Source organism: Rattus norvegicus, chromosome 5, assembly GCF_036323735.1.
Source record: "Rattus norvegicus strain BN/NHsdMcwi chromosome 5, GRCr8, whole genome shotgun sequence".
NCBI lineage: Eukaryota > Metazoa > Chordata > Mammalia > Rodentia > Muridae > Rattus > Rattus norvegicus.
In genome coordinates, this window is record NC_086023.1 from 10,423,132 (window position 1) to 10,494,352 (window position 71,221).

General features: G+C 45.2%; 1 protein-coding gene, 1 long non-coding RNA gene and 1 other non-coding gene across 4 annotated transcripts; all 3 read left to right on the top strand.

The window, feature by feature from the left end:
- Positions 1-2,578: 2,578 nt before the first annotated feature.
- On the top strand, positions 2,579-27,538 carry Tram1 (translocation associated membrane protein 1). The gene is made up of 11 exons (NM_001007701.1): positions 2,579-2,857; positions 10,934-10,997; positions 12,242-12,363; positions 12,487-12,603; positions 13,663-13,721; positions 15,829-15,913; positions 20,477-20,547; positions 20,644-20,748; positions 22,086-22,229; positions 22,505-22,665; positions 25,991-27,538. Exons 1-11 carry the CDS (start codon positions 2,735-2,737, stop codon positions 26,062-26,064), a joined length of 1,125 nt encoding a protein of 374 aa, NP_001007702.1. The 5' UTR covers positions 2,579-2,734; the 3' UTR covers positions 26,065-27,538.
- A 4,299-nt stretch (positions 27,539-31,837) lies between these two features.
- Positions 31,838-38,159, top strand: LOC102548182 (uncharacterized). Of its 2 annotated transcripts, XR_010066819.1 has the most exons (5): positions 31,838-32,454; positions 32,649-32,674; positions 35,792-35,863; positions 36,205-37,218; positions 38,098-38,159. It is a non-coding gene; the product is annotated as an uncharacterized LOC102548182 (long non-coding RNA). The 2 variants fall into 2 exon arrangements; XR_001837866.3 differs by lacking the exon at positions 36,205-37,218.
- Positions 38,160-49,308: 11,149 nt separating this feature from the next.
- Trnaa-agc87 (transfer RNA alanine (anticodon AGC) 87) lies at positions 49,309-49,389 on the top strand. The gene has a single exon. It is a non-coding gene; the product is annotated as a tRNA-Ala (tRNA).
- Positions 49,390-71,221: the final 21,832 nt, after the last annotated feature.

Consider the following 71,221-nt stretch of genomic DNA (forward strand, 5'->3'; position numbering starts at 1 on the left):
GCCATGAGCCTTTGAAGACCAGGGGAAGCCTGTTGAGTAAAAGTGATGTGTTTGGATAGTAAATTAATGAAGGGTAGATCTAAGATGCTAAGTTCATCTTTATTGTCACCTGGGAGTTTTGTTTTTTGAGAGCGTTTCAGGGCTGGAGAGATGGCTCAGCAGTTAAGAGCACTATCCCTTCTTCCAGAGGTCCTGAGTTCAATTCCCAGCAACCACATGGTGGCTCGCAGCCATCTGTAATGGGATCCGATGCCCTCTTCTGCCCTGTGGATATAAATGCAGTAGAGCACTCATACATTAAATAAATAAAATTTAAAAAAATAGATTCACTTTGAATGTGAATGGAACCACCCTACATGTTAGAATCTCGGAATGGAGGGGGAGGGGGAAGGGGAGGGGAGGGAGGGGGGAGAGAGAGAGAGAGAGAGAGAGAGAGAGAGAGAGAGAGGGGAAGCCAAGGATGTAGGAAAGGCAGCTGCATACTCCCAGCTCAGTCAGGCTTGGTGGTTCACGGCCATCATCTCACACTCAGGAGGCAGACGCAGGAAAACCACAGAGAGTTTGAAGTCACACGAAGAGTGAGACCCAGTCTAAATAAAATACAAAACAAAGGCAACAAAAGCAGGAAGCCCCCAGTGACATACTTCCTGCAACTAGCCTCACCTCTCAGAGTGTCTATTACCTCCCAACGGCCCCGCCAGCCTCGATGAGACGTCTAGTACACAGTTTTGGGGAACATTTAACATCAGAACAGTAACATTGTACAAGTAATCTGTTTCTTTCCGAGATCAAATATATACATACTAAGATTGTAGTGACAATTGTATACAATAGGGATATACACCTTAAATAAGTGAATGCTATATATAATTTCTATATCCAAGCACCTTTAGAATGCAGTGGAATCATAAGATCAGGTTGGTTTGCTCAGCCTGCGTACCTGTGAAGACTTGAAGGAATCACAAACTCCACTAGGTAGAGAAGACAAGCAAAGGTTCCAGACAAAGACAGAAATGACGCAAAGGCAGTAGGGAGCTTGGGAAAGCAAACCATAGAGCTTCTCAGTCCTCGGCAATGCAAATGAGAGTCAGAGGTGGAGGGCACTGAAGGACAGGACCGCGCCTGTTTGAGCAGGAGGACCAAATCATGAGAGGATACTTAGTCAAGCTAGTTTTCCGCGAAGAAAAAGGAAAAACAAAACAAAGGTGCTTTCTCGGAGAACATTCTAGATGGGGCAAAGGGGAACGTGATCTGGAGCCAAGTGAAACACAACTTTAACCAAGAAAGTAAGAATCAAAGCTACGTCTAGTGCCCCTCTGATCGCTTGCCTTGAAGCAGCTCCTTGGACAGCTAAGGTGCACACCATCACCCTCCCAACAGAAGAGACCGCCTGCTAGGGGAACCGTGGCGTCCCGTGGTTCCTCCTCCCAGTTCACTTTCAAAATCTTTAAAAGATTCTCTCCCCTCACGAGATAAGGATTGGTTAACTTGACATGTCCTCTGTGTTCTGAATCCTCAGTTGAGTTCCTGCTACTAGGTCAACTCTCAATCCCTACTTTTTGATACAGAAATAAGAAAACTGAGCCTCATAGAAAGAAGTAAGTTGTCGGGCAATAAATTGAACATAATAAGTTGACTCCATAACCACCTTTTTAAACTACCGTGATTACACCAGAAACGTAATGTTCCAGGCCAGGTCCCCTCCCGGGACTATACTACGGCAGTGGGGACAGGGGAGGAGACTGAATTGTGGGATTTGGCGCTGGATTAGATGTCAAGGGGTAATAAAAACATGCAACCTAGAATAATTTTAGCTTTTAGATTGGGTAAGTAGTGAACTTTTTCAGGAAAAATAAAGACTCTGGGTTACACAGAAATAGGAAAGAGGACCATAGTGTTAATACAAGTAAATTCAGTGGGGACCGGGGAGCTGGACAGAACGACAGAAAAGAGCTTAACTCTGAGGTAAACAAGCGTTTAACACTGCGGGGGGGGGGGGGAGGGGGTTGGTGGTGGCGGTTTGGGTTTCGGTTTTTTACTTCGAAACAAGGTAACCCTGGATGGTATTAAACTCAGAGCACTTCTCCTGCCTCAGCCTCACAAACCATGGGATTACAGGAGTCAACCACTAGTTCATTGGCAGCAACATTGGAAGGCAGACACTCAAACTCGCGAAAACCCTTTGAATAAGCAGGCTACTTCGTTTTTTTCCAAAAATTTCTAGACCGTGACTATCGCTCACACAAGTGGCCAACAGTGTGGAACGTGGTAGCACCAGGGCCGGGCTGGGCAGGAGGGCGCGAAGGCACCCAGCGGCCCGTGCACGCTGCAGCAGCACGCGATGGCAGGGACTATTCCCTGGAAGCTCGCGCCCCAAACGACTCCAACTCCCTAAGCGAAGCCTCCGCGCGCCGCTCGTGTCCCCGCGACCTCCAGCCCAGAGGGGGCGCTGTGGGCCGCCAGGTGGGGCCACGGCGCGAGCGCGCGGTTTCTCCCTGGTGCGCATGCTCGCCACCGCTGCGGGCTGGCCTTTTTTTTTTTTTTTTTTTTTTTTCCGGGCCGCCCCGGCGGCTGCGTACTGGCTGTGGGATGGGAAGTGAAGCCCCAGCGAGCGGCTGTGGTGGGGCTGTGCGGAGCAGCCAGCGGGAGGCGGCGGCGGCAGCGCGGCGGTGAGCAGCCGAGAGCGCGGAGCCGGGCGGAGGAAGCACCTGCAGGCACAGGCGGCGGCTCCACCATGGCGATTCGCAAGAAGAGCAACAAGAACCCGCCGGTGTTGAGCCATGAATTCGTGCTGCAGAATCACGCGGACATCGTCTCCTGTCTGGCGATGCTCTTCCTGCTGGGGCTTATGTTCGAGGTGAGCCCTCCTTCCCGGACCCCGGGACCCCGGACCCGGGACCCTTGGCCGGGTCCGCCGACCCTAGAGTGCCGGGCCGGAGCTGCGCAGCCCCCCGCGGCCCTGCGGCCCTGCGGCCCCGGCCCGGCCCGCCGCCCCCTCCCGCGCCGCGCAGTTCCTGCTTCCCGCGAAGGGTTACGTGGCAGCCGGCGAGGGGCCGGCGGGGGCGGCGGGCGCGGCCGTGCTGGCCCTGCGCGGTGGGCGGACCCGGGGCCGGGACAGCGGGGCTGGATGACTGACAGGGACCCCCCCCCCCCCCCCGCCGCTCGACCCCGACCCACAGCCGCGGCCGCAGCCGCGGCCGCCGCCTGCGCGGAGGGCTTGGACCGGGTGCTCGCACCCGGTGGCCCCTCGCCCGCCGACGGCCGCTTGTCCAACTTTCTGCCTGGGCTCTCTGTTCCCGGAGGATCGGGTCTGATCCCGACGCGAGGCTCGCAACAGCTGTGTTGAGGAGTTGAGAGATTTCATTTCTTGAAGCAGAGGCGACGAGACTGTCAGGAGTGTGTAAATTCTCTTCCCACATATCTGAGTATTTTGATGACTTATTTAACAGCTGTTGAATGTGGGTAATAAAGTTTGCAAGGTGAACCTGTAACATCCTACATCCTACGGGTTTTTTCCACCCTCCTCAGTGCTTCCGCCCACTCTCCCCCTCTTCCATTTTTTTTTTAAATCTGTAAGCCACTGAGTCTCATTAAATATATTGATATATTGATGGTTATCATTTTGTCTCCTCACCCCCTGGCATGTAACCTAGTGAGGATAAATATTTTATCATCCATTTTTACTAGTCTTTTTATGGTGTCGAGAATAGAGCCTTAAAGGTTTGAGTTGAAAGCAAGGAACTACTGGAATGAAACAGTGATGAAAGGTGCTTACGATTTTTTCTTTTCCATAGCGCTAATTTGGTGTCATTAGGTAACTTTCTATGTTATCTTTCTTCTCTTCGAAAAGACTTTTCTAAATCTACATGTAAGTACTTCTTGTCCCTGATAGTGTCACAGATGGTTGTAGCCATGACTAAGGAGGTGGCAGGGTAGAACCAGTCAAAAAGCTTACTAGTTAACCCAAATTTGAGACGCAGTTTGGCCTCCCTTACAAATGAACTATATACATCACTTGTACAGGCCTCATAGCTGCTGTTGAAGAATCGGATAACTTGGCTTGGAGAAGTCTGACAGAATTTATTATATGAGTGGGTGGTATTTGAAATCTAGGGTTTGCTTGTGGCTCTATGGTAAATGCTTGCTTTGATTATTGGTTGTAGAATGAATCCAGGGCTGGTACAAGGCCGGAGCCTTTATGCCTGACCTGTACCCCAAGTCTCTAGTGCAGGCTTGCTTGTCTGCTTGCTTCCTTGCTTGCTCTGTCACTTCTATGTGGGTCAAAAGTATGGCTCTGGGTTCAATTATAAGCAACATACAAAATGCTAAATATCTGTTATCTCTGAATTTATGAAAAATGTTTTCCTGCTCGAGTATCAAAGGCACTAACGACATGGACGTGGTTAGTAGGCACTTGTCACCATATGCAGGAGAGTTGTGAATTCAAATGCAGTGGCAGCTACACAGTGAACGCCACCTCTGATGATGACTGGTCAGCTCCACTTAGGAGAAGGAGCTAACAGCTCCCGACGTGAGCTTGTAATTTAGGGGTGCGGGATCTGCTGAGCTTATTCGAAGTACTGTGAGTGAAGTAAAATAGACAGCAGAAAGCTGGACACTTAGAAATGCCACAGCCTCTGTTTTTATGTAAACTTCTTCCTTATTTTTTAGGATGTTCAGTATTAGATTAATGATTTTTTTTTTCTTTTTGGAGTCTTTCTGGGTTGTCCTGCCTGTCCTGAAATTTGTTAACATAGTCTAGGTTGGCCTCGAACTCCTAAGAACCACCTGCCTCTGCCTCCTGTGTGCTGGATTAAAGGTTTCTAACAGTAAGTGTGCGTTTTAATACTAAATAGAAGCCTTTAAATCACTCCAGAAAGGCCTGAATGTTCAAATGCTGAACAGAGCAGGGCAGCCTGTGCAGGTTAACCATATGGTAAAGACGCAGGTTCTGAAAGCACTTTGTTCGGACACAGAAGACACTGACGGTGTGGGTTTTCACTGTGCGACTTTGGAAATAATTGCTATTTAATCTCAGTCTAATTGTAGAAGTACAGTGTGTGTGCATGCCGAAATAATAGAGAGAGTTTTGCAGAACTATGAAGCCTTTTGTGCAAGAATACTGAAATATTAGGGGACTTGTGGTTAAAATAGAAGAAGAAGAAGAAGAAGAATAACAAGGAATAACAAGGTGTGTTAGCAGCCAAGCAGGCAAGCACTGGGGAGTACTCTACAAGCCTACACTCTGCAGCTGATTCACATTAGAGAATATAGGAACTTGGGTTTCCCTGTCTCTAAATGGGTTCTTCAAAGGCGTAAGCTAACTGATACCCATAGTGCCTCGCTCAGTGTTTGGTTATTCCTTGGCAGTTCATCCAGGTTGGAAAACAGATGACAGAGGTTTTAGACTCTCAGTCAATCAATATCTCTCTCCCTCCCCTTCCCCCTTCCTCCCTCTCTCAAAAGGTTAAAGAAGAAGTAATCTGTTTGAGGGAAATATTTGACTTTAGGAACTTTTTATTATACAAATTTTATAAATTTTTCTAGATTCATGTGTGCATCTGTGCATGCTTGAACACACAAACCTTTAAACCACAGCACACGTGTAGAGATCAGAGGACAACTTAGGGGAGTCAGGTCCCCCTCCCCACCCCACCCCCGTGTGTGTTCTAGGGGTTGAAGCCATCAAGCATGATGGCAGGTCTCTCTGTGCACTCACTCACCCACCCACATGTTTTATTAGCTTGTTTTTAGTTTCAGTTTTAAGTGTTTTACATGAGGAGATGTTTTGCCTGCATACATGTCTGTGCACAACTTGTGCCCTGGAAGGTTAGAAGAGGATGCCAGGGCCCCTGGAGTTGGACTTAGACAGTTGTGAACTGCCATGTGGGTGCTAGGAAGCAAACCTGGAACCTCTGAAAAAAGTAGCAAGTTCTCTTAACCACCGAACCATCTGTTTGACCCCTCGCTTATTAAACATAGATTGACCTAATGTCATTTCTGTCTGTCTTGGGGAAAAAACTTGTATATAAATTGATGAAGGAGAATATGGTAGAAATTCACACACCCTCATGAGTCCAGTGTGTACTTAGCCATGCCCACCTCTAACAGTACACACACCCTCATGAATCCAGTGTGTACAACAACCATGCCCACCTCTAACAGTACACACACCCTCTTGAATCCAGTGTGTACAACAACCATGCCCACCTCTAACAGTACACACACCCTCTTGAATCCAGTGTGTACAACAACCATGCCCACCTCTAACAGTACACACACCCTCTTGAATCCAGTGTGTACAACAACCATGCCCACCTCTAACAGTACAGAATACATCTCATCCTTATAATATTGGACACTAAGTTCTCACTGATGGCCACTCCCAAAAGAACCCTGAAATTTTATGACTTTCCATATGAAAACTTGGATCTCTCCTTAAATGTGGTAACCTATGTAAGATAGAGCGAAATTAATTTCACTTTTTTCCTAGGAGTAGATAGTAGTATAAATGTCCCAGAGGGCCATTTTTGCTATTTAGTACAATGAGCGTGGGGATGGCGTGTTTATAGTGTAAACCAGTGAGCTCACTGCTGACTTGCCAAAGCACTGCTGGATGAAAGGTGAAGCTTGGGAAAGTGGGGGCAGCAACAGTGTTGGTTTCCTCTCTACGTTCTTTGGTGGGTCTCGCTCCTGTTGTTTTTCTCCTGTCTTCCTACCTAATGTCACATGCTAAGCCAGCTGGAAGCCAGATCTTAATTTTATTTAGAAGCCTTGCATAAAAGGATAATCTAATTTTTGTTGTGTTTAGAATTTGGTACTGTATTTATCTTTGAAGATTTACAAAGTTTTCCCTCACCATGGTATCTGACCTCCTCTTACAAACTGGAGATGGGAGGCCGCAGAGGAGACAGTGCAGATCTGCAAGCATCCCTGTCCATCTGATCGCTGCGGCACACATGGGAGCTCGAGGACAGCCCTGAGGAGACTCTGTGTCCCTTTACCCTGTGTGCTCAGGAATCAAACTTAAGTTGGCAGCCTTGGGGCAAGCACCTTTGCCCTCCAAGCCTTCTTGTCAGCCCCACAAATCTCAACCTTAAACCATTTTTAAACCTCATGTAGACAGACAGACAGACAGACAGACAGGGAAAGGGAGAAGGCGAGGGAGAGAGAGAGAGAGAATCCTCACTAGACTGTACGTGTCACATCGGGGTCAGCTCTCTCCTTCTAGCACAGGAGTCCTTCCCAGAGACTGGATTTGAGTGACAACCAGCCATGCCCACCTAAACCCAGGCCCCTCACCAAGTTTTAATACAGTGTCTTTATGAGTGGCCTCATATCCTCACTGTGGACTAAGTCCCCTCCCCCACACCCCTTCCTGCCCGCCATTCTTTTGCCAACTGTCTAGCTAGCCGACGACATTGGCCTAACTCTGCCTCTCTCCTTTCCTGCAATGTATTCATTCACTCTCGTTGCTTTGCCTTTCCTCCTAAAAACTTTCCTTGGCTAAAGGAAACCCACTGCGTCTTATGCTCAGGAACCGTGTTCAGTACCCCAGGGGTGCCTGCACGTGGTTCCTCACATTTTACTACACTGTATGTTCTGTGAGTTTGCTATGCATAGCATCCATGATGGTTTAGTAAACCAAGTATTATGAAAGACTAACAGCGTTAGTCTTTAGTCTAACAGTTCCACCCCAGGACCAGTTCTCTGAAGCTGGCTGGCCTCCTGTGTTCAGCCTTACGATGATGGGAGGTTACCAGGACACACACGTGGCCCTGACAGCCATGCAGCCTCTGACGGGCCACTGGTGCCTTCCCGGGGGGGACAGTGCAGGTCTCATCACGTATCTCCCTATAATACAGTTCAAACGTGACATTCCTATCACAGTCTCCTTGTTTTCAAGGCTGCTGCAGACCACAGGTAAATGAAAACCGTGAGGAAGGGAATGACTGCTCTTGCTTTTCCTCACCCTTCTCCACCCCCACCCTCACTTTCCTTGCCTGTGTAAAACAAGCTAACCTCTTGAATGCTGGGATGGCAGCCATGAATGCACACCTGGCTGATTCTGCCTTTTATATGCATCTCAGCTCAGGGTTCTAGGAAAGTAATCATCCACATGTTCATAGTCTCACATTAAGTTTTTACTGCAGACGTGGTCTGCAATCTGTGTACTTGTCTTGGCCGGCTGCTCTCCCAGTGAGAACGATGTAATGTCATCATGCAGGTCCCCATCCCCTTAGCAGGCAGCGTGCATACCCCCATACACACTCATGCGGGGAAACACCCCTGTAATGCTAGGGGGAAGACGATTTTAGCTGTAACATTAGCTTTACTTGTCACATACTGAGAGAGAGAGAGAGAGAGAGAGAGAGAGAGAGAGAACGAGAGAGAACGTGTACGTGTGTGTGTACATACACAGGGTGGGAGGGGTGGATGGATCCCTATTCTCGTCCTGTTCCCCCTTCCCTCCCCCATATATAGATTTCTTCCTTCACATGAGTAAGACAGTTCCGTCAGTGACTCATGACATGCTACAGTCAAACGTGAATTGCATTCTTAGAGCTGAGTCCTATCTTCAAAGCATCCCATGGAATATATACAGACACTCCAGAATTTAAAGACAAAACAAACCAAGTCCAAGTTGCTTTGGATCGTAGGTGTGTGTGAATAAGAGCGGCTTAGCTTGTGCCGCCCTCATTGACCCAGGAGGAAGCACTCGAGAGCTCTCTTCAGCATGTCTTCCCATTAGTCCCTCTTTCTGGCTGTGTACTTAACCCCTCCCCCCAGAACTATCTGTGAGCCCTGCACAAACTCATTCCTCCACTCCTCAAAGCAGCAGCATCGTGACCAGCTCAAGACTCTTGGGATTTCAGTCCACACAGTGTGACCCTTATGCACCTCACTCGAGCTGTGACCATGATGAGTCCGTCCCACTGTCCTCATCACACCTGTGAAAACTCACCTTTGTCAATCCGTCTGTCTTTGAGGAGTTTTCCTCTTGGCTTTGGGGATGCCAGGTTCTTCATGATCTTTCTGTCACCAGCATTTCTCTTCGGTCTAGGATACCATTGGCTTTCCCATAATTCAGTGTGGGGAGTCAGACCCTCGTGAGTTGACCCCACTGCTTTAGGTCTGAAGCAGAGTGAGACAACAGCAGGCCCCAGGTGGGACAGCAGCTCTTCCCATTATGTCACAGATGGAAAGAGGAAAGAGAGCCTTGTCTCCCAGGCCCACCTGAAGTGACCAGCCAGGCTCACTCTCACTAGCTTACATGAACCCTAGGTTTTAATAGTCCATGCTGCGTGGGGCCCAGGAGACACTTCCCAAAGCATGACAGGCACTTGAGTTCTGGCGCTGTCTGTCCTCTCTACAGACACTGCACACTTGCATAGATGATGGGTAAAGTCCCATAAATAGTAATTCCCAAGTCTTCCTCTAAGTCCTGCCTGCTTGGTTTTTATTGGGTATAAGCCGCCCGCAACCCTTTCCAACCATGGATTTGGTGATCTCAATTGGTGGTCAGTCTCTCCCTTGCGTTCTTGTGTCCCATATTCTTATTAGTATTTGCCACCTCGGTGTGTACAATGGAGCACTGGTAAGTGATGTGAGACTCTTTCATTTTGCTTACCAAGCCGCTCTCTGCCTCGTCAGTTCCTCTGTCCCACCAGCACTGGCCTAGTGCCCACCGCAGTTCTTCACGGGCTGTCTTGCATGTTTGCCTGCGGTATCCTTCTTCCATTTATTGTGTAACACTGATGGACTCTGTAGCATTTTAGAGGTGCCGTGCTGGGTTCTTCTTTAGAATTACATTGGTATTCATCAGCTGTACTGCATGGGGGTCAGCAGACAAGCTGCAGGAGTCCGTTCCTCCACCACACAGGCAGGCTCCTGAGATTGAACTCAGATTGTCAGGCTGGTGACAAGGGCCCTTATGACTGAGCCATCTCGCCTGCTTCCCCATACCAGGTCTGGGCAGACCGTGACTGTGTGCTGCAGCACGGCCCCTCAGACAGCACTTACTTCATGGTAAAGGCCAGTGTGGTCCTGCCGTAATGTGTGACTTTATGAAGAGGAAGTCTCACAAAGGAACTGCCCACTCTGGGAAGACAGGGAAGGTGCCCTTGAAAGATACGATGAGACTGAGCTCTAAAGAGAGAAGACTTTCCAACAAAGAAATCCTGTGGCAGGCCCAAAGGTAGATGCAGCCGTCGGAGATAGAGTGCAGACCACACTATCCTAGGAAGCCAGGAACCCAAGGAAGGAATCTTGGGAGGTAGAGCAGGGAACATAGCCATGCAGTTGGAAGTTGATTGTGGCAGCAATGGGGACACTCCAAGGGGGCAAGAGACCCATTTATGCCTGGCAATCTTAGGACAGAAGAACCAGCTGCTCCTTAAAGCCTTTCAGGCATACTGAAGCAGCTCGGTGCTGTTGTGTGCTTGTCCATCCTGATTCGTGCACTCTACTCACCTTAAATTTACCTGTGTTTACCTCTGCTGCCTTCCTCAGCCCCTTATGCACCTTGGGAACTTCAAACAAGCTCTTGCACCATGTCTCCGAAAAGCATTTCCTACCCCAAGGAAAAGCAAAGTGCTTAGAGTTCTTTAGTATTTTAACAGTTTGTTTGCCGGTCCTGATGAAACCCAGCGTCTTACCAAGGGATTAGTTAATTCATTTGAACTTTTTTTGGGGTGGGGGGAATGTTAACCATACAGATTAGTCACATGGTCTAAACCACAGAAAAACCCTTCGGTGAATTGCCCACCAGACTCTACTTTTGATCCGAAGTTTCCACTGTGCCTTCCCAGCAGGCCACAGAAAAGGGGACCTTGCTTCTTAGAAGTGGAGACAGACATTGTAATCTCTTCGCCCTGGTACGTTCGTTTGGGAGCGATTCTTGAGTGATGTCTTCCGTGCTTTCTCTCTCCAGATAACAGCAAAAGGAGCCATCATCTTTGTCGCCCTTCAGTACAACGTTACCCGCCCTGCAACAGGTGAGTATTAACTGGACCGCAACTGAACAGACTTGGAAGTGTCCGCGGACACTGGAGTCTACACTAACTCCTCCTAAGACTCTATCTTATCCTGAGCAGTGTATGAAGCAGTTTTCTGTGTTCGCTGTTTATTATATGCTTGGCGCATGGTCCCGAAGCTCCATCAGAGAGTTCTGGATTGCTTCCTCCGAGCCTTTTCTAAAGGGCATCCTGAGCGTAGGTGTTCAGTCAGGATCCCTACAGCTGAGGTGGGCTGCCTCAGGTTCCTGCCCTTTCTTCTATTCTGTACCAGGAACGGGACTTGTTCACACTCATTCTCTTCATTTTTGTTGAATTCTGCCTCTAGACAGTATTTTGACTGGAGAACATATTAGTAAAATCTAGGAAATATCAGATAATTATGTCCAAACTATACTTTTATTTTAGAAAGTTGTATTTCCAAATTATGCTGTGTAAAAAGTAAGTTGCCATGGGAAGCCGGTTGCCTCTGAGGGCAGGACTGTGGTGACTTTCATAAGAGAGGGAAGATGCTTGCTTAGGGAAATAAATGGCAAGTATCTGGTGGTGACCTGCCCTGGGGTGTCCCTCCGAGAAAGAGAGAGGGACAGGATGAGTTTGTACTGCTGTGTGGAGCTTTATAAATGCTCGATTTAGTGACAGAGGATATTGCTTGAGGGGGTAGTGTCCTGTGGCACTAAAGAGTGTCCCTAAGCAGACCCCCAGACTCCAAGAACAGGTGTCAACAACTCAAAAATAGTATATTTGCTTTGAGAAATTAAAGCAAATTCAAAAATTAAAAGAACTTTTAAGTGGTAGTTGCATCTCTCTGGTGCTTAGAGATCAGAACCAAGGCAGAGGAAAGTTAAATTGGCTTCTGTCAGGATCATAATGGAGGGTCAGCAGGTTTGCACGTCCAGCCAGGGCCTACTGAGGCTCCAGAGAAGACAAGATAGTAGCCCAGGCAAGGCTGCTAGAGCATGGCTCCCTTCCCCTGTTTTTGGTTTCTGGTGGCCGTAACTAACATGTGTCAAGTCTTTTGTAAGTAATCCCTGAAGTTTTGGGTTGTAGAAAGCCTCTTTGGTTGTCATTCCCTCTTGGCTCAAGACCGTCGGGGAGACCCTCTGTAGAAACTGTACTGGGTTAGCCACCTCCTGTTTGTTTCCATAACTATGTTGTACCGAGTGCTGTTTTCATAATCTCACGTATATTTTTGTGTGTGTGTGTGTGTCCTTTTTGGCCTTCAGAAGAACAAGCTGCTGAATCAGCATCCCTTTATTACTATGGTATCAAAGATTTGGCTACAGTGTTCTTCTACATGCTAGTGGCGATAATTGTTCATGCCATAATTCAGGAGTATGTGTTGGATGTAAGTATACAATCTCAGAAATCCCCATTTTGTAAAACACCACTAGTTCTCCATCTGCTGACCCTCTTATAGTAAGTGTGTTTGTCTTTGTCCGCCATTGCTAACAGATGCTTTTATTTTTAGAAAATTAACCGACGGATGCACTTCTCCAAAACGAAGCACAGCAAGTTTAATGAGTCCGGGCAGCTCAGTGCGTTCTACCTTTTTGCCTGTGTGTGGGGCACATTCATTCTCGTCTCCGTAAGTGTGGCCTCTGCTCACGCATGAGCGCAATTAAGAGTCTCAGTCTGGCTCTGCTGTTTGAGAAGCCTCATGTTTTTAGGCATGGGATGTCATTTCTGTATCTTGTCATTACTTGCAGATCTCTGTTCACAAAGAGGGTCTCATGTCAGCAGTGAGTTCGCCTGGGTTAGAGAAGCAAATATGTTGTTAGTTATTCCCTCCGTGAACACTCCAGCTTCTCCCAAGCAACTTAATACATTTTCAGGTCCAGCAATCAGAACCTTCAGCTCTCCTTAGTGAGAGGGAAGCAGTATCCACTTTAGTGTTCAGTTCCAGCACCTTCCGTTCATATCCCATTGCATGGCTTTACACACTCTGAGATTGTTAAGCACATTAAGTTGTCCTGGTAGAAATCAGTAACAGGCAAAGTAAGATGGCCGGATCTAACTGTCAGTATCAGAGATCTATTGAAACTCCGCACTCCAACCCAGTGCCCGTCCCATCTTACTGATGTAAGAGTTAAAGGGGAAATGTCAGCTTATTAGTGTGTGCCCGCGCGCGCGCACACTATAAATGTTTTATGTGTGTAGTAAGGGTTACAGCAGTAAGGTATAGTCGTCTTAGAGTCATCACCTAAGGTTTGGAGGGAGTTTTTGCGTTGTTTCTTGTAATTTTCACCAAACATATCTAGCTTTCTAAGGAAAAGGTTTGCATGACAGTGTATGAGTTTGCATCATTGTGAACTTCGCCAAGAAGTGGTTTTCAGTTCTCTGATTGCATCAGCAAATGCACCTTCGAGAACGGGGCCGCACCTTATGACCTCTTGTTCCGTCAGTGCAGCCTTAGACCTGTACTTCCTTGCACAGGGGCTCAGGCTACTGCACTGGACTGGAAAGCCGGGTATTGGGTCTACTTGGGGTTATGTCTCAGGCTCATTTTCACTTTGCTGACCTAAGCAATTCAGATCACATCAGACAAACCGAAGCATTTGATTTCCACATGCTCTTTGGAACCTTTTGTGAGGAACTGTAAATGTTTTCATGGTACTCACAGGTAATTATCCTTCCTGTCTCTTAGGAAAACTATATCTCAGACCCGACGATCCTGTGGAGAGCGTATCCCCATAACCTGATGACGTAAGTTATTTTTTACTGGCCTTTCTTAACTAAAGACTTCTTTTCAGACAAGTGGGGTCCACTGGTGTGGTTCTCCCCTAGCCTTCATAACACGTGCAGTGGTGCATCGCCCGCAGCCTAGGATGGCGGCGGCATCACCCCGACTGGCATGAGGAGAAAGAGCTGAGTGCTGTTCCTGTCTGTCTGTTACCTTTGCCAACCCGAGACAACTGATCGTAACACATTTTAAAAAGAGTATTTTATGTGTGACTGTTGTGCCTGCACGTATGTATGTGCACCTCCATGTGGCTGGTGCCAGAGAAAGTGGGAGAAGGCTTTCGATCCCCTGGGGCTGGAGTTTTGGCTGGTTGTAAACCGCCATTGAGAGGGGCTTCGAATCAAGCCCAGGTCCTCTGGGGGAGCAGCCTGTGCTCATGAGTGCTCAGCCAACTCTCAGCCCCTGATTTTAACAATCTTACTGGGTGATCTCTTTCTCGCACCTTTATCCTTCCCATCGGCACGTCTACATTCTTCTGTGCTCTCTTTCTTTCTTTCTTTCTTTTTTTTTTTTTATTATTATTAACTTGAGTATTTCTTATTTACATTTCGAATGTTATTCCCTTTCCCGGTTTACGGGCCAACATCCCCCTAACCCCTCCCCCTCCCCTTCTTTATGGGTGTTCCCCTCCCCATCCTCCCCCCATTGCCGCCCTCCCCCCAACAATCACATTCACTGGGGGATCAGTCTTAGCAGGACCCAGGGCTTCCCCTTCCACTGGTGCTCTTACTAGGATATTCATTGCTACCTATGAGGTCAGAGTCCAGGGTCAGTCCATGTATAGTCTTTAGGTAGTGGCTTAGTCCCTGGAAGCTCTGGTTGGTTGGCATTGTTGTTCATATTGGGGTCTCGAGCCCCTTCAAGCTCTTCCAGTTCTTTCTCTGATTCCTTCAACAGGGGTCCTGTTCTCAGTTCAGTCTGTGGTCTCTTTCTTTTCGTTCCTTACCCCCTGCTTCTCTTATTCCTTCATTTCTGCTCAGTTCAATCAGATTCTAAGGCTGGGGTTCTTCTTCTTGCTTGCATCCTGAATGTGTATATATTGCTTCCAGGAGCTTCTTGTCAGGGTGACGCAGTTCCCTGCTGCATGAGAATTTACCCTGCTGCTTTGCCAGCAAGGAGGCCCTTGCATCCAGCATGGTCTGTCTGGTTTATATTTATGTAGCATCTGCAAATAATTTAGGTTGTTTCTAACCATCCCACAGATGTGAGTCCTGCTTTGTGCCCTCCCCGTCAAGACTGTGTACTTCTCTCAACAATGGAGCTGTCTCTCTTCTTTCTACTTGGGAAGCTCTAGGCACTTCCAACCTAGACAGTTCTCATCGCATATTTGGTGGTCTAAAATCTAGAGAAAAATTCACAAAGCAAGGTTGTCACGTGCCCATGAGCATACCTGTTTTAAACGCTTTCTGAGTCATACATGCAGCCCCTTTCTGAGTCATACATGCAGCCGTGTGTCTTCTAGAAATGGTGTCAGGTTGGCTCTCCCACTCTACACTCAGGGAAGAGGGAGAAGATGACCAGGCAGAAGAGGCAGAGGCATGTGGTATACAGAGGAGACTGCCGAGTCCAAGACGGGCTCCCAGGAGCCCTCCCAGCCTCAGCTCTGCCTTTCCTGCCTCTGTTTCCATTTGTCTGCATTCTTCCCTGTTGCAGCCAGGCAGAAGTAATAGCTCACTAAGGGAAGCATGCCCACTTCCAGTGACTTGTTGGGCCATTGCTTTGCCCTAGCTGAGATAGTGGGTTTCCTTGTGACACTGGGTGGCCTTTTTGCCCCATTTCCCTGTTGATGTGTGAAGCTTTGTAGATCTGTCCTTAGGTAATGGACAGACAAGGGGTTCAAGTTCTGCATGCTGTGGCTTTGCCCGTTTTTGCAATGACACAGTTGACTGAATGGTGGGGAAAGTGTGCGAGCCGGCTGCTAAAGGGCCACCTAAAGACGGGCAGGCGCTGTATGGGTGACAGCAACAGCTCAGCCACCCACCCTCTCCTGGGCTCTGGCACGTCTTTGGTTTTTGGTTGTTCTTTGTTTTCTTTGTTTTGTTCTTAAATTCTATATTTTTACTTCCTCAGATTTCAAATGAAGTTTTTCTACATATCCCAGTTGGCGTATTGGCTCCATGCATTCCCTGAACTCTACTTCCAGAAAACCAAAAAAGTAAGCTGGATCTGTAATATTTTGTTCTTTAACTTTAAAAGTTTGGCTTGTTGCTGGGCAGTGGTGGTGCACGCCATTAGTCCCAGCACTCGGGAGGCAGAGGCAGGCAGATCTCTGCCTTTGAGGCTAGCCTGGGCTACAGAGTGAGTTCCAGGACAGCCAGGGCTACACAGAGAAACACACCCTCTCTTAGAGAGAGAGGAGAGGGGGAGGGAGAGAGAGAGAGAGTGTGAGTGTGTGTGTGTGTGAGTGAGTGTGTGTGTGTGTGTGTGTGTGTGTGTGTGTGTGTGTGTGTGTGTGTCATTGTTAGCCCTGAATGTGCCTGTGCCCTTGGCCTCAGCTCTGTTTCTGTGTTCCACCTCCCCCTCATTCAGAATTTAAAACTCCCAACTATTTCTTTAAAAAAAAAAACAATCCACTTCTGATGTTGTTAAACTTTTACATTTGGCTGATTGCTCACTTTTAAATTAGTGGTAATTTAAATTAAAACTTAACCAACTTTTTTTTAATGTGTTAGCTTCCTCTTACTGTTTTTTATCTTTTAGCAATTTATTTCACAAGTAACTAGTTGAATTTCAACTAGCAGTTCTGTATGTAAGCCTAAAAGAAGAAATCTGTGTTGACAAAGTAAACTGCAGTTAAATTTTCACCAGGGAAGCCCTTCCTGAGAGGGGTGGGTGGGGCAGTCCTCTCCAAGCCTGTGGGAGAGGCCTGTGCTCAGAGAAGTGGATCAACTACTGGAGCCCTCCATGCCCCCTTTCTGGAAGCTGGGGTCAGTCACCAGCTGTACACAGTCACCGCCCCACTCCTTCTCCTGGCTCCACAGAACCTGCCCAGCCTCACTGCACTGTGCTGGGGTGGGGTAGGTGGGTGCTTTCCTCTGTAACCTCCCCTCTCCATTCTGTACACTTTGCCTTACACTTCCCATGTGAAGGCTGCTCTGTCAGGATTACCTTTCCCCTACGAGAAGTTAGTCCAATAGTTCTTTATTCTTGTGTAGGAGTAGTTTAATAAGAGTAATAATAATAAGCAACCCACGTGGGCTTCACTTGAAAGTAATATCAGGGAAGGGCAAATGTGTACGGAGGGATCGGAAGATACAGTTCCTGTCTTGTATGAATGACTGAGCTGAAGTTAGCTGCACGTGGGTACATTTTACTTTTTGTTGGTTATGTGGCTTACACTTGCCACAGAAAGAAGGTTTGGTCTTAGCTCCCTTTAAGAAGTTTTCCTAAGTGCATTTATCACAACCACTTACTGACAGATTTATCTCTTCCCTGCTAAAGTCCACAGATAGTCTTTAAAAAGCATGTAGTACACATAGGCCTTTCCCCTCTGGTCTGTGCGTGTGCCAGGCGTCTGCTAGGATTGATGAGCAAACTACCAAAGTAGGAGCCACGGACTCTGGCACATGGTGTTGTTTTATAAAGAGCAATGCTTTGCCAGTTGATCAGACAAATTAAGGTGAGGGCACTCGTTTTTTGGAATGTCTGAAAAATTATTAGGCCCACAATTTCCAGGAGCCCTTCCCTGTCTGGTGAGCTCCTCGTGTGAGACTTGGGTCTTCTGGGGCTGGGCTGTGCAAAACAGGAGCTGCCAGCCACAGGAGAGAAATGAAAGTAACACAGTTTTACTTCATAGTTACACTAGCCGTATTCAACGCCCCTTATCCCTGTGAGGCTCACAACTGTCCTTTTGTATAGAAGATACACACACACACACGCACACACACGCACACACACACACACACACACACATTTTTAAACATGGTTTTTCTGTGTGGCCCTAGTCTGGTTTGTAACTCATGATCTTCCTTCCTCAGTCTCTCCTGACTAAGGGGAAGTGATAGATGTGTGTGCCACTATTTGTGAATTGGACAGATTAGGGAACGTTGGTGTAATTGTGAAAAGCTTTGTTGGACAACAGTCTAGAGACTATCATAGTTTCTTGATGATTGGCTACTGGACAGGGCTCAACTACTATAAGCTCTCTTTAGGTGTCTGCATACCTGTGGGAATAATACCTTTGGATTTCATTATTGATCCAAGTCTATCTCTTGTGCACTGACCCTGGTGAGCAAAAAAGGGACTTTTCAAAGCAGTCGTTCCTTTAGCTCCTAGAGCTCTTTCTTATCGGTTGCTGCCAGATGGCACTTCTCCAGAAGTGTGGTCTCATTTTTATGGACTAATTTGCATAACTTAGAACTTAACTGAAACTATTTTTAACACTTACACGTGACAGTTGAAAGTAACTGTTTCAAGTAATTAGCATAATTTGAAAGTAACAGCTGCATATGTGTTAAACCGTTTCTTAAAATTTGCTCTATGAAATGTGTTTTGGAGAGAAATCTTTCCTGGAAGAAACTTAGTGCTGTGACTGCTTTGCAGCAGTCTCACAGCCAGAGGGGGGAGTAAGAAAGGACAGTGTGAACATTGGTGGGGGGCTCTCACAGGCAGAGGGGGAGTAAGGACAGTGTGAACATTGGGGGGACTCTCACAGGCAGAGGGGGCAGTAAGAAAGGACAGTGTGAACAGTGGAGTGGGGGGAGAGCTTAGTGCTCTGGATGGGAATGTTTAAGTCATGCGACTTCAGTGTGCCCACGTCTCCTTTAGCCCAGAAGATTGGCAGTGCCACTTCTTAGCCAGGCCCTATAGTGTGTAAGTAACCACAGTGCCAGGTACTGGGGAGGCTGAAGTAGGGTTGTGTGGGCAAAATAAGGTGGGACCCTGTCCTTAGCTAGTTTGAACTTGGAAGCAAATGTTTTGTTGCTGGTAATTAAATTAGCTTTGATTACAGATAATAGAATTGATTGTTATATCAAATGTTTATAAATGGTTTTCCCATCCCTGCTTATTGGCAGCCTCAGTCAGACACACCTCTCTAACCTCTGCTGCTCACCCCTCCAGCCTCCCTCTGGACTTCTAAAGCTTTCTCTGAGTTGGTGCCTGACCTGGATCAGAATCTTAAGGTGGCAGTGGTGCCTTTCACAAACATTTATTATTACTCAAAATCATCAGCAGATACCATCCCCGTAACACAAAGCTTTTTAAACCCGGTTTAATCTTTACATTTTGTAAGTCCACGTGTGATCACTTGTAATAAAGCTTGTGTTGTCAAGAAATGTTTTCTTATGAAAATAAAAATCTACAAGAGTTCTTTAATAAAAAGATCCCAGAAGAACAAATAGAAGTTTCGGAATTCATAGTTTAAACATACCAGTTTTTTTTTCTTTTTTGTTCTTTTTTTTTTTTTTTTGGTTCTTTTTTTCGGAGCTGGGGACCGAACCCAGGGCCTTGCGCTTCCTAACCAAGCGCTCTACCACTGAGCTAAATCCCCAGCCCCAAACATACCAGTTTTTAAAGATGTATTTACCTTATTTATATGAGTCCACTGTCGCTGTTCAGACACACCAGAAGAGGGCATCGGATCCCATTACAGATGGTTGTGAACAGCCGTGTGGTTGCTGGGAACTGAACTCAGGACCTCTGAAAAAGCAGTCAGTGCTCTTAACCTCTGAGCCATCTCTCCAGCCTGAGATTATCCAAATTTTATGTCAGTCCACAATTTCCTTCTTGCTATAGCTGTATGGACATCAGTGTTGAGAGTAAAATGGCCAAGCATGGAAGGACACATCCAGAATCACACCACAGAACTTTCTCTGAAACACTACTAAATGACTCACTGTTAGAAACATTTTGTGTGTTAATCATAAGCAAAATCTCACTGTGGCTTCTGGTAGAAAAGGCAATTCTCACAACAAATAAGACAACAGAAAAGAGCGTGCAGAGAACACGCACTCCTGCTTCTCCCGCTGTGTCTGGCTAGCCTCTAGTTTCCACAGCTGTGATGAGCCGTCTTCCCACAGGTGACCTACTCACAATTCACCACAGACTGCTCTCTGAGCTGCTCAGACAGCCAGTTCTACCCAGCTGCCTCGGTTCTCTCCTTTTCCCCACACCAGAGACCGGCACAGATTGAGTGTGGTTGTCAGCCCCGCACCTGTGAGCCCCAAGGGCCCCATGGCCGTGCTTCCAGGAAGACTGGAGAACAATGTGGGGCTTGCCCTGGTTCAGTGCCCTGAAGTAGTCATGTCCTCAACCAGCTGTTTCTACTTAGCCTTACTCGTAGCTGGGATTCGTGTTCTCCGGTGCCTCTCTGTTCTCGCTTCGATATTCCCTTGGTGGTATCTTGGGCTTCAGATGCAGAGTTGAGCTGACTTGTCCAAGACCACAGCCACGGGAAGCAGAACTTAGTTTTCCTATGTTCATCGTTGCTCTGTGGAACCCTGGAGTAGGCGAGCACTGCCGCGCAGACCCCTGTTTGTGCACAGTTGAGGGAAAGTCCCCCCTGAAAATTGTTGTCTGAAAGCTGTTGATGCTGCGTTAGCATCCCAGGGAGTTACTGCTTGTGGCCATGGATTTTGGTGATGGCTTTACCTGCCCCCATTACTGACTTGGTCGGTGACTAGCAGAAAGGTCGTTTGGATGTAAGAAATGCATTAAGGCTGATGCCATTAAAGCGGAAGTGCTGACCATGCTGTTCACCGGTGCTTTGTCTTTGCAGGAAGATATTCCTCGCCAGCTTGTCTACATCGGTCTTTACCTCTTCCACATTGCTGGGGCTTACCTTCTGAAGTGAGTTGGGGTTTGGCCATGGGTGTGGCTGGCAGGTAGCGCGCTAATTTGTCTGAGTTGGTAATTAGCCTTTCTTCTTTGTGTTTCTTTCAACAGCTTGAACCATCTGGGCCTTGTTCTTCTGGTGCTGCACTATTTCGTTGAATTTCTTTTCCACATTTCTCGTCTATTTTATTTTAGTGACGAGAAGTACCAGAAAGGGTAAGTGCTGTCCTCTCTTTGGGGATTTGCAGTCAGTGACTAAGTTGTTGTCATGCCTGTGTCCTTGAGAATTCTACAGTTGCGTTAGTAGTACATGAAAAGGAGGCAGAACCACACTTAATATTTGTACTGTGGACTGGAGAGATGACTCAGTGCAGAGGACCTGGGTTTAATTCCCAGCACCGACCTGGTGGCTCAGCCATCCGTAACCCCAGTTCCAGGGGATCCAATGTTCTCGTGTGGTCCCAGCAGGCACTATGCGTACACATGGTACACGGACAACACCCACATGTTCACATAAATGAGTAGATAAATAGTTTTAAAAACCAGTGTTCATAGTCTATACTCTATTCTTCCAAATAGTGTCTCTCAGCTGGAAGGACACTGTATTGGACCGAGTGTCTCTGAGGCTGCAGTATCACGGCTTTCTTTTGAGAAAAGGAGCAATAAAGAAGAAAACGTTCAGGAGAAAATAAAGGGACAGCCTGGTGCTACTCAAAGACCTAAGGTTGTCTCTAGAAGCACAGAAAGGTGTAAGGAGAGAACCAAATCCACACAGCTGCCCTCTGACCTCACATGGCATGCATGGGTCCTTTCCCCTGCAGCATGCACACCATAAAGGAAATTGTTTAAAAACGGAAAGAAAATAGAAAATGGCTGATATAGTCTTAAGGCTATGGAAAGACTTTGATAGAGACTCAGATGGGAAGGTAACTTGCAGCAGGTGACGTCTGTGGCCCTCTGAGAAGGGAGTTGGTAACGGTTGTTTATAGCAGCACTGGCTTGGCCCCGTGCTCAGCATGTTGCAGTCGCTCACTGTAACATAAGTTCTAAAGCACATTGTGAGTACTTCACAGTGAACAAAATACTCAATTAGTTCTGGAAAACCTGACTATGGTATCCAATGCTGTGAACCTCTGATAGGATGCCACATTGTGTAGTGTTTCCCAGGAATTTGAATACAGAAATCCTTTTGCAGAATAAGAAATGCTGTTTTTAGGGACTAGAAAGATGGTTCGGTGGGAAAATGCTTACAGTGCAAGCAATAGGACCCAAGTTCAGATCCCTAGCCCCATATAGAAAGCCAGGTATGGGGTAACAGTGAGATTATTCCAGGGCTGGGCGAACCAGGCTAGCAGTCAGTGAATTCTCTTTTCAGTGGCAGACCTTGTCTCAGTAAGGTGGGGATAACTGAGGAAGACGCCTCACTGATCAGTCTTCACAGGCTCAGCCACACACGTGCACGCCCAGAACACGCATTTGCTCAGGGGGATCTAAGTCCCTAAGAACCGTCTCTAAAACGGTTTTCTTCTGTGACTTTGCTTGTCTTCCTACAGGTTTTCTCTTTGGGCGGTTCTTTTTGTTTTGGGAAGACTTCTGACCCTAATTCTTTCAGTCCTCACTGTTGGCTTTGGCCTGGCAAGAGCAGAGAACCAGAAGCTGGACTTCAGTACTGGGAACTTCAATGTGTTGGCGGTTAGGTACAGTTCCTTTCCCCTCCCACTGTTGCTGGCCGTGCTGTCAGCCTCACCTGTCGCCTGTAATGAGTGAGGGGTACCTGGGGGCTGTTGTTGCTTTCTGTCCACATGGGACGTACTAAAGCCTTTGCTTAACCTCTAAGATGGATTTCTCAGTAAATTCCTTAGCATTAAGCATCAACAGAGTCTTCATCATTATCCAGATCATGGTAGAATACTTTATCCGTGGGTTTTCTGACATAGTCTAACTTCTGTGCTGTCCTCGGCCTGCCTTTCAGGATCGCGGTCCTAGCGTCCATTTGCATCACTCAAGCCTTCATGATGTGGAAGTTCATTAACTTCCAGCTTCGGAGGTGGAGGGAACATTCTGCCTTCCAGGCCCCTCCCGTGAAAAGGAAACCGGCTGTGACCAAAGGCAGGTCTTCCAGAAAAGGAACAGGTTGGTATTGACTTCAGTCGTGAGAGCACAGGTAGAAGCTATAGCTACGGGGCTTTTGCGTCCCAGAGCTCTGCTAGGTAGTTCTGCACACGGAACAGAGCAGCGTGCGGTCAGCCGTGACTGCTTCGTGGCACAGTGTTCCTCTGTGTGTGTTGGGAAGAGGCGTCTGTGCCGTCTGGAGGTCAGAGGCCCCTGGGAGGCCGTTCTTCCATCTCCCGTGGGCTCTGGGGATCGACTGACAAAGCAGCCAATCGCTCAGATTCCGTGTCAACCATAGCGTAATATTTTTACATTTTTGTAAATTACATTTTTATTTATGGAGGGCGAGTGTGCACAGGCCTAGGTGTGCATGTGGAGGGCAGTGGACAAGGCTGGGGGAGCAGCCCTTTTCAGCTTTCTGGGGCCTGGAGGCGGAGCTCAGGCCCGCCCGCCCACCCACCTGGCAGCCGCACCTTCTCCTGCTGAGCCGTCAGGCTACGTGTGTGAACATGCCATACTTTGGCTGGCTGGAGGACATTGGGGTTCTGTGAATTTTTTTTAGCAGTAAGGTGAGGTAAGCAACCCTTGTCTTTGTCTGCACACTCCTCCGTTGTCTCCTGGGTGAGCATCTGCTGAGGAGCTGCGGGTCATTAGGGCGAGCCAGACTGTTGCTGCATAGTGACACCATGTTAGGGAGCTGCACCTTCCCAGCTTCGTTCTCTCCGTGATGAAGTTTAGGATGAGACCCATCTGAGCTCTGGCCTCTGCCAGATGTGTTTAAGAGCCTGCCACTGTGCAAACAGTGCAGTGCTTTGCTGTGTTATGTGGGTAGACACCCCCTTGATGTGTCTGTGTGGTTGGGTAGCTCACTGCCTTGCTGTGGTGAGGGGTGGGTAGCTCACTGCCTTGCTGTGGTGGGGGGGGGGGGGGTAGCTCACTGCCTTGCTGTGGTGAGGGGTGGGTAGCTCACTATCTTGCTGTGGTGAGGGGTGGGTAGCTCACTGCCTTGCTGTGGTGATGGGTGGGTAGCTCACAGCCTGGCTGTTTTTACAGGCTCTGGAAGATTCTCCAGTTTTTTTCCTTTTCAGGTTTTGGTCATTTCAGGTGTCTAGCATTTCTGTGTGAGTTTTAGGACCCTCCCTTTAGTGTGTGCAAAAAGCACTTGGAGTTTTGCTTCAGAATCCTTTAATCTGTAAATTGCCTTGGGGAGCATGAACAGGGATGTCTTTCCATTTATTCCGCTCTTTAATTTCTTCCAATTAAATTTTATAGTTATCAACCTAAATGTCTAGAACTTTGATTAAATTTCTCCCTAAATATTTTACTCTTTTGGATGCTATAAAATAGAATCATCTCCTTAATTTCATTTTCCGATTGTACAGTGCAAAGTATACAAGTGCAGTCGATTCTGCAAATCGATCTGGTCTCCTGCAGTCTTTGATGGACTTGGGTTAAGTGGTTTAGTGAATGTGAGTTCTTTTGGATCATCTATCAGTGAAAATAGTTTATGCAGTTCCTGCCAATCCAGAATCTTCATGTTGTGTTGTCCTGAGTTGAGAACAGGATTGGCATGGTGCAGGTGTAGAGACCCACAAGAACGCTGCTGTCTTGCTCTCTGCCTCTCTCCCTTCAGACAGGGCCTCTTACTGAATCTGGACTGAGGATGGCAGCCAGTAGACCCAACAGTCCTCCTGTCCCCACTGTGGGACACAAGGAGTTACAGGTCCTTGTGTTCACAGCAGTCCACGTGGGTGGGGACATTTGCAGTCCTTCCTCAAGTTGATGCTGCAAGGACTGTCCCCAGCCCCCTCTCCTCTTTCCTTCCTGGCATACACCCATGTTAGGGACAGATGATACTGTACCTTTGCTCTGTTGGTTTTGATTGTTTGGTAGGATTTTTTCCATCTGTTCCTATAAAAGAGTGTCCTATAATTAGCACGTTTCCCCCTTGTCAGTTCTGCTAGCTTTATAGACAGCATTAAATCTGTCCGTCCCTTGGTCAGTCTGGTGCTGTTAGCTGTTGGGAGATTTAACAGTGACTCCATCTTTGCAGGTTTACACTCCAGATAAGGAACTAAGTCTCTGTTTAACCTCTCCCTTCCAGCAACTTGTGATTTTTTTTTTCAAGAATTTATGCCTGTTTTTCTTCTTAGTCAAAACCCCAGCATGTTAAGAGCTAAGATGTAGCTCAAGGTAGGGCACCCACCTAGAATCTGTGAATTCCAGGGTATAAGATCCACCACTGAGGGCTGGAGCGATGGCTCAGCGGTTAAGAGCACTGACTGCTCTCTAGAGATCCAGAGTTCAATTCCCAGCAACCACATGGTGGCTCCCAACCATCTGTAATGGGATCTGACACCCTCTTCTGGTGTGTCTGAAGACAGCAGCTACAGTGTACTTACTCATATACATAAAATAAATAATTCTTTAAAAAAAATTTCTAGTGCTGAAACAACGCAAAAGTACTTTTAAGTCTTTCTTGATTATTTTTTCTTTACATGTTTGTCTGTCTTTACTATGTCAGTTCCTACTCACGCTTCCAGCTCTAAGTTTGGTTGGCTCTTTTGCTGTTGGGGGTCCCCTTCTTGACTTCTGGTCATGGTCTTCACTGCTCCTTGAGAATCATCCAGAGTTGAGGGAAAACCATCTCCTCATCCTGTGTTGGCTACACTCCTCAAGCCTTGAGCGCTGTTTGGCTCCAAACACTTCCTAGTTGTTAATTTGGTTTCTCATTGGAGCCATAACTTTCCTGCTTGTCCTCTTTCTGGTGTCTAAATTGCACTGTGATTTAAGACTACCCTTCAAAGGATTTTCCTTCCTAAAATTTGCTGAGACTTGGATTACAGCTCAGCCTGTACCCAAGTTCAATAAATGCTTCTGTGTGCCCCACAGGTCACATATTCTATATATGGATGTGAACCCACATGCTCTGCCTCCCGCATGCCAGGATTGAAGTGTGTGCTACCACAGCGGGCTCACTGTCAGTTCACCCTCAGCTGTAAATGCTTCCATCCCTAATAACGTTTCTGTTTTATAAAGAAATAACCCAAATGGCTTTGCCATGCAGTGGGAGAGAGCCCCATGTCCTGTGGGGACTGCTGTGGAGGAGTATGTTTGTGAACATTGTGAGTTCACCAGTCCCCTGCCCCGCCCCTTCACTCGATTTAATGGCACTCACCTCCCTTTAACTTCCTGCTCCCAAGCCCTCCTTCACATTAGAGATCACAGATTTTCCCTGAGACTTTGGGACTTCACCCCGTCCCTGCAGAGACGTTGTGACTGACAGTTACTGCTCTCATTAGCTTATGATGCCAAGAACAACGCCCGCTGTCATGTCTCGTTTCAGAGAATGGTGTGAACGGCACGGTCACGTCGAATGGAGCCGACTCTCCTCGGAGCAGGAAAGAGAAGTCTTCCTAATGGGCCGGAAACTGACTGACTGATGTCCCCCAAAGAATCTGCTTTCTACTCTGTCCTTCAGCACTAGCGACTCTTCTGTTCTTGAAAATACAGTTTGCTCTTTGATTTTGCTGTTGCACTGTTCCTGCATTGTGAGGGGCGTCTGAGGGGAGGGTGATTGATTACTCTGAGGTGATTGATTACTCTGACTGAGAAATACTTTAGCTTAGACTCAGCTACCTGCCTTCAAATAGTTTAGGGACCACCTTTTTGTTTTTTTGTTTTTCCTTTTTGTCTTTAATGTTTTTCCCTAATGGTTTAGGGAGAAACCATTTACAAACACCCCCCCACACACACACATAACCAGTGAACATTTTTCTTGCTCTCACCAATTTTTTACAATATTATAGCAAGGTGACCTGTTCTAGGAAGGTCGTATTTTTTAAGTTGTCTTTCAGGGTGAAATGGAAATACTATAAAGTCAGATGTCAAACTTTTAATGTTTTCAGTGTTCTCTAATTTTTAGGAGTTTTTTGTAGCCTTTACACCTGAAAAAAAAAAAAAAAGATTTGTAAAATCACCCAAATAATTGTGTGCTTTATTTTCTAAGTCGTGGTTGTACATGCTACATCCCATTAAAATGTCCTGATAGCCGCTGCAAGGTCTGTTGTCATCTACTGGAGCAGATGTCTCGTTAGCATAAGGAAGTGAAGTACTTAGGAAGTAAAGTCTGTGCATTTCAACATTTATCGTCTGGCAGTCAGACAGTGTTTCCTGTGAGGAGGAATAGTCAACTCGTGTAGCCCTTTTGATATGTTTAGTACCTAACCGGGCTGCTTGTAAATTTGATGCACATAGCATCTTAATGAGATAGCAGTTAACCTGCAAGCCCTTTAAAGAAGTAATGCCTGTTTGATTTACATCTGTAGAAAACAGGTCAGGTAATTATATTTGGGAAACTAATGCACTAACTTTAAAGAAATTGAAAATTCAGGTGGATAGTCTTAACAGAAGACATGCTTTATGTTATAGCTTTGGACCCATCTTTAATTGAGAAATGTTTATCTGTATAAAACATATTTTTGGATAAATATATATATATATATATTTGTATCTACAGAAAGGCTCTAAACGCATTTGAGTAAAATCCTGGTTCCCTTTTCTACGCCTGTCCTCGCACCCTGCGCTTGTTCTGTCTGCTGTTGTCACAGCACATGCAGTGCTCCATCCGTCCCTGTTTCTCACTCTGTCACCAGCTAAACAATGTCCGTGCCATGTTGAGTATATTCGCTACAAGCCTCAGCCTGTGGGTAGGTTGCCATGCTGCTGGAAAGCTGTTCTTTCTCTTCTCTAGGTGTTTACCTTCTTCCTGGGAAAAGTAGTCGCTCTCGGTAGCAGTACCAAGTTTCAGTGGAACCAAATTTCTGCCCTTAAAACTGGCATTATATTGAACGATACATTGAGAAATCAGTCGAATAAAAAATTTTTACTTTCACATGGCTGCTTCCTGGACAGTTCCTTCACTGTAATGTTTATGCTGTTTTGAACATATACTCTCATTAAAGTGTACTATTAAAAGATGAGTCTATTTTTGATAAGCAAATACTCTTTCCTGGTTACCCTAGCAGTACTGGCAATCGGGGTTTAGTAACCTTGTTTCCTCCTCTAACTGGAGCCATTCTGATGTAGCTGCAACACTTGTGTCCGGTGCTTTAGGCCACAATTCTGGGCGAGAGGAAAGAAATCACACAGGTAGACACAGTGCAGTTACTTCCCAGGACCCTGTAGAAAGTGCTGAGACTGGCACTGTGACCTGGACAGGGCAGGAAAACCTCGAACCTGTGGACGAGGGGAGCCGCTGTTGGCTCAGAGTCTCCAGACGGCCTTGAGCTAGCCATCCCGGGGTGCACTCTTTCTCCCTAAGATAGTTTCTTGCCTGAGATTAGAATAGAGTTGGAAAGAACCTGGTTGGAATATTCAAGAATGAAGGTATTAACCACGTTCTGCTAAACCTAACCAATCTTGCGAGGTCCTTAGGTTCAGAACTCACTGACCAAGCTTCTCCAGGAAGGAAATGGGAGGATGTTTGTCTTAAATGTGATTAGAGCCGACTAACACTGCTCTCTCCCAGGTGTGGTCAGGCGTGTTCACTGAAAAGGGTCCTAGTTGCCTATACATGCACAACAGCATGTCTTCTCAGAAAACACACTAAACACCTGTTTGTATATTGAGAGCCTAGGTTTAAGAAGTAACCCTAGAGAAAATTCTAGGTGATGATTTTTTTTTTAAAGATTTATTTATTTTTCATATATATCAGTCCACTGTAGCTGTCTTCAGACACACCAGAAGAGGGCATCAGATCTCATTACAGATGGTTGTGAGCCACCATGTGGTTGCTGGGAATTGAACTCAGGACCTCTGGAAGAACAGTCAGTGCTCTTAATTGCTGAGCCATCTCTCCAGTCCTAGGCGACAATATTTAAACAGGTACCAGAGAGGAACACATTGGCATACAGCCTGTTCTACTAGAAGATGAACTCAGACCTCTAGCTCTAGAGTCCTTGAGAAGCTCCCGGCATTTTCAGGAGGCAGCACACAGCTCCAGAGCACACAATGAAAGCTATTTACAAAGGCAAACCACTTCTGTTGGTCCAAGCATGAGTTGCTTTACAAAAAGTTGCACCAGTAGCTAAATGACACAATAACAGGGTTTGTTGAATACATTTGGGAAAAGGCTAAACCAGTTTGTCTAGCTTAACCATCTAGTGAAAAGATAATGTATTTACCCAACCTGCAGTCAAAGTCTGGGTGTCTTGAAAATAAAACAATTTAAGAGGCCCCATCCATAGCCATCAATAACCTAAGTAGACCATAAAAAAAAAAAAAAATCCAGAAGGCTTAATAGTCTAACCAATTTAAGTAATAAATAACCCCATTAGGTTCAGCTGGCCAACAATTACCCAATGGTAAGACTAGTTAACCTGCACTCAAGCCTTAACAGCACTAGTCCTTCAAATAAAGCTGTGTCCCAGCTTTCAGTGGTAAATCCATAGATGATTTCAACCTTACAGTCCTTCAAATGCTTTCCCATCCATTCTGATTCTACTTTTAAGACAGTATTTAGAAAAGTTACACGAGGTACCCAATGCTTTCTTATAAAACAGGTTTGTGCTAGATCATTTTGCCCAACCAGAAGCTAGTGTGAGCATTCTAGGCTATGCTGTGATGGTCAGTACATTAAAGTGGATTTTACATTCATGGATTTTCAGCTTCAAGTGGGTTTTTTTGGGATGAGGTCCCACAGGCTGAGTAACAGTCATAGAACCTACCCTCTGCGTAGTGCCTGTGCCCAGGGCACTGACAGCCTGTACATCAAGTGTGAGTGTGGCTCTGTGCCCGATGTTCATCAAGAGACAGGTGAGTTGTTACTGTGCCTGTTTGATGCTTTGCCGTGCGATGGAGGTTCCTAGGTGGCAGCTCTCGAGCACGTGAGCTCTAGAGTAACCAGCATCACAGCCCGGAGTACAGCACACCATTTCTACACTGCAACCATATTGAACAGGACGGGTGTCCATGAACAGTAATCTCTGCCTGGTGTCCTACACGCAGGTAACATAATCATAAACGCCAATTCCATGTGCAGCTTCTAAAGATGTTAGAATGGGGTATAGTGTATGAAGCCACCCTCCCATTGGTCAGTTCATAAAATGTCGTGAGTTCTGTGCTTGGAGTCACTGACCTCCAGGTGAGCAGGACATGATGTGATGGTTACTAAGTTTGAGCTGATCTTGGAAAATGTACTGAAGTTGCATTTTCGGCAAGTGGGCCAGGTTCAGGTCCCTGTGTTCAGGATCCAAGATCAAAGTAACGAAACTTGCCTGGAACAGGCCAGAAGACAGCGTCTATACTGTATATTCTAAATACAAGACAAATAAGTAGGGTTCTAAAGAACGGATCCCTCTGGATTGGGGGCTGGAAGACTACTAGGAACATATTGGAGTAATGGGTGACTTGTTTCTTTTATATGAAGCCTTGAAAAAAACATCATAGTAAGTATAACTGGGTTGAGCTTCATCTTCAAAGAGAACCTTTCAGAACTATAACCATCATCTATCAGTCTCAATGGACAGAAAGCCCGATTCAAACCTAGAAGGAATTTCTTTGTTGATAACAATATGGTGGGTCAACACAGAAACGCTGGTACAAAAGGAAGGTGAGAAAGCCATTTAACTGAAGCAAAGCTTCCTGGAGAGGACATTTATAGATGGTCTCTACTGACTATCCTACAGAAGCCCATCCTGTCCCATTGTACAGTGTCTGAATTCTGCACGGTGACAGAGTTGGGTTTTTCCCCCTCCCTCTTTTTATAAATAAAGAACTTTAAAAGCGGTCATGTGGAATGCAGCTTCGAGTTCTAGTCAGTTTTAATCCTTGCTCGGCTGTTCTGATGAGCACTATGTTCTAATTACCGTCCGTCCCGAAGCTCTTGTTTAGCAGGCCATGCCAATCACGCCCCATTATATATCACTGTAGAGACAGTGCCCAGAAGAGCCTGCTACACTTGCCACCCTCATTTTCCACCCAGCCCCATCCACGTCAGCGCTGCAGCCTGCAGAGGTGAGAGCAGCTGGACTGGCTGTACTCATTACCCAGACATCCTTGACATTCTTCCTGTGTTTCCCCTGTTGCCATGAATTCTCCGCTCCCAGCCTGCTGGGTTTTATATTGATTCCTTCAGCTGTTTCTTATGCGAGGTCTGTGCTTCATCTGAAACCCTGCTTGCTTCACACTTGAGGCCAGATAGGAGACCGGTGTTCTAAGCACTAGTGGCAAGCAGCGTGGCCATCGTGGGGGCCAGGGTGGAAGCAGACCTTGCATTTCAGAGCAATGGAAGTGAGTTTCTCCTCAATGGTCCCAGTTGCATGGTAAACAAGTTAGTGTTTGCATTTTCAATTAATTTTACTCTTTCCTTTTTTTAGGAAAGGTTCTCACTGTGTAATCCATGCTAGCTTCTAACAATACATTTGCCTCAGCAGCCTAAGGGCTCAGATGCCAGGGTTCAGATGTCAGACGGACAGGACATTTTATACTAAGACTCACTTCAGATAAACTCAGTTGTCATGGGTTCAGACCCTGTTATGCCCTCATTCCCTTGTAACTCCACAAGTGTCTGTTCTTACCCGCACATGCTCTGTCTCCATTTTTCCTGGCATGTGGAAGGGGGAGCAGGAAAGGGAAACCATTTTCATTCTGCTCATTACGTTACACCAGACCAGCTTCCATTCCGAGAATCCCTAAATCAGACTTCGTAGTCCAAAATGCCATAAACCAGGTGCCTTATAAGCAACAAGTTACTCCTTGCACCTTGGAGGTGGGGGAGCCCAGGATCAAGGCAGGCACCGGCAGATCTAGTGGTAACTTGGTAGAAGGGGCAAGCAAATCCCTCAGGCCTCTTAACGAAGAGACCAGCCCGTCCACAGAACCCAAGGGACTCAGTTATCTGTAAGTTCTCCCCCTCATAGCACCGTCATGAGGTGGGGTTGGGGTGTGCCATTTGAATTTGGAGGTGGAGCAGAAACTACACTCAACCAACATCATCGAGAACACTGTATATTACTGACTCTAAAACACACACCCTTTAAGCACTGGCAAGTTTTCTGTGCAGCACATAAAGATGGTTTGAATGTTTATCCCCTGAGTGGGCCACCCTCATAGACGCTTCTGTGTTGGTGCTGCAGGAAACCCATGAGTTCCATGTCCTCCCCCACCAGCTTTGCCCATTTCTGTCACGTGATGATACGGCAGGCAAGCTTTTACTGGGCGGGGCCCCTCAATCTTGAACTTGCTGGCTTCTTAGCCTGGACGCAATAACTTCCTGCTCATTGTAAATTACCCAACGTTACGTTCTGTTATAACAGCAACGCAAAGGTGACAGATCCTGACAGGATGAAGCAAAACAAGAATTGCTAACGTTTATTGAGAGTTGCTGAGTCTTAGTATTTCAAGTGCTCGATAATGCCCCTCCCTGACACGTTCCACTGGCGTCTTAGAAATATGGAGGGACCATTCCAGCCTCCTTTTGTAAATGTAGATCTCAGTGGTGCCGGGTGATTTGCAAGGGGTAAAAACCAGGCTTTTCAGTAGGGGCCTGTTTGGTAGCACCTCTGCCCTCCACAAATTGTCCTACTTCACAAATTGTGTGCTATAGGTGTCCTATGTGTCCTATTATGCCCTATAGGAGGCAGCTCAACGTGGGTGGGGAAGGGAAAGAAAGACTAGAGAAGACCGGGTGGGAGGGAGAGGTGCCATCTAAGACAGAAGTGAGCCAAGATGCCCAGGGTGTGGCTGAGGGGCAGGTGCAGAGGAAGGAAGAAGCATTTGTTAGAACAAGCACTTTGGACAGAGAGCGCAGTAAGCCAAGGGAGGCAGGCAGTGCGGGGGATTGGCCAAGGGAGGCAGCCAGGGCGGGGATTGGCCAAGGGAGGCAGGCAAGGGCGTGCATTAGCCAGGGGGAGGGCAGGCAGGGCGGGGATTGGCAGGTCAGAGCTTGAGCCTGGCTTCCTGACTCCACACATTCAAAGCCTCTCGCCTCTTCTGGTGTCCAGCCGGGAGGCCCACAGTGCTGAGCCAGGTAAAGGAGTCTATTCATCCTCCCACTACCCCGTACCATGCCCACCCTCGGCAAGTCTTTTTCCTGTGAGGTCACAGGCAATAATGCCTTTGAACTCCCCCAGGCAGGGTCCCAAAGCCTGATTGTAAAGCACCTAGGTATTCTCTCATAAGTGATTCCGGACACCACAAGACTGAGGGAGCTGGGTACGGTCTCTATCACACTGGAAGGCAAAGAGCCACTGACGTCCATGAAGCAAGGGTTCCATGAGTTTCCAAGCTCCGGTTTAAAAGTTTAAAAGCAGGCCTTGCGCCCCTCCTGCCCCTGCTTTGAGACACTCCTGTCCAGCCTGCGCTTTGTAGACCCTTTTAAATTCAGTTTGAGACAGGGCTTCCAGCTGGCCCTAGGCTGCTCTTGACCTGAAGTCCTTTTGCCTCTGCCTCCCAAATGTTAGAATTACAGGCATGCAGCGCTAGCTGTTTTGTTTTTTTATTAGATTTTATTTCATGTGCTTCGAAAAATGTCTACCCTGACCCTATGCAGCAGTCTGAGGCACATTTTTCTTAGCCCAAGTGGGCTTCCAAAAGCACTCCACTCCCTTCCTAAAGGTCGGAAGTGAACTAGTGCCACCTAGAGACCCAATCCACACTCTGGATTTCAGCCAACAGGAGGCTTTGGGAGGCAAGCCCACTCCCTTTGAAAGTCAGGCCTTGAACTAGATCATTGCTTCTCCCGAGAGTGGGAGTCATCAAGAGGAGAGCGGGAGCCAACAAGAGGCACAGAGAACTTGAGGGGCCCCAGAGCCAGGTTGGTTGCTTCTCATCCTAAGAGACTATAAGCACCACGAGCACAGTGTGATGGCTAATCTTGACTGTCACCTTGATAGGGTTTAGAATCACCTCGAAGGCAACTCCCTAGCCGTATCTGTTAGGGTAGTTCTAGGGAAGTTTAACTGGGGAGGGAAGAGCCACCATGATTTTGAGTGGCAAATTCTGTGGGCTAGGATCTCTCTGCTTTCTGACTACGGATACAATGGCCCGTGCAGCCTCCAGCTTCTGTGGCCACACCTTCCCCACCGCTGTGGGATACACCCCACAACTGTGAATCCACTTCCTACCTTGTTTCCTTTGGCAGGTGTTTCACTGAAATAATGAGACATGTAACTAACGAATGTATAAACCAAACAATAGGTTCTTTTTTCCTTTTTTACACTTTCAAAGCTCGTTTATTTTCCTCGATGGGTACTGTTTTGTTCAAAGCTCTGTGAATCTGACTTAAAATTCTAGTAATGAAAGACCATAGCAAAAAATAAAAAAATTTAATGTAGGTGCCCAGACACCTGAGTACACAGGTTTCAATATCCAGCTTCGCTTAGGTAAAATTTGGGCTACATGTCCACTTGAGAAAGCCTCGTATAATTAGGTTGCTCTAAGTGGAGTTCAGAGATCATGACTGAGATTACATATTCTTTCACATTCCCCTTTTGAGTCTCTGAAAATAAAAAAATTCAGCAAGGCTAAATTGGAAAATAGAGAAGTTCTTTCCTAAACCAATCAAAATGAACTACAACATGCAGGGAACAAGAGCCTCTGCTCCAAGAGACTCTGAAGGAAATGATGTCTATGTGACCAGGCCAAAGGAGAAGTACAGCCTGTGGAAGAAACCACAGGCCACCATTGTTACATCACTCCATTTTATGGAGACTTGAGAAGACCAAAGCAGCTGAGTCCTGGAAGCTTACTGGGAGCTACTTAGAGACTTAAGGCTGGGATCAGGTGGACCCTGTATTCAGATGAAGGCAGTCCAGCATTCTAGATACTTAGCATGTTTGTTGTATTCAATATGATAAGGAAGCTCATTAGCTAATCTCAGTAGAGAGTCTTTGTAGGGAGCAGTCTCAGAAGGGTGTGATCATTGTGGTGGTTTGAAGCCGCTTGGCCCATGGGAGGTGGCACTGTTAGGTGTGGCCTTGCTGGAATAGGTGTGGCCTTGTTGGTAGAAGTGTGTCACTGTGTAGGCAAGCTTTGAGGTCCCAAAGCGCCACCCTGGCTGCCTGCAGAAGACAGTCTCCTGGGTGCTTTCAAATCAAGATGTAGAACTCTGGGCACCTCCAGCACCAAGTCTGCTAGCATGATGCCATGCTTCCCACCATGATGATAAGAAACTGAACCTCTTATACTGTCAGCCAGTCCCAATTAAATGTTTGCTTTTTAAGAGTTGCCCTGGTCATGGTGTCTCTTCACAGCGATAGAAACCCTAACTAAGACAGTCATCTTAACAGCTGGGATTCACATTCTGCTTCTTGCTAAAGGTCAACCCATTGGTTAGCATCATTATTGGGCCAGGATAAAATCTTGTCACTCCCCTGAGACTGATCCATGGAAAGCCTTGCAATCCTCTTGGGTCTGAGGCATTGGCATCCTTGACATGGTCATGCTGTGTCATGATTGTCCCTTCATAGTGGGTACTCTCCCTCACTCCCTCACTCTTGACAGCATGGAAATACTACTCCACTTACTGTCACTTTATCCTTCTATCTACCCCAAACACCAACCATCTTTGCTTAGCCAAACCCACTCCCTTCCTGTATTGGTCTATTTTCTACAGTTATAACAAGAGACTGATGCTGTGTAGTTGTTAGAAAGTTTATTTAGCTCACAATTCTGGGTACGCAAGAATGTGACACCAGTGTCTACTTATCTCCAGTGAGGGAACCTCAGGCTGTGTCTGTCACAACATAGTAAATGATATCATGATTGGAATCTGTGCAAGAGGAGGAGGTGGCATGCTAAGTGGGGAACCAGGGAGGTTCAGCACTTAGGCTTATTTTTTTATGACACCTGACCTCACAGGAGCTAACAGAATTCCCTGAAAATTACCTTATCCCTTCTGAGGGTCTGCCGTCGATGGACGCACCCTGCACTAGGCCCATTGTTAAAGAAGTTTCTACATTCTCTGCCTCACTGCAAACCAAGCCTCCAGCACATGACCCTTTGGGGACACATTGAAACCAGAGGCCTTTCTCATAGACAGAGCAATTCAGTTGGCTGGAGACCGAGACGTGGCTTGCCTCAGGTTTCCAATCAAGTGTTTCATTTTGTGTAACTCATTATTGTTTTTACTCCCTTGCAAGTCCAGGCGATAGAGGTAGATAACTCCTTTGATGAAGACTGACAACTCTTCAAATACAATAAGCTACAGTGTTACCAGGTAAGAGTATTTATATATTAACTAAATCTTATGAAAACTACTGTGTTTTACAGTCTTTTTATAACTTCTCCCAGAAAAGATAACTTACATATTTGATAGTGTCACTGAGATTTTGGCAATGTCCTTCATCCAATAATGAGCCCAGGCATGGAAAGAGAGTACAGGTGAGGACACACACACACACACACACACACACACACACACACACGAGACATTAGAGACCCAAACATCCAAAATCCTGCCCTTTCTCAGATGACAATATAAGAATTGAGAAATGGGAAATGGAGGGAGATAGAAAACCAAGATATAATTTCCTATCCTTTCCTGTTCCTTTTGTTCAGTGTCTTAGATACGTGTCCCGCGCGCGACTTCCCACCGTCAAGAAGCACGCGGACATTTAGAAATCCTTACTGTGACCAACCTTTTTAATCTTAGAAGAGGAAGCCCCGCCGCACCAACATGGAGCGCTTATAAAACCCTAGTGCAGCGCACCCACACCTGATTGGTTGTTACCCATGATCTCATAAGGCACGCCCCGGAGTGGGCAAAGACCTGGCACGAAGGCACTCTTGCACATGCGCACAGTTAACTTCCTGAAAGGGGGCCGGCTGGCGCGGCGAAGGCTGGTGCCATCTTGTAATGGCGGAGGCTATCCTGGCCTTCCACGTGGGGCGCAGTGGAAGCCAGCGCCATCTAGTGGTGGCAAATGTTATTGCGGCCCTCTACAGATACTTTTTTTTTTTTTTTTTTTTTCCGGAGCTGGGGACCGAACCCAGGGCCTTGCGCTTCCTAGGCAAGCGCTCTACCACTGAGCTAAATCCCCAACCCCTACAGATACGTTTTTATTGCTGTGATAAAACACCCTGACAAAGGAACTTAAGGTAGAAAGACTTTATCTTGGCTCACAGTTACAGAGGGACACAGTCCATCATGGCAGGGAGAGGGGAAGAGGGGTTGCATTGGCAGCTTGGAAGCAAAGAAAAAACAGGAATGGACAGACTGTAAAAGATCAACACCCACACCAGGTGATATAATTCCCAAAATACGAAGGCCAAGCCCCCTCCAAGCCCACGGTGCCCAGTGCTTACTGAGTACCCGATTCCAACTCACAGAGCTCAAGAGCTGAGCCGAGACATAAGGCTGTACCGTTCAGGCATTCTTTTCTTTGGCCAGTTCTGGAGCACTCGGCATACCTGAGGCGTTGGTCTGGGAACTCAGATCACAGCTGGGAACAGGCGAAATGTCTGGACTCTGTGAGTTGCCTAAACCTTCTTATAGAAAAAGATGGGAGGACCAGCCCCCAACCCTGAAGAGACCTAGAGAAGACCGAGTGAAAACCTACACTCTAACAGAAGGTGATGAGTGTGGTGGGCAAATAGAAAGGAAAATAGGAATTCTAGAGAGTGTCTACATTTTACAAATGTAGTCAGCAAAGGAGAATTATTAGGTTAGAAATCATGATGGTGGCAGCAATTCAAGCAATCAGGAGACAGAGGCAGGCAGATCTCTATAGGTTCCAGGCCAGCCTGGACAGCGAGGACTACACAGAGAAACCTTATCTTAAGAAAACAAAAAAGGGGGGCTGGGGATTTAGCTCAGTGGTAGAGCGCTTGCCTAGCGAGCGCAAGGCCCTGGGTTCGGTCCCCAGCTCCCAGCTCCGAAAAGAAAAAAAAAAAAAAGAAAAGAAAAGAAATGACACCAGAAAGACTCTGATTGGTCCTGTGGGTGTCTCTGCATTCTGTGACCCTCCCCATCCCAATAGAGCATCTGCAGGATCACTCTGTTCTTCTGGGAGAAGGCCTCCCATTCATGCCATCCCTTCCCCTGTGTCACTGACATCACTGCCCATAGTGGCCTCGGTTGCCCCAGCCTCTTCCTGGGAGTCCTTGCTCTGTGAGCATTTTGCATTCTTGGGGTCTTCATTCAATTTGGTCCACAAAGACCAACCAGCTGCCTCCATGTTCCCCCAGATTGGGGAAGAGCACTGTCACACTGTGCCGTATGCTGCCTGTCTAAACACTCTCGAGTTTGAGTTAAGCTAATTGGTTGTTAAATAAAACCTGCTCCACAGTCTTAGCTACTTCCTTGGCGGGCAGGCAGAGCGGCCAGACTTGTGTTTAGGATGCTTGAGTGCCTGAACATCTACAGTTGCAGGGGGTAGAGAGGAAACCCCATCTCCACCCCCTGACAACATCCAGCAAACTCACTTTGCTCCCGCTCCTCACTCTTCCTAGATCCAGCTCACTGTGTTTCTCCCCACTCCTGGGCCTACCAGTGTCTCCTCCTCATTCCCAGCCCCATCCAGACCTCCAAACCATGGCACACGGTGTCCTCCTGGCCTTAGGCAAACCTACAGCAGAGCTCGCCTCTGGGCCAGCACCTAATACAGGTAGGCCTCCCCCAGAACCATTTGGGCAGGAATTTCAGGAGCTCCAGATGCCCGAGCATAGTTGATAAGGCAAGGAGTGCAGGCTCTGGGTAGTGATTCTTTGGTTCTTTGATTAATCAGGGCTGTCTCAGGGTTTCTATTGCTGTGAAAAGACACCGTGACCAAGGCAACTCTTACAAAAGCAGACGTTTAGTCGGCTTACAGTTTCAGAGGTTCAGTCTGTTACCATCACGGTGCAAAGCAAGACTTGGTGCTGGAGGAAACAGGAGTTCTACATCTGGCTCTGAAGGCAGCCAGCTGGAGTCTCTCTATGCTGGACGGAGCTTGAGCACGAGCAGACCTCAAAGCCCACCTACACAGTGACTGACACACTTACTCTAAAAAAGCCACACCTCCTCTGATAAGGCCACACTTTCTAATAGTGCCACAGCCCATGGGCCAAGCATATTCAAACCACCACAAGGGGTACACAGAAAGAGTAGGCCCAGGGTGGGGGTGGGGTTCTCTCTCGTCTCTGGAAAGGAGCAAGGAATCCAGCATACACAACACAGCATCTTTCGCTAAAGCCTGGTGTGACTAGTATAGGCGCTGGCTAGTAGCCATTGCCGTCGCTGTCACCATGAGTGGCCTGGCAGTGTACCTAGGTGATCTTTGATATTTGTCTATCACTGACGCATGCCTTTCAAGCCTTGGCAGCCAAACACCTAATGTGCTGGCGGGTTGAGAAATATCTAGAAAATTAGTAAAACACACCCTGCGCATGTCTTGAGGGTGTTTCTAGAGAGGATCAACCAAGGGAAGGATGGCGTCCTGGATGGTGCCATCCGACAGGCTAGGGTCGGGCTAAGACCATCCTCCAGAGCAAGTATATGCTCTGTCTGCGTCTCTTCATCTCTCTGTCTCTGTCTCTGTCTCTGTCTCTCTGTTCTTTTGAGCTGGGTAGCCTTGGCCACACATTCCCACTGCCGTGACATTCTGCACATTCTGTTATGGTCCCATGAACAATAGCCAAAGACTGGAGTGAGACCTTTGATGGCAGGGGCTAAAAATAAATAACTGTCCCAGCTATGGAAAAAATGACTGACATATACTCACCACATGCATACTATATTTATATAGGGTAGAGTCTTTGAATAAATTTGGTTGAGAGCTTGTGTGTGCGTGCATCCATGCATGTGTGTATTCATGTGAGTGTGGGTACATATGTGGACACATGAATGTTGGACCTAAAGATCCCAGGAGTCATTCCTCAGGGGTTATGCCCACCTTTTTGGGGTGTCTTCATTAGCCGTCCTAGACCTTGTTGATTGGCTAGGCAAGGCTAAATAAGCCTCAGAGATCTCTCTGCCTGTCTCTACCCACCACACCCGGCTATTTCAAGTGCATGCCCCACACCCTGAGTTCTTTTTAAGTGGGCTGCGGAGGTCAGCTTTAGGTGCCCATGCTCATATGGCTGACAGTTTGCCGACTGAACTAACCTCCCAGACCCTGATGTTTCAGTCTAGATGTGATTTCTTTTATTTTACCATTTGACTTTTTCATTGATTCTGTAGCCCCTAGGGGTTCCCGCAGCTTTTCTCAGAGTCAATGGCAGCCATTTGATCAACTTAATGGAGGCCAACACCAAACCTGCTAGGTTGTCTTCTCCTGCCTTGGCTGAGTCCTGGGTGAGAGGATCTAGGACTCACATGCACTATGAAGAGGGACGTGGGGAGGAAAGCAAACGTCTAAGCATTGCAGACTCCCTCTCTCAAAAGGCATGAGGCACGTCACAGCTTCCATTTTAATACTTGATAATCAACAGACTTACAAGAATGTTCATGGGGCTGGGGATTTAGCTCAGTGGTAGAGCGCTTGCCTAGCAAGCACAAGGCCCTGGGTTCGGTCCCCAGCTCTGAGAAAAAAAAATGTTCATAAAATGCTTTGTAGTGACTATTAGTAAAATCTATTAGTGAAATTTAAAACAGATCTTTCCGTTCTCCAAGTTACTGCAAAATACAAGGAAAAAAAATGAAGTTCTGTTTATACTAAAAGGAGAACTGAATTTAAAAACGAAAGCCACTAAAAGCAGAACCATAAAATTATATGGTAGTGGTTATAGCAATTATGACAATTAAATTTCTCATTAAAAAACAAGACTTATTAATCACAAGTCGGCAGGACACCTTGGTAAATCTGTTCATCACTGCCTTCTAAAACTGAAAATATGCATACCTTGGTATTGAGAACTTCCACTTTGGTTTACCAAAATGCATGCCCGAGAGGGTAGTGGTGCTATGTGAGATTGCTCTATACAGGCCAATACCCAAAAGACGATCAACAAGTGTGAACCTACTTAGCCTTGGAAATGAGAAAAGTTCAGGTGTGTCGACCTGTGTGAATCTCACAGTCACGAGTTTGTACAAGAGTGCATAGAAACCAGCATGCACATCCTGGCCAATCCCACTCTAGAACCATAGACTGCTCCCCTGGGCCAGCAGAAGCGGTCACCCATGGCAAAGCCAGTGCCTGGAGAAAGAACTTCTGTGATGCCAACTCCTCAGCTTTTCTTTTCTTTTTTTTTTTCTTTTCTTTTCTTTTTTTTTTTTTTTTTTTTTTTTTTTTTGAGCTGGGGACCGAACCCAGGGCCTTGCGCTTGCTAGGCAAGTGCTCTACCACTGAGCCAAATCCCCAACCCCTCAGCTTTTTTTTATACTTTATGAAAACTCATTAAAGAATAAACATAGGATTTGTATACTCTGGGTGTATGCTATTTCAATAAAACTGCATTTATTGGAGCACTACTCACAAAAGCCAAGTTATGGAAAAGCCTAAATGTCCATCGACAGACTATTGATTTTTTTTTTTTTTGAAAAATGTGGTATACACACAATAAGGTTTTATTTAGCCATAAAGAGTGAAATTCTGCTACTTTCTGGATAGTGGATGGGGATCATGATGTTAAGTGGAGAAAAAGACATAGGAAGGCAAATTTCTCTTCTCATATTTATGGCATCTAGATTTTTTTTCCAGTTTTTTTGAAAGAGGTTCTCATTCTGTAACCTAGACTGGGACGCACTATATTGCCTAGGTGGCCTTGACTCATGGTGACCTGCTTGCTTCAACTTTTGAAGCGCTGAGATTATCATCGCCATCATAAACCTGGTTGGCCCTAGAATTTGTTATACATACTTAAAATGGTTCACGACTGTGTGCGTGCGTGCGTGCGTGCGTGCGTGCGTGGCTGCGTGCGTGCGTGGCTGCGTGGACTGCGTGCGTGCGTGCGTCAGTGTAAGACGTCTTCCTCTGTCCTGCTCCGCCTCATTTTCTGGCATAGTGCCTCATTCATATTTATGAAACATAGATGCATGAGGGAGACTAGGGAAGAGGATAAAACTAGCGTGGAGAGGACTAAAGGAGAAGACTGGGGAGGGAGGGCACTGTGGTTGAATTCCAGGATATTTGAAAGGTACATGTGTAGCTAGGAGTGTACACTAAAAATATGCAGGGCCTGGGAATATAGTTTAGTGGGTTTACAAGTCTGCTGCACAAACGTGAAGACATGTTTAGATTTCCCAGTACCACATAAAAGCTAGGCACAACACCATAGCAAAGCGAGGGGTGGAGACAACGCCAATACCAGAGACTTGCTGGCCAGCTAGTCTAGCCAAACATGAAACACCACATTCAGTGAGAGACACAATTCCACAAGAAGGCAGCCCGTGAGAGAGGCAGACATCTGAGGTTGATCTGTGGAGAGGAAGACATCGGAGGTTGATCTGTGGTCTGTGCTTGTGGAGCACACACACGTATACACACAAGGGGGGCTGGGGGAGGGGACAGAGAGTGAGAGTTTTAAACCAATTTTGATGACTTTCTGACTGTAAAAGAGCACAGCTCAAACAAAATGAGAGAAAAAAATCTAAAAGGAATTAAAAATGATGCCAGCCCTTATTTATCAATCACTGGTTATAGACCTGACACGAATCCAAACACTTTGTTTACATTTGTTTTATTTGCAATGTCCTGGACCTGGGTGGCTGAGGGTGGTTGTCCCCAGGTTGTCTTTCTGAGGAATTTAGAAATGGTCATAATTTAACAGGGAGGAATTAGCTGGAATTGTATAACAATAATCTCATTTGATAGAAATCCTTCTATTTACTAAGTTGATTACATTGATACAGAATTTATTTTGATACAAATTTAAAGTTTTCATGGGTACAAATTTCTTATTGATATAAAGTTGAAATTAATATTGTTACTCTCATATAGGCATTGTGCCTATACAACACATTTAAGGGTACAAGGCTTAGACCCAGCCCTATAACTGCTATTAGTACTGAGCTGAACTGAGTGAACATTTAAGAGCCAGATAGCAAATTCACGGCTCTGAGTTTACTGTTAGGGTGTTTGCACGATAATTTATTAGAAGTAGCTAAGTGTACTAAATGGAGAATAGTCCATATTATTTTACACTCATAGATGGTTTTCAAAAACGCCAGAAATCCACAAAATGTGACATTTAATGTTATTTTGTTGTTGTTATTGTTGACTTATCTGCTCCTAGCAGCTCCCCTTTTGTGGATTCGAAGAAGAAATTGAACATCTCTACCTCCAGGTGAGGTAATACATTGTGGCTGGGCAGCCCCTGGGCAGAAATCGCCTATTTCATCTACAGACAAAAACTGTCCAGAAAAAGACACACTTACAGAACTAATAATTTCTGCCAAGTCAGAAAAATCAGTCCTTCAAAATTCTGTGTTTCAAAGGTAATACTGGGCCAGAAGGCTGAAGACTGATGCTCTTACCTTTTGCTAACAGGGGACTGTACCGATAGACAGTTATCTCTTCGACTTGTCTCAGTTCGGGAAGCCATGTTAGGCTTCCTATATTTTCAGATATTGGTCGTTCTCAGATTTCTGATGGGGTTGAAGACTAGTTATAGTCTCATAGCCCACCCAGGCTATTTAACATTGAGAATACATATTTACTTAGATAGTTATCAGATAGTATACAAGCCAGCCAAGACACAACACATAGATTTTAGGCCTTTCTTAAGCTAAGATAGATAACAGAATGTACTATTTAATTGACAAAAAATGAAGAACTGGGTGTTAGGTGTATTTTATACTTTGTAAATTATGAAATGGTAATAGTTGTGCTCAGCTTACATTTGGGAGAAAAGTTCTTTTTTAAAAAAATTAGAGAGAAAGGGTGAATTGTAGTTGTTGTCTAAATGCAGGAGAGGGCTGGCACAAGATAAGGTAAGGCCTGTGACTGGGCAGTGAAAAAGTAAGGCAGGGACAGAGTTTTTGTAAGGCAGGAGAGAGGAAAACAAAGGAGAAGAACCAGAGAACGATGACCCAGATTTGTGTGGCCTTAAGTGACCACAGGTAGCTATGAATATTTCTTAAGGGATGGACTGAAGACTCTGTTGCGGCTCTACTCATGTTCCCAGCATCCATCCCCTGTGGTTATAGTGACAACTTCCAGGAGCCCGTTAAAATCAAAACTCAATAAGCTTGTAATTTAACAATCAGATTTGTATCAGTAAATTCAAACTCTGCACAATAAACTCACAACCAACTGATGATGATATAAACTGCTCACCTAGATAAGACAAACTGTCCTGTAGAAATCCATCCCTTAAGAAATATCCACAGCTACCTGTGACCATTTAAGGCCACACGGATCTGGGTCGCCCTTCCCTGCCTCCATCTTGGTTCTTCTCTTCCTTCCTTCTCTTCTCTCCTCTCTCCAAAACTCTGTGCCCACCTTACTTTTTCACTGCCCGATCACAGGCCTTGCCTTATCTAGTGCCTGCCCTCACCTGCATAAAGTCAACATCTACAACAGGCGTTGTCTTAGCAACGGGCATTGTCTTGGTTACTTCTCTGTTGCTGTGATGACACAGATATGATAGAACTTGTGGGAGAGACTCACATGATTAAAATACATTGTATGAAATTCTCAAAGAATTAGTAACATATACTTTTTGAGACAGGGTCTCTCTATTATTGAAAATTAAATATACTTTATGGAGTGCCTTTAGATTTGAGTTTATCCCCCTTCCTTTTCTTTCCTTTAACAATTATTTTTAATTCTGGTTTTCAGAACCAACATCAGGTGGCTCAAAACTGCCCATAACTCCAATCCCAGAGGACCTGAACTTCCCAGACATGCACATAACACTCCATCCATTCAACACATTAAAGAAAAGGAGGGGGAGGGGAAAAGGAGGGGAAGGGGAGGGGGAGGGGAAAAGGAGGGGAAGGGGGAGGGGGAGGGGAAGGGGGAGGGGGAGGGGAAGAGGGAAGGGGAAGGGAAAGGGGGAGAAGCAGGGCATGGTGTTACACAGAGGAGGCAAGGTAGGCATATCTCTGTGAGTCTGAGACCAGCCTGGTCTACATAGTTAGTTCCAAGATACTCTAAAACTGACCAGATGCACTAGGTCCTCGCTCCATAAGCAGGAAGGATTCCCAAGAGTTGTTCTCAGACTAGCTGAACAGCCCAGAAGAGGCACAGCCCAGCCTCTCTGATTTGAACTGCCTAGGCCTGCACAGTAAGCCTCAGGGGCCCAGCTTTTGTGAGTTCCCATCACTGTCCGGGCAGACTTTCAGAGCCTCGGCTTTTGAGTCACTCCTGTTCCCGTAAGTCCCCCTCACCCACACTCCAAGTTGCATTGTGGTGTCTTTGATCTGTCATTGATTGTTAGCTGGGGCAAGTAGCTGATTGCTCAGATCGCTCCAGTAATAGTGTCACATGACAGAAGGTCAAAGGACAACTTGCAGGGAACCCGTTCTCTTCTACTAACTAAGTGGGTCCCATGGAATGAACGCAGATCACTGGGTGTGCAGACAGGTGCCTAAGCCCACTGATTTCCTGGATTTCTTTTTTGGGGAGCTATAGAAGTCAGAAAGTGATGGGATTTTTAAGGTACTGAAAAATATGAACAAAACATCCCATAAACAGCAAAAATGCACTCTGCGGACAAAGGTGAGGGCCGGATGTGGTGCTCCATTCTCACAGACCCGGCCAGCACATGGAGGTAACGGGAAGGGTGCACTTTCAAGGCCGGCCTGGGCTATGTAAGATCCCATTCTAACTAAAACAAATGAGTGAGACTACTTAATAAGCAAAAGTAGGGTTTTTAAATATTTTATTTATTTATTATATATATGAGTACACTGTAGCTGTCTTCAGACACACCAGAAGAGGGCATCAGATCTCATTACAGATGGTTGTGAGCCACCATGTGGTTGCTGGGATTTGAACTCAGGACCTCGGGAAGAGCAGTCGGTGCCCTTAACCACTGAGCCATCTCTCCAGCCCGCAAAAGTAGTTTTTAATCACTAGAAGAGCACACTAGTGAAAACCTTTGGCAGATTTTCTTCTGGACAGACAAAAGATGGGAAGCTAGAAATGCAGGGTGCCCACAGGATTGGTGCCCTTGGGTAAATCTAAAGGAGCATTGGTGACAGACAACAACAAAACAGAGCACAGAATAAAAACCCAAGAAAGTAAATGGAAATAAAGTATTCTAAGGTCCTGCAAAGAGGTTAAAGTACCAATTTACATGGTACCTGCGAATACCACACAAGCACACACATAAAGGGTAATTAGAAGGTGAACAGTCTCTAATCAAGGGGATTGAATAATGAAAGGACAGCGAGAACTACAAGGAAGAACAGAACAGGAGAGACAACGTGCTCAATATGCAGATGTGGTTAGCCTCCAAGTAATAGAATTAATTAAGTGGAACTGGGTAGGAAACTATAATTAAAGACAAAGATTTCCAAATAAATACACAGAAACATAAAGTAAAAAGAACTGTTTAAGACCCCAAATTGGTTCTCTGAAAATATGTATAAAATTAGTAAAAAGTGTCTCAAATGGACAGGGTAAGTGGATTTGTGTCCGAAACACAGAGGTGTAGCTCAAAGAGCTTGAACCTAGCCTTGAACCCGGGGTGTCTGGGAGAACGGCCACTGAGGTACACCGCTGAGGGAACAGAGAAGCTATTTCTGGCATTCAAGGGGCATTCAAGGCTCTTTTATGGGCCTTGGAAATGGAAAAGACCATCACTGTGCATCTCGGGCAGCAGGGAGAGCCAGACACAATAGTGGCACCTTTAGTCCTAGCATTTGGAAGCTAGAGGCAGAGGTGGATTTCCATGAGCTTAGTCGACAGAACTTGTTCTAGGCCAGCCAGGGGTAATACACAGCGAGAGACCCAGTCTTAAACAAACACTTACCCATCCACCAAGGCTAAAGGTAGGAGTGGTATTAGAGACGGTAATATGTTGGAAACATCGGGGTCAGCCCTCAGACCTCCATGAGCACCACTGCAATGTGCTACCAACGGGTGCAGGAGAAAGGTCTGCTTTGTGATGAACGTGATGAACGTGATGAACGTGATGAACGTGATGAACGTGATGAACGTGATGAACGTGATGAACGTGATGAACGTGATGAACGTGATGAACGTGATGAACGTGATGAACGTGATGAACGTGATGAACGTGATGAACGTGATGATGAACGTGATGAACGCTGGCTTGTTTGGGAATGGGAACAGGGCTGGTTGATACACCGACAAGGAGGAAGGAGGATGGGCGGGCTCAAGGGCGCCACATTGAGCAGCTGGGGTCAGCATGCTTTAGAGGAAGAATCTGAGGCGAACATTCAGAAATGAGGTTCAGAGGGTTGGGGATTTAGCTCAGTGGTAGAGCGCTTGCCTAGCAAGCACAAAGCCCTGGGTTCCGTCCCCAGCTCCAGAAAAAAAAAAAAAATGAGGTTCAGAGATTAGGGAGGCTCTGGCATCAATGGGCTAGGGTGGAAAGGTGTAGACAGAATAAAGGAAGTCTGAGGGTGTTTGGCATCAGGAGGACAGAAACAAAGCAGTGGCGTCATCTATCACGGACTCCAGGCAATGAGGAGGCTGAACCTGACACAGAGGCAGGGCCTGACCAGGAGGGGGCGAGGAGGGCACCAGTGAATAGTTTGGTTTTCTCACCAGCTAAGCCCATTTGTTTTCATTTGTGTTTTTGCTTGTGTTGTTTGCTTCCTTGGTCTTGTGGATTTTGTCTGTGGAGTCGGCTTATCCTCCCCCCATGCTGTGGTGGCTTTATTGTGGTTACAGTGTGGCCACAGGACCCTCTAGCTCAGTGCAGGTGTCTGGTCCCCTCCACAGCCTTATTGAGGAGAGGTAAGGGAAGGCCGAGGTCACACTAGGCCGTGACATCAGTCCTCGCTACCCTCTGCTGTATGGAGCCCATTTCTGTGAGCTGGACCAGCGTGCTGCAACCTCCTCTTTCCCCAGGCTCTGTAAACTCAACCATTGAGCCTGTCCTCAGCTTAGGCCCCAACAGCCCTCGTAGCAAGCTGTGTGTGTGTTGGGGGGGGGGGGGCTGTGCAGTCACAGCTTGCTGCCGTGTGCTTGAAACACAGGCCAAAGATTTAAACTAAATGAGGGTCTAATTTTCATTAGTAATCTTAACAGTTTGGGGAAGGAGTCTAGAAGCTGCTTTCAAAAACGAAACACCGGAGATCTGGGAAGATAGCTTAGTCAATACAGTGCTCGCTACATCAGAAGCATAAAGACCTCGGCTCCAGGACAGATTAAAAAAAAATGTTGGTGAGGTGGTTCCTTTAATCCCAGGGTTTGAGAAGCAGAGTAGAGAGCCAAGCAGTGACCTCTGGTGGTAGATCCTGGGACACACGCACCATACACACACACACACACACACACACACACACACACACACACCCCATACAGACAGAGAGAGAGAGAGAGAGAGAGAGAGAGAGAGAGAGAGCGCTTGGCTGTAAGGCAGGGGTGTGTAAATTTCAGCGTTTAGCAGATGTGAGACTCTTCTGGCTTCCCTAGCAGAACAAGCAAAAGAGAAAAAGAAGTAACTTAGCAATCTTCAAAGGACCCACACCCAATAGCAAAATCAACAATAAATTTGAGCACCCCCCCCCGGAAAACACAAATGCATATTTCAAAACTGCACTATCTAAAAATATCCCTGTAGAGAAAGGCAAATTAAAGCTATACTGAAAAGTCATTTTAATTTGTCAGCGTCTGGCTGGCAGCAGTGCTGACCTACCAAAAAAAGCCGATGACTCGAAGAAACGTTCCACATATTTTTGGCATTTCTCATTCCTGCACCTCTGTTCCCTCTACATGGGATGCCCTTTGACCCTTTGCCGTTGGCAGCTCTACCCCTCACTGCAAGTCATGCCTCCGAACTCATCTCACCTCCTTCAGGAACTGCCTGCTAGACTGGGCTGACTAAACCATCTCTGTTCTTTGTTTCCATGGAATCTTTTTTTTTAAATCATCTGATCATATTCATGTCTTGCTGGTTTCGGTGTTGATTTGCTTGTCCCCTTTCCCAGCGACTCTGGAGAACACCGAGTCTAATTCGATTCCATGTTCCCAAGGCCTAAGTCGTTGAAGTAAAGGATTCTTTGTTGGGCAGATGAATGCAGAACTTGTTACTACCCTCAGAGAATGCATGACGGGCTGGGCGACGCTGGGGCTGTGTGCAGCGTGTTCCGCTGGGGGGCAGTGTTGTGCAGTGAAAGGAGCTCGGTCTTGACGGGCCCTGAGGCCAGGCCCCGCACTCCAGCTAACACAGCTTCCTCCCTGCCAGATGGGGGCACACGGTCACCGGAAGACATTTGCAAAAAAGAAAAAATAAAATCGAAACAAAAACAAAACAAGACAAAAAAAAACCCTGCAGGACGAGCGTGAAGATTAAGAATAATGTATCAATGCATGGACTGACCCTGGACTCTGACCTCATAGGTAGCAATGAATATCCTAGTAAGAGCACCAGTGGAAGGGGAAACCCTAGGTCCTGCTAAGACTGAACCCCCAGTGAATGTGACTGTTGGTGGGAGGGCGGTAATGGGGGGAGGGCGGGGAGGGGAAACACCCATAAAGAAGGGGAGGGGGAGGGTTAGGGGGATGTTGGCCGGGGAAACCGGGAAAGGGAATAATATTAGAAATGTAAATAAGAATTACTCAAGTTAATAAAAAAAAAGAAATGTAAATAAGAAATATCCAATTTGGGGTTGGGGATTTGGCTCAGTGGTAGAGCGCTTGCCTAGCAAGCACAAGGCCCTGGGTTCGATCCCCAGCTCCGAAAAAAAAAAGAATAGAGAAATATCCAATTTAATAAAGATGGAGAAAAAAAAAACAAAAAAACAAAAAACAAAAAAACAACAAAAAAAAAAGAATAATGTATCAGTATCGTTGGCTGTTTTACCCTAAAGAAAGTCTTGGATTGCTTGGTTAAATAATATCAGAAACAGGCAGAAAAAGATCCAAAGACATATTTGTTTGTAATTTAGGACAGAATCTCACTCTAGCCCAAGCTAGACTGGAACTCACTCTGGCCTACATACAGCCTAAGGAGGCTTTGAACTTGTGGCAATCCTCTAGTCCCAGCCTCTAAATTTGGGGGATTACAAGAGTGGCCTCCAGACCCAGCTTCAAGAAGTATTCAAATTTCACAGCAAATGGTTGTCGGTCTGAAGTTGTTGACATAGTTCCTCACATTTGGGTACCAGAGCTTGGCGATCCCTTGAATTGGGTGTCCCATGGGGCTTAAGCGGGTCAAAGATTTGAGGAACACTCTTTGCCAGGCCCTTATTCAGCTCGATGTGCATTAAATAGATTTTTGTGCACAGGCCTGGGAAACAAGCCACCATCTATAACTCTGTTTCTATGGGGAAAGGCTTTCTGTGTTCCAAACAACCAATGTACTAATGAACTCCTGGAACACAACCTAATGTGTCGATGGGGACTGGCTGACTGGGTTTACACGGCTGAGCCAGCCGCCCAAGTGACTGCACAGTGTTGATTTAATTATAATGAGTTCTCTACGGTGACTAATCTAGCTGTGGTCTCCACAATTGACATGGAATTCTGAGAAACAGGAGAGAGTTCTGCAAAGAACCACAAAGATGATTAAAGGACTATAGGAAACCTCAACTTGGTCTCTACAGCTTGTAGAAACTCATTTGATAATAACCCTCAAACAAACAGAAGGAACATTTGATTCTGCACCGTGTCAAGGGTATTTGTCCTTGGCTAACTAGGATGGATTTGTGCAAAAGGATTCAGTGTTTGCTGGGACCCAACTCTACAGGTGCTTTATGGGCCACAATGGACTTCATGGCTTCTTCACCAGATGGATACAATTACCTCCACTTAACGGATATGGATACAGTTACCTCTGCTTAACTGGTAAGGATCTGACCGAACTGATTTGTTGAAAGAAAACTTACTTCCTGTGTATCTGTGTGTGTGTGTGTGTGTGTGTGTGTGTGTGTGTGCACATGCACATGTGTGTGTGCACGTGTGCATGTATGTGTGTGCACGTGTGTGTGTGCTTGTTTGCATGGCTGTATATGGTGTGAGTGTGAATATGCTTGTCTGCATGTATGTTTATGGTGTGATGTGGGTGTTGTGCGGGTGTGAGCTTGCTTGTTTGACTGTGTAGGTACACATAGGCCTGGCTGTTCATGCAAATGAGGCTGGGTCTCTTGCTGACCCTGGAGTTTGCCACTTGGGTCAGTTGGGTTAGCAGGCCTGCCCCAGGGATCCCTGATTTCTGTCTTCCAGGATTATAGTTGAAATCCACATGCAGGGGCCTCTGTGTAGAGATCCTGGCTCTGGTCCTCCTGCTCCCACAGAGTCCCTCCCCTGCCCTGATGAAATATCTTAAAACTAGCTCTATAGACTGTAGGTTTAAGTTCAAGCCAGATTAATCTCTAAGGCCCTCTAGCCAGCTTTCTACAGGCCTGCTCAGCACGCCGTTGAAGGCCCGTAAGCCTAGCGTGGGGAGGTAGAAGCAGGTGCTCAAGGCCAGTGCGGTCTATTGTGAGAGTTTGCCCTAAAATAGAGCAACCCTACAAATAAATAAAAATAGATAAACAAATAAATAGAATTCCATTATGCAGCCAGAGTGATTTTTTTTCTGAATACAGAGCGTCCTTCCCCTGCATAAAATAGGTCCATCCCATTCCCTGCTCCTGAGGTGAAGGTTGGGTTTATTAACATGATTGAGGCAGCTCCCTATGTTCTGGCTTCCTACCCTTTACCCTCTCCCACTCTGCCTGGTGCCCTGTCCAAAGATCTTGCTGCTTCCCATTCCTCCACACGCTGCCAACCTCTCTCTGTCCCCCAGACAGCTTCCTGTCCTCGCTGCCTCAACTGATCTATCTCTAGGCTAACTGACAGTTCTGTCCGTCCTTCCCAAGGGCGGTCTGACAGCAGTCTTCAGGCTCTCATTGCTTGTTACATCTTCACTTTGTTTTTTCAGTCAGAGTCTCTTTATTATATGGCCCTGGCTGACTTTGATCTCACAGACCTACTAGTCTCCAGTGCTTGAATTAAAGACATGTACCACGCTGCCTGGCTTACGTATAATAGTATTTATTACATGGATGACAAATTTTCCGGGCAGTGGTGGTACATGTCTTTAATCTTAGAGAGGCAGAGGCAGGTGGATCTCTGTGAGTTCAAGAGCAACCTGGTCTACATAGCAAGTTCCAGGACACTCAGGGCTTGAAAAAACCTAAATAAATAAATAAATAAATAAATAAATAAATAAATAAATAAATAAATGAATGAATGAATGTATACCAATTCAGCCATGGACATTGCCCACACCTGCCTGCCTACATCACTTAAAAATTGTTAAATATAATCATATCACAAGTTATTTTTACAGATAATACAAGACTGACATAAATATTTATCTGTCTACTCCCACCCTTGGTCTGGCTAAAAAGAGGAACCGAACTTATACTCATGACCGTGTGGCCCTTACTTATCTTTGACTACATTTCCTGGATGGGAAAGAAAGGTTTGCAGCTGCAGGAGAGTGCAGAGGATTATGGGCAAGGTCAGCTTGGCAGCAGAGTGTCCCATGGCAGGCCTCATAGAGGCCACAGTGAAAGAGAGATCAAGTGCTTCCGTTCCTTTAAGTTTAGGAACCACCTAGCAATCCACACCTCAAAGAATCGCTGTTCTGTGTGACTGTCCCAGATAAATCTCCCACCCTGGCTGATCTGGGACACCCATGGGTAAAGAAATGATTCCTTTATTCATTTTTTACTGTAATAAGCTCATTCTCTTGGTGTCCTTGGCAACAGAGAAGAACCTTTCTACAGTTCAAGGCCAACACCAGTGCTTCCTATGTCACCTTCACGTCAAGGGACCCCAGGTCAGCAAGCCCTGCTTGCAGGCCATAGAATGACTGTTCTCCTTTACTGTAAAATGTCCTCATTCAGTTCCTATTGAACCGTGGAGTCTGCAGGCAGCCCCATCTCTGTCACACAGAGCTCTGGCCAGTGCAGAGACCGACGGAATGATTACCTCATGATACAGACACGCTTTTCATTTGCCACAGTTCTCTGCTCGCATTTTTTTTCTCAATCAACAGAACTGCAGGGTTGTGACAATTCCTCCCGGTCAGCGGGCGATCTACTGAAGCTACACTTTCCGTCTCCCAGCCAAGTGCCTGGGAGTGCTTGGCGCTGTGCCTTTGAACACGTTCACTTGCAATTCCAACTGCATGGCCATGAATTTTTCTATTGAAACTTCCTATAGAATTCTAACCGGTCTGTGTCCCATTACTCCTATTAGCTAGACAGTGCTGCCCTCCGGGATGACTCTTTTGTTCCCGGAGTTTGTCCCGTTTGCTGTACCTCAGGGGCTGTGTTATTAGCTGCTGGCTTTCTGTGCAATTTTCTTTTCAACCAGTGTGTTAGTCTGATGAAGCTAAATTACATCACAGCAAGCAAGTCACCCCACATCTTGTCTTAAGTAAATAGTTTGAGGTGATGTGTTTCCACTATAATTTTTTTATATTTGTTTTATGAATATGAGTGCTCTATCTGAATGTACACCTGCATACCAGAAGAAGGCATCGGATCCCATTACAGATGGTTGTGAGCCACCATGTGGTTGCTGGGATTTGAACTCAGGACCTCTGGAAGAGCAGTCAGTGCTCTTAACCACTGCGAGCCATCTCTCCAGCCTTCCACTGTATTTCTTTTTATCCTGTGTGAGCATGTATGTGTGCATGTGTGTGTGCATATGTGCATGTGTGTGTGTGTGTGTGTGTGTTGTGTATTGAATTCAAGCCATGGCCACCATGTTGTGAGGTCAAGGGACTACTTTGGGGGTTGTTTTATTCCCCTTCCACCATGGGTTCCAGGATGTAACTCAAATCGTTGACTGATGCTACAAGGGCTTACACTTGCTGAGCCTGGCCCACGCACAGTCTTCTTATACTGGTCAGCAAACGGACCATGATGGCCGTATTCACTCCATGACCCAGACGGGCAGTGATCACTTCACTGATGTCACTGTAGGACACAAAGCTTCAGGATTCGCTGTGAAAGAACAAAGGATGAAGTGTTCATCCATCTATTGCGTGTGGGAGTGGCACATACCATACATGCTAACATTTCATCAGCCAGGACCAGTCCTATGGTTGGAATTAATCTCAAGAGACGTGTGTTCTAAAGGATGAAGAATTGGGGAGAAATCTTGGCCCACATCTAAGACCTCCCACATCAAATGAGATTCAAATTTGCCTAAGCACAAACATCTTCCTTTGCTCTTGTCCTTACATCATCCACAGGAGCAGAACATGGGGTTTTCAGCCCACTTTTCCCACACACAATGTCTCCTACAAAAACAGGAGCATTTTTCTACTCCACGGTCTAGATTGTCTATGGAAACATTAAGCTATGACCAGATTTTGGAAGAAGTTGCTAGGCAGAATGCTAAGGGCCAAGCCAGTGAAAACATGCCTTCTCTCTCCTGATAAGAATGCCCCTTCCTCTGAGTGCTTGGCATCTTGCCTTTGAACACACTCACCATAGAAGGCAGAACTGCTAGGGAAAAAACAGTCTCGTTAACTTGTGAGATTCTTGTTTCTCATCTATAGTCGACTGATCGGTCAAATTGACCAATATAACTGATAGCATGTTCAGCACGTTCAGATACAAGATGGAAATATGACTTTCCTAGGTGGCACCTAAATTATACCACGTGGCTGGGGTAGTCTAGCAGTAGAATTGCACGTTTAGCGTGTATGAGACTCGGGATTTTTAACCTGTAGTACCCTGACCTCCAAAATTGGAAGAAGACACGTCTTCTAGAGAATTTCTGACTTAGTCCCTTTTCCTGTGTCTATGATAAAATATGTCGAGAAGCAATTTAAGAGGAAAGGAGTTTGTTTTGGTTCTGTGTGTCAGAGTACAGTCCATCAAAGGGGGGAATCCAAGTGTTAAGAGCTTGAAGCATCTGGTCATAAGGCATCAAAAATAAGAAACAGGAAATACATGCCTCTGCTCAGCCATCTTTCTCCAACTCTCAGCCTCTCTGCTGGGGGTGTCTAGGTGCCGCTATGGCACCAGGAGAAGGCAGAGCAAAGGCCAGAATGGAGAGGTCACAGCCCAGGTTTCCCTTGGGTCATCAGACCCGGCTACCCATCAGACCGGAAGGGGAAAGTGGAATCTGGGACGAAGTTTGTGGTTCCCGGGTCCTCTCTGAGGATCCAGGTGTAGTGCCTGCAAAGGAAGTCAGGAACTTGGGTCTGAGGTCCTCATTTCCGGTCGGAGTATCCGAACACCAGGCAGAAAGGGGAACGAGGAGTCCAAGACAGCAGGGTCCTGTTGGAGTGGAAGTGAGCACGAAGTACCAGAAGGATAGGAGAAAAGCCTTCTTTGGGAGCCTTAGGCTTGGCTCTTTTACCCAAAGACCTTTCCCGGTGGTGATTTGTAAAGAAGCAGCTCTCTGAGACAATCCTTGCTTGTTCATACTGCTTTACAAGGTGGAGGTGAACAGATACGTTTTATTTGGTGTGAACCAGGGATTGTATACCCACTGAGGGAAGGGTGTGAGAATGCCCAGGAAGAGAAGGTCATTGGTTGAAGGCTCAAGGCTATCTAGATATCTCATTATCGTGGAGAAGAATTCCCAGTGCTATGCTGTGTGACCGAGTGCCCGTGGTCCTCGTAGATGACGGTCATGTTATGTGTCCTAGAGCAGGCATTGGCGGCTGGGAGGGGTAGTTCTGTTCCTCCTATCTCAGATCTTGGCTATTTCCTGGATGGAGCACGCCCACTACACCAATTCTTACGCCTGTCCCGTAGCAAGGTACCACGTTCCCTACAGCTAGGAAATGGTGCCGCCTCAATTAGCATAAAAAGATAATCCCCAAAGACATTCCCAGACGCCCATCTCTCGGGTTGTTCTAGATTCTGTCAAGTAGACAAAACTGACCAACGCAGCGACCCACAGAGCAAAACCAGCAGTGGCCCAGGAGGATGCTGCCTCAGCTCCTAGGGGTTCCTGTGATGCTGTGACTCTAATCCTACATCATTGGAACTCAACTCTATACGAACATGGCGGGACTCGATCACTGTTCTCCATTCTTGGTGCTTACCAAAATGGCCAACAAAGATCCAAACAAGCATGGCTTTTTAGATTCACCCAGGTCTTTCAAACAATCCATTCATAGCTGATAAGGTAACTTTGAATGATGTCCTTCGGTGTATAGTACCTGACTTCTTTCGGTGTCCCTATCTTCTATCCATACCTTAGCATAAAACTCAACTCATTCCATCAGCCCTGAGCTACTTCTGTTTCTATCCACAAGTCCTGTAGGTGACTGTGCAGCGATGAACTTACACAAGGAATCCAGTGACACTTGGATTTGCTCTAGCCTCCCGTCTCCCACCCAGTTCATCTCTGAGCTGTAGGCATTCTTCCCTTTGTATCCAGAGCCCTCCACCATGTGTTACCTGGACAACTGTGTTAGCCTCTCTCTAGCTTCCCCTGGTTTGAATTCTACTACTCTTTGTCAGAGTCCACCCTAGCCTTTAGTTCCAGGCTGGTTCTGCTAACAGCAGAGCTACAAAAGATTTACTAAAAATCATCTATGACTTCATGTAAAACTCTAAATTCCCTTGCTTGTGGTTCAAGATCCTTCCTAATGTTACAGCGTTTAAGGGCCACTGGTAGCCATTCCCACTTCTCTGGGTGCCCCTCCCTGCCCAATCCTTCTCAGTCTTTGTTTTCCTTCCACTGCCTTTTCATGAGTTGGAAGGCGTTTCTGTTTATCGATAAGACCCATCCACTCTCCGCTTTGGAAACCTGCAGCTTCTCCTTCCAGATCGACTAACCGTGTTCCTCGGTTCCCAATGCACACTGCTCATGCTCCAGGACAGCATTCATTTCTTCGCCCTACAGCAGTTTCCATGCTTCTCCTTCCCCATCACTAGAGCAGAAGCAAGCAGAGCACTAGGGTAACAAGCGGCTCAAAGTGCCTGTGTGAAGAAAGTAAGAAATGAGCATCCCATAATTTCTAGGCACCGGATCTGTGAGTGCAGTACAGATATGAGAGACGATACGAAAGCCCAACACTAAATTAACACCTGAGCTGTGACTGATGTCAAGAAGGGACTGCGATGTCCTAAGCAAGACAGTCAAGAGATGGGCAGTAGGCAGTAAGGATGGGGGAAGGAAAGCCCGACGGAAACCAGCCTGGTGAGTGCTGGATTAAAGACATGCACAACCAATGCCTGGCACCATGTTTCTTATTTAAACGAGCCGAGCCTGGGAGACATGTTTGATGTGGGTGCTTAAGACCACTTGCACAGTGCATTTTTCTTAAGCATTTATGCTGCCCGGCCTGGAGAATTTAAGTTAACCAAGAGCATGAAGTAAGAACTGGCAATGAGGGTGGGTTGTGTGTGCTTATTTAACACTGAGCCTGGGACGAGCAAATTAAAAACCTATTCAGAGCAACTCTGATTTCTCTAATAACAGACAGTATACTGACTTGTCATTTACCTGTGGTGACTTTCTTGATTAATGACAGATTTGAGAGGGATCAGCCCATTGTGGCTTGTGCTAAGTCTGCCCATGTGGTCCAGGATGGTATAAGAAAGCAGGCTGGGCAAGCCATGGGGGATAGATAGCCTGTAAGCAGCACCCTGATGGCCTCTCCTTCAGTCCTTGCCTCCAGGGCTCTGTCTTGAGTTCCTGCCCTCACTTCTCTCATAGTGGAGGTTGGCCCATGAGTTGTAACAACTTACAACTTTTGGTCATGGTGTTTATCACACTAATAGAAACTCTAACCAGGACAGACAGACAGAAACTGTACAGGAAGAAGTGAACAATTAAATGGGAAAAAAAAAGAGTAGATAATTAAGAATACATCTATATGACCAGCAGAGTCCAATGTCAGTCAAAGACTAATGCCTGAAAACCAAACCAACAGGTCAGCTACAGAAAGAAGTCACCAATCCTGCTCTGTGTCTTTTAACACACACATACACACACATACACACACACACACATATATACACACACACACATACACACACATACACACACACATACACACACATAAATATATAAATATACAAACATATACATAAATATATACATGCTATAGCATACATACACATGCATAAATATACACATATACAAACACACACAAACTACAAATGAAATTTTGTCAGCTAAAACTTTATAAGAGCAGTCTTCCTTTTGGCTTGACACTAGAATTTTTCAGTAGTTACAAATATAAAATTTCTAGTCCATTGGGTTTAGAATATTCTGTAATAGAAGTGAGGCCTAATTTAAAAGACAGTAGGGATCCTGGAGAGATGACTTAATTGTAGAGTATTGTTGCTCTTGCAAAAGACCTGGGTTCCATTCCTAGTACCCACATAATGGTTCATAGCCCCAGTTCCAGTGGAACCCAACAGGCACACAAGGTGCACATATTGGCTGTGGGCATCTTCACCAACCAGTGATAACTTTGAGGGGAAGGACATAGTTTCACTTGAATATGTCACTTGGGTATATACATACATGTGAGCAAAATATTCATACATGCAAAGTAAATAAATAAATTTTTAAAAAGGCAGCCGGTATGGTTTTGCCTGATCTAAGTGATAGTTTGCCCTCTTTTGGGCTTCAAGCACTATCAGTAATTCCTGTCATCCTCCTTTTTCTCTAAGTCTCGCCCAGATCCTGTCTTCCACAAAGAAGTAGCAAAATATGCAGTTCGTGAGCTTGTGGGACTCTTTGCAAATCAGCCTCTACCTGGAACTGAGCTTGCCCAACAGGAACACATGTATCCTTTGACCTCACCATTTTTCCACTCTTTTTCAAAGGCAAACTGGACTTTGGATAGGGGGTGAGGTCCTGTCCTAGGTGTGGCCCACACCAGTTGTTTCTCAGAATGGGGACAGTGGCTTCCTGTGGTTGAAGTTTCTACTTTCTCTTTCCTCTATTAGGAACTTGCAGTTGCATAAGGCAGCTTGTAAAACCAAAACCAAAAGCCAGAGTCTTTAGAAAAAGCTGATGACCAGTACAATAGCTTTGCTGAGCCCGGTAACAATACAGCAGCATCTGCACCCCACACATTTTCTAGGCTCCATTACCACCTCCATTACCACCCCACCTTGTTCTAGGCCCTCACATTGTCACTCCCACCACGTTAATATGCTTAGACTGCCTTAAGAATGCCAAAGACCAGTAAATTAATCAATAACAGCACTGACATTTTTTTCATTTAAATTTTACCATTCTGAAAGCTGTTTTACCAATGTGCCATCTGGGCACCCAAGACCTCTTCTCTTTCCTTTTATTTCTATGTATTTATTTAGTCACTTATTTAGTTTTTGATGCAGGGTTTTGGTGTGTAGCCCTGGCTGTCCTGGAACTCACTCTGTAGACCAGGCTGGCCTTGAACTCAGAGCTCTGCCTGCCTTTGCCTCCTGCAGCCCAGGATTAAAAGGGCGTGTCACTTCTTCTTTTCTGTCTTCCACAAGAAGAGAGACTGTGCTGTTTCTTCCTCTTTTTACAAGGGCAGTAATCTTACTGATATAGGCCCCACTCTTATGACTTCATTTAACTTTAGCTACCTCTATTGGCTGTGGGCATCTTTATTCACCAATCAGGGATAACTTGGGGGGGGGGCGGGGAAGGACAGAGTTTCACTTGAATATGTCACTTGGGTGTATGTAGACTCTTCCCTGTGGGCAATCAGGCCTTGGAGGCCAGTATTTAACATTACAATAAAAGCAAAAGACCAAATGCAGCAATTCCCTTTTTTGTAGGCTCATTCTCCTATAATAATCAACAACATACAGTAGGAACAATTATGAAAATTATTTCTTTTCTTTTCTTTTTTTCGGAGCTGGGGACCGAACCCAGGGCCTTGCGCTTGCTAGGCAAGCGCTCTACCACTGAGCTAAATCCCCAACCCCAATTATGAAAATTATTAAGAGTTTTATTTAAAAAGTCCAGTCTTTTTATATTTGTCAATTCAGAAGAAAGTATTCTATGATCGATCCTATATTGGCGAGTTTAGAGTTTTGTATCTCATTTAGCTTCTATCTTAATTTTTGTCCTAATTTGCAATATTAACTTTAAAATATCTTCTTAGACTTAACACGTTTCTTAAATTCTAAACAACTTAAGTTTAATTGTGAAACTATAACTATCTAGTCTTCAACCCAATCAGAGACTTAGAAGGAATAAGTATTATTTGAGAATGTAGGAAACATAGAAATTCAGCTTCCAAAGATGATAGAAATGACAGAGACAGCTGACCTTCTGGGCAATCCCCAATATTCTTTATAATGTTGAGGCATCTATCTTTAAACTATCTTTAGACAGACCTTATATGAAGCAGAAATTATGAAGGATTTGCTTACCTGCCTTGGCAGAGCTTATCAGTTGGCTGTCCTGCATCCAATTGTCTGTTTTGGACATCATTCTGTCTGTCTGAAGATGAATTTGGGGCATTTTCCTTCCTCAGTGGCTAGCTTGCCACAGTTGGGGTGAACTCCAGGAGGAGGTTATTGCTGTACATCATCTCCTTTGAAGTAGAGTGACAGTACTGTCTGGAGTAGATCTGTCTCATAGTCAAAAGATCTTTTAATAATGAAATATTTTTAAAAATCATATTCACTGGATCTCTGAGGTTTGGGAAGATCTATTTATAGCATATTTGAATTGTCAAACATTGTTTATTTTTTAGGTATTTACTATATGAATAACTTTGAAAGCATTTTATTGTAATTAGCCATTTGTAATGGCAGCCATTAAAAGAACTTCTACTAAACCTTGTACTTTAAAATGAGTTACATAGGCATAATACCTATACAAGAGTTGAAATGAAGGACCCTAGTTCTTACTGAAGTGTAAGAGCTATTAAGAGGCTTGGCCTGGTAGAAAGTAGGTAGGTTATGGAGTTCCTGTGAAGGACCGTAAGGGCTTTTGCCAGCTTTACACAGACCACCTCAGGTTCAGATTAGGCCAAGTACCAGCTTCCCATCTAGGGTCAAGGCTAGGCCAAGTTCCGTTCTCCACCCACAGTTCTCAGAGGAGCAGAGACATTCTTAAAAAATGCAGAATGTACTGACGGATAGTCACCTAACCCTCTGGTCCCAGGTAGAGTTCAAATGCATGTCATATGCTTGATAGCCAATAGAGTCAAAGGTCAATATGCTTAGCCAATAAGTTTAAACTGTAACCTTGCTGATGTAACCTGTATCCCTAAAAAGTATAAAAACTGCTTGTTATAGCTATTTGGGGTCACCTTCTAGTCATTCGCCATGAGGGGCTGATTGAAGGTTGACCCTGATGTGCCGGAAAATAAACCTCTTGCATTTGCATCGAACTCCATTCTCGTGTCTCCCAGTAGTTAAGACTCATTGGAGCCTTACAGAAACATACAAATAGGTTGTAACAAATTAATCTTAAATTTTGTATCAATATACAAAGGTTTATACTAATAAAAGTCTTAAACCTATATTGATAGACAAAATTTTGTATCAATGTGAGAAAATAATTTCAATTTTCCATCAAAATATAAAGATCTTTATCAATGTAAGATTATGGCTATAAAATGCTTTTGTTTAAGAGTAGGTTCAATAATTTATCCCTATTTGTCTAATTTCTTATATTACTATACCCTCCCTTTTTCTTTCCCACCTTTTTCCCTTTAACCCAAGAAAGAAAGAAGGATAGAGAAGAGGAAAGGGAAGATGGACATTCTTGACCCTAAGCTCCTTATTTGGTTTCTTCTATGTTCAAAACCTTAATTATTTATTAATCATCCCCTAAAAAGACAACATATCTATAACTCATAAAATGAATAAAGCCAGAATATAGGTAGATATGGCTAGAAGAACCAAGGATAGTTGACCTAGCAAAGAGAAGAATTTAGAGACAGAAGATTTTACTAAAGTGGTCGGACAGCACCACTGTCCCTTTCGTTCAGCAGGCTGAAAGAATAATTTTTCACATTTTCACTATCAGGTATCTATTTCTGTGTAACAACAGCCCAAGTACTCATATTTAAGATGCAGAAGATGCAGCTCAGTAGAGTACTTGCTCAGCATTCACGCTGCCCTAGCATCAATCCCCAGAATACAATCTGCAATCCCAGAATTTAGGATGAGAAGCACAAGGTAATCCCTAAATACAGAGGTTTGAGGCTAGCCTAGGTTATGCGAAACTCTATTTCTAAACACATACATATATACATAATGAACATAACACACTTATTTATCAACATTCAGACATCTAGAAGTTAGTTGTGTCTTGGCTGGCCCAGGCTGGGCTCGGTTGACTAATCTGGCCCAAGTGTCTCTACTTCTTGCTTCAGAACTGTGCATGACCATTCCCCAAAGTTCTCATCTATTGCAGCATTGAAATGCTCCTTTGTGGTACTGGCTGAGGCACAATGGCCAGAATGGAAACACAGGTCTCCTAACTGGCAAGCTAGAATGGCATGCTACAACTGTTCTTGTCACAGGTTGCAGCAGACCCAAGTCTATCACCAGGGAGGCCCATTGCTGTGGAAGCCAAGACAGGTGGAAGACTCAATGCAGCTATCCCAGAAATGAGTTCATGCTATTTGAGACTCTTAAGTAATCAAAATAGTGCTCATCTTTAATGCAGATGCCTGTATAACCATACATTCTCTCTGCCCCTGTGAGACTCCTGTCTCCCAAAGGCTCAGGGAGAAGGAATAGGGAAGAATCTAAGAGCCAGAGGATGGAAAGGGTGTTGACATCCTGCCTTCTGGACACATACAATGTGGCAGTTGCAACTGTCAAGATCTGCTTAAAATTAAGCCAGTCAAGATTCCCTCATAAACAAAGTAGGGTCTCAAGGACCCATCCCTATCTAATGAGATACTGGCAGGTCATGGCTGCTGGGGGTGGGAGAGTCATTTCAGGGAATGGGGCCAATGGTAGGTTGCCTGTACTCTAGTGGATGGCCTCACACCCATGCACACATAGGCAGCATTGCCTGTACCCAGTGGTTATGAAGAGGAAGGAAGGAAGGAAGGAAGGAAGGGAGGAAGGAAGGAAGGAAGGAAGGAAGGAAGGAAGAAGGAAAGAAAGAGAAAGGAAGGAAAGAAGGAAGGAAGGAAAGAGAGAAAGGAAGGAAGGGAGGAAGGAAAGAAGGAGAAAGGAAGGAAGGAAAGGAAAGAAGAAAAAGGAAGGAAAAAGGAAGGAAAGAAGGAGAAAGGGAGGAAGGAAAGAAGGAGGAAGGAGAGAAAGAAGGAAAAAGAAAGGAGACAAGAAGAAAGGAAGGAAAGAAGGTAGGAGGAAGGAGTGCTGGCTAGATTTTTATCAACTTGACACAAACTATAATCATTTAAGAGAAGGAAACCTCCATTGGGAAAATGCCTCCATAAAATGAGGCTCTGGGCCAGCCTGTAGAGCATTTTCTTAATTAGTGATCAATGGACAAGCCCAGCCCATTGTGGGTGGGGCCATCCCTGGGCGGGTGGTCCTGAGTTCTATAAGAAAGCAGGCTGAGCAGGCTGGGGGAACAAGCCCGTAAGCAGCACCCCTCCGTGGCCTCTGCATCAGCTCCTGCCTCCAGGTTCCTGTCCTTCTTAGTTCCTGTGCTGACTTCCTCCAACGATGAACAGTGGTGTGGAACCATAACCTAAGTAAACCCTTTCTAGCCCTATCTAAAACCAAAGGACACGCAGTTGGGAGTAAGACACGTTAAAGAGGTCTGGGGGTCGCTGGAGGGGAGAACGAGGGGTGAATGTGATCAAAATACATTTCCTATATGTATTAAATTACAAAGAATAAAAGTGTTAATTTAAAGAAACTCAGTATGTCACAATTTCTTCTCCGCTTCCATTACACAGCCGTATTGTCTTGAATATCACCGTGGCCTGCGTTCTGTTCCTGTCAGCTCCTTCATCGCCAGCCCGACCCGAGGGGGAAGTGAGGTGGGTGGGTGGGATACAGCTCAGTTGATGGGGTGCTGGCCAGACATACATGGAGCCTTTGATTCAGTCCTCAGTATTGTGTTGCTGTAAGCCAGTACTTACAGGGTGGTGGAGGCAGGAGGATCACAAGTTAATTACACGTTCAGTTTGAGACCAGCCTGCACGAGACCCTGTACCTGCTCTGATCTTCCAGGAGGGGTTCTAGGAACAAAGTCGGGTTTACTAGAGCAGTGCATACGCTTAAGCTCAGATCTGTCTCTTCAGCCCACAAATGCCCAGGCAGCTCTTATTGTTTGTTTGTTTGTTTGGACAGTGTTTCAGTACACTATGTAGATAAGGCTAACCTTGAGCACAGAGATCCACCTACCTCTACTCGCCAAGTGCTAGCCTGATACAGACATATTTTGGAAAAAAAGGAAATCCAGGACAAATTATGTTTTTCCAAGAGGATAAAAACCTGCTACAGACCCTTTCCTCCCCTTCTTAGACTCACTCCAAGTTTGGTCTAAGAAAAGAAAAAACCTAAGGACCTTTCTCTAGGTGTCTTTATCACGGGCCTCTCTTGCTGTAGAACTATGTAGAATGGGAATCCTTTAAGAAGTAAAGCACAGGGCTGCAGAGATGGCTCTGTGGTTACGAGCACTTGTTTTTGCAGAAGACCTAGGTTCAATTCTCTGCACTCACATGATGGTTCCAATTCTACCATGGGTCGAATGCCCTCTTTAAAGGACCCACTGCACTTATTATTCTCATTCTTATTCTTATTGCTGTTATTGTTACTATATTTATTTATTCCCCTTATAACCCAACATGAGCCCTTTCTCTCCTAGAACCCCCCTCACGCAAGTCCTCTCCCTATTTTTCCCTTCCCCTTCTTTTGAGAAGGGGAAACCATCCTCTGAGTGCCCCACACGCCATCAAGTCACTGTGGAGTAGGCACATCCTCTCCCACTGAGGCCAGACAAGGCTGTCTGTCCATTTAGGGGTGCAGAATCACAGGCAGGCAGGCAGGCAGGCAGGCAGACAGACAGACAGACAGACAGACAGACAGAAAGCTCAGGGATGGCCCCCTGCTCTAGTTGTTTGGGGGGCCACATGAAGACCAAGCTGTTCAACAGCTATATATGTGCAGGGGGCCAACTCCAGCCCATGCTCACTCTTTGGTTGGTGATTCAGTCTCTGGGAGCCTCCAAAGGACCAGGTTAGTTGACTCTGTCAGTCTTCCTATGGAACCCCTGGCTTCTTTGGGTCCTGCAATCTTTCTCCCAACTCTTTTGAAAGCCTCCCGAGCTCCATCTAATATTTGGCTGTGAGTCTCTGCATCTCTTTCCAATTGCTTGTGGGTAGAGCCTCTCAGAGGACAGTTGTGCTAGGCACCTGTCTGCAAGCATAAGAAAGTATCATTCATAGGGTCAGGAATTGGTTCTTGCCCATGGGATGGGTCTCAATTTGGGCCAGTCTTTGGTCGACCATTCCCTCGGTTTCTGTTCTATCTTTGTCCATGCCCATATTGTATGCAAGACACATTTTGGGTTGAAGGTTTTGTGGGTGAGTTACTTAGTCGTTATCCTTCCGATGGGAGTCCTGCTAGGCTACAGGAAGTGGCCACTTCAGGATCCATATACTAGGAATTTCAGCTAAAGTTGCCTCCTTACACCATCTGGAGTCTCTCTACATCCCAAGTCTTTCAAATGTCTTAGAGGTTACCCACACATCAGGTTATTTCCCTTCTCTCTAATCTGGTCACCCTATATATGGTCTCCACTTGCTCCCCTCCCCATCCCCTCTTCTACACTGTTCCCTTCTTCCATCCATCTATTTTGTTTCCCCTTCTAAAAAAAGAGTCACCCATTTTCCCTTCGGCCCTCCTTATAATTTGGCTTGCTTGGGTCTGTTGATTGTAGCATGGTTAGCTGTACTTTATGGCTAATATCCACTTACAAATGAGTACATACATGCACGTGCTTTTGAGTCTCGGTGACCTCACTCAGGATATTTTCTAGATTCATCTATTTGCCTGTGAAACTCATGATGTCTTTGTTTTTAATGGCTGAATAGTAAGTACTCCATTGTATAGATATACCACATTTCGGTATCAATTTTTCAGTTGAAAGACATCAAGGTTGTTTCCAATTTCTGGCTCTTACCATTAAAGTTGCTATGAACAAAGTTGAGCAGCTGTCCTTGTGGGATAGTGGAGCATCTTTTAGGTATATGCTCAGCCCAGGAGTGGTATAGCTGGGTCTTGAGGTAGAACTATTCCCATTCTTCTGAGAATCGATTTCCAGAGTGGCTGCATAAGTGGAGGAGTGTTCCCCTAGCTCTACAACCTCACTAGCATCTGCCATTCTTTGAGTTTTTGATCATAACCATTCTGATGGGTGTAAGGTGGACTCTCAGAATTGTTCTGATTTGACTAAAGTTGTTGAACATTTCTTTAGGTGTTTCTTGGCCATTCAAGATTCCTCTGTTGAGAATTCTCTGTTTAGTTCTATACCCCATCTTTTAATTGGGTTATTTGGATTGTCAGTGTCTAAATTATTGAGTTCTTCATATATTTTGGATATTAGCCCTGTGTTGGATGTTGTGGTTTGCTCTGGAGTTATCTGTAATTTGATGCTAATTCCGCTGCCTCAAGGACAGCTACCAAGTTACGTACTCAGGACTCATGTGACTTCACCAGAACCTTCTCCACATTTAATTTGTAAAATGCAGGTGAGGGCAGGTACAGGATAGAAGGAGGCCTGTCATTGGATAAGAAGGAAGGATGTGTGGGAGAGAAGTTTGAAGGAAGAGAAGGAGACTGGAACAGAGAGAAAAGACAGGAGATGAGAGGGAGAGAAGTCATGGCAGGTGACTTTAAGATTCTGCTCTGTGTATTTACAGGTTGTTATTAGTGTTAAGGGATGGATGGTACTGGGCTTTGTATGTTTAGGTGAGCAATTATATCTTATCAATTGGATCACAGGTTATTGTGTTGTGTGTTCTTTCATGTGTAAGATTTAAGTGTAATGGAGTGTGGGGCGGCTGGTCTGGGCCACCACGGAATTGGAATGTGTGCTTCTGGCAAGATATCCAGCAGATATCTTGGGGCACTGAGGTGCCGGACCTAGCAGGGTAAAAAACAACCATACCTTTTTAATTTTTTTTATATTTCTACGACAACAAACTTTGCCCAGTCTGTAGGTTGTGATGTTGTCCTAATAGTGGTGTCCTTTGTCTTCAAGAAGCTTTTCAGTTTCAAGAGGTCCCATTTATTAGTTCTTGACCTTAATGCCTGAGTTATTGGTGCTCTCGCCAAGAACTTGTCTCCGGTACCAACAAGTTCAAGACTATTTCACTCTTTCTGTTTTGTTAGATTAAGTGTGTGTGATTTTATGTTGAGGTCTTTGACCCATTTGGACTTGAGTTTTGTGCAGGGTGATAATGTGAATATATTTGCATTCTTCTACTTGCAGACATCCTGTTAGACCAGCACCATTTGTTGAAGAAGCTCTCCCTTTTACACTGTATGGTTTTAGCCTCCTTGTCAAAAATCAAGTGTCTGTAGGTGTGTAAGTTTATTTCTGTGTCTTCGATTTGATTCCATTGATCAACTTCTGTGTTTCTATACCAATACCATGCAGTTTTTTTTATCACATTTTTAAGGTGCTTCTCAGCCATTCAACATTCCTCAGCTGAGAATTCTTTGTTTAGCTCTGTACCCCATTTTTAATAGGATTAGTTGATTCTCTGGAGTCTAACTTCTTGAATTCTTTGTATATTTTGTATATTAGCCTTCTATCAGATGCAAGACAGGTAAAGATCTTTTCCCAATTTGTTGGTTGCTGTTTTGTCCTAATGACAGTGTCCCTTTTGCCTTACAGAAGCTTTGCAATTTTATAAGGTCCCATTTGTCAATTCTTGATCTTAGAGCACAAGCCATTGGTGTTCTGTTCAAGAAAGTTTCCCTTGTGCCTATGTATTTGAGACTCTTCCCCACTTTCTCTTCTATTAGTTTCAGTGTATCTGGTTTTATGTGGAGGTCTTCGATCCACTTGGACTTGAGGAGATAAGAATGGATAGATTTACATTCTTCTAAATGCTGACCACCAGTTGAACCAGCACCATTTGTTCAAAATGCTGTCTTTTTTCCATTGGATAGTTTTAGCTCCTTTGTCAAAGATCAAGTGACCATAGGTGTGTGGGTTCATTTCTGGGTCTTCAATTCTATTCCATTGATCTACCTGCCTGTCTCTGTACCAATACCATACAGTTTTTATCACTATTGCTCTGTAATATAGCTTGAGGTCAGAGATGGTGATACCCCCAGAAGTTCTTTTATTGTTGAGGATAGTTTTTGTTATCCTGGGTTTTTTGTTATTCCAAATGAATTTGCAAATTGCTTTTTCTAACTCTATGAAGAATTGAGTTAGAATTTTGATGGGGATTGCATTGAATCTGTAGATTGCTTTTGGCAAGATGGCCATTTTTACAATATTAATCCTGCCAATCCGTGAGCATGGGAGATCTTTCCATCTTCTGAGATCTTCAGTTTATTTCTTGAAAGACTTGAAGTTCTTGTCATGTAGATCTTTCAATTGCTTGGTTAGAGTCACACCAAGGTATTTTTATATTATTTGTGACTATTGTGAAGGGTGTTGTTTCCCTAATTTATTTCTCAGCCTGTTTATTCTTTGAGCAGAGGAAGGCTACTGATTTGAGTTAATTTTATACCCAGTCACTTTGCTGAAGTTACTAATCAGGCTTTAGTAGTTCTCTGATGGAACTTTTAGGGTCACTTAAATATACTATCATGTCATCTGCAAATAGTGATATTTTGACTTCTTCCTTTCCAATTTGTATCCCTTTGACCTCCTTTTGTTGTTTTATTTCTCTGGCTAGGACATCTCATACTATATTGAATAGTTAGGGAGAGAGTGGAAAGCCTTGTCTAGTTCCTGACTTAAGTAGGATTGCTTCAAGTTTCTCTCCATTTAGTTTGATGTTGGCTACTGGTTTGCTGTATATTGCTTTTACTATATTTATATATGGGCCTTGAATTCCTGATGTTTCCAAGACTTTTATCATGAATAGGTTATTGAATTTTGTCAAATGTTTTCTCAGCATCTAATGAAATGATCATATGGATTTTTTTCCTCAAATTTGTTTATATTGTTTACATTGATGGATTTCCGTATATTGAACCATCTCTGCATCCCTGGGATGAAGCCTACTTGATTATGATGGATGATCATTTTCACATGTTCTTAGATTCAGTTTGCAAGAATTTTATTTAGTATTTTTGCATTTGTCAGACCCTCCTGGGCCCTGTCAGTGTTTGCCTCTTGTTAAGCCTTGCTGATGCATATGAAAGCCTTTGTTCTTTTGAAGGAACATCCTGGCCTTCCTTTCTGCCTAGGGAATAGCTAACACCTGAATGCTAGATCTTTGATCTCAGCTTTAGTTTCAGTTTCAGTTTCCCTGCTGAGAATGTAAACTCATTTCTCCATTGTGCTCCCACTCAGTTGTTGGGGTATATATTCTGTGAACCTAGTAAAAGCTTCGCATTCACTTTTTCTCAACATGAGTGACCTGAGTCTGTGTGTTACTTCTTAAATCTCGAAGTCCTACGCCCAGTTCTCAGTATCCTGATGGCGCAGGTGTCGTCAGCATTGATATTCATAAGGGAAATTGGTCTGAAGTTCTCTTTGTTAAGTCTTTGTGTGGTTTAGGTATAAGGGTAATTGTGGCTTCATAAAGGAATTGAGTAGTGTTCTGTCTGTTTCTATTTTGTGGAAGAGTTTGAAGAGTATTGGTATTAGGATTTCTATGAAGGTCTGACAGAATTCTCCACTAAACCTGTCTGGTACTGGGCTTTTTTTGGTTGCAAGACTTTTAAGGACTGCTTCTATTTCTTTAGGCATTATGAGACTGTTTAGATAGTTTGTCTGATCCTGATTTAACTTTGGTACCTGATATCTGTTTAGAAAATTGTCCATTTCATCCAGATTTTCCAGTTTTGTTGAGTATATGTTTTTGATGATTTTTTTTTAATTTCCTCAGTTTATGTTATGTCTTCCTTTTCATTTCTGATTTTGTTAATTTGGATACTCTCTCCATGCTCTCTGGTTAGTCTGGTTTATCTATCTTGCTGATTTTTCACAAAGAATCAGCTCCTGTTTTTTTTTTGTTGTTGTTGTTTTTGTTTTGTTTGTTTGTTTGTTTTTTGTTATTTTTTTTGTTTCGTTTTTTTCTTTGTATAGTTCTTTTTGTTTCTACTTGGTTGATTTCAGCCCTGAGTTTGATTATTTTCTGCTGTCTACTCCTCTTGGGTATATTTCTTTCTTTTTGTTCTAGAGCTTTTAGGTGTGCTGTCAAGCTGCTATTGTATGCTCTCTCCAGTTTCTTTTTGGAGGTACTAGAGCTATGAGTTTTCCTCTTAGCACTACTTTCTTTGTGTCCCATAAATTTGGGTATGTTGTGACTTCATTGTCACTAAATTCTAAAAAGTCTTTAGTTTCTTTCTTTATTTGTTCCTTGACCAAGTTATCCCTGAGTAGAGAGTTGTTCAGCTTCCATGTATATGTGAGCTTTCTGTCGGTTTTTTGTTGTTATTGAAGACCAGCCTTAGTCCCTGGTGATCTGATAGGATGCATGGGATTATTTCAATCTTCTTGTATCTGTTGAGGCCTGTTTTGTGACTGATTATATGTCAATTTTGGAGAAGGAACCATGGGGTGCTGAGAAGAAAGTGTATTCTTTTCTTTTAGGATGAAATATTCTATAGATATCTGTTAAATACATTTGGTTCATAACTTCTGTTAGGTTCTCTGTGTCTTTGTTTAGTTTCTGTTTCCATGATCTGTCCATTGATAACAGTGGGCTATTGAAGTGTCCCACTATTATTGTGCAAGGTGCAATATGTGCTTTGAGCTTTAGTAAGGTTTCTTTTATGAATGTAGATGAATGTATGAACTTTTGGTTTAAAGTCCATTTTATGTGATATTAGAATGGCTACTCTAGCTTCTTTCTTGGGACCATTTGTTTGTAAAATATTTTCCAGCCTTTTACTCTGAGGTAGTATCTGTCTTTGTTACTGATGTGTGTTTCCTGTATGCAGCAAAATGCTGGGTCCTCTTTATGTATCCAGTCTGTTAGTCCATGTCTTTTTTTAATTTTTTTATTTATTCATTTATTATATATAAGTACACTGTAGCTGTCTTCAGACACACCAGAAGAGGGCATCAGATCTCCTTACAGATGGTTGTGAGCCACCATGTGGTTGCTGGGAATTGAACTCATGACCTCTGGAAGAGCAGTCGGGTGCTCTTAACCGCTGAGCCATCTCTCCAGCCCAGTCCATGTCTTTTTATTGGGGAATTGAGTCCGTTGATGTTGAGAGATATTAAGGACCAATGATTGTTGTTGCCTGGTATTTTTGTTGTTTAGTGGTGAAATTATGTTTGTGTTGCTATCTTCTTTTGGGTTAGTTGAAATTAGATTACTTTCTTGCTTTTTCTAGGGTATAGTTTCCCTTCTTGTGTTGGAGTTTTCCATCTATTATCCTTTGTAGGGCTGGATTTATGGAAAGGTATTGTATAAATTTTGTTTTGTCATGCAGTATCTCGGTTTCTCCATCTATGTTAATTGACAGTTTTTGCTGGATATAGTAGCCTAGGCTGGC

What these genes read in the sequence shown, in the direction of transcription:
- Tram1 (NM_001007701.1), top strand. Translation starts at nt 2,735, where the DNA reads ATGGCGATTCGCAAGAAGAGCAACAAGAACCCGCCGGTGTTGAGCCAT. An exon ending in CGTTACCCGCCCTGCAACAG is followed by an intron (nt 10,998 to 12,241) that starts GTGAGTATTAAC and finishes TTTGGCCTTCAG; the next exon opens with AAGAACAAGCTGCTGAATCA. An exon ending in GACGAGAAGTACCAGAAAGG is followed by an intron (nt 20,749 to 22,085) that starts GTAAGTGCTGTC and finishes GTCTTCCTACAG; the next exon opens with GTTTTCTCTTTGGGCGGTTC.